Source organism: Haemaphysalis longicornis, unplaced genomic scaffold, assembly GCF_048455015.1.
Source record: "Haemaphysalis longicornis isolate Haplotype H1 unplaced genomic scaffold, Haemaphysalis longicornis Haplotype H1 scaffold_4, whole genome shotgun sequence".
Lineage (NCBI taxonomy): Eukaryota > Metazoa > Arthropoda > Arachnida > Ixodida > Ixodidae > Haemaphysalis > Haemaphysalis longicornis.
The window spans coordinates 159,689,191-159,761,279 of record NW_027526361.1 but is presented as its reverse complement, the minus strand read 5'-3'; positions in this window follow the sequence as shown (position 1 = coordinate 159,761,279).

Below are 72,089 nucleotides of genomic sequence, written 5' to 3'. Positions count from 1 at the left end.
CAAGGTTCATTCCTTGATTTCGCTCTGCATTTGTACGCGACGATCGTTAAAGTCCCACTCCATCCACTCCCCTGCCTTGGGAAATATCAGCGCAATTCGCAACTAGTTTGGTGTACGGCTGTAACTTCAAGTTCGTGTTCCATGATCAGGCGACTAAGTTGATGCCGTCTCCGTTTTGCAGACAGCCCTCGAAGATTTAGGGTACCAATGCGTAATACTGTTCCTGTTGTAGTTGTTTACAAGCAAGAACAAGTGGACTTCGCAGTACATACATTTCCGGCCACTGATTGCGTACAAGGGAAGGACAATGCAATGCTGGGAAAAAAAAGGAGGGGATAGGGAGGAGGAAGGGGCGTGATTCACGCGCACAGCATATTCCCCTCCTCAGCGTGGGTCGAACCGTCCTTCGGGTCGCACCCGTCCCTGAGACAGCGTTCGCGTGGGTTCTGTTGCCGCCGGGTTCTCGCTCGTCGCCGCATTGGGCTTTTCGCGGTACGGCGAGCGCCGCATGGGAGCCGCGGTGGGAGGTGGCTCATCCGGGTCGGCGGGTGAAGGGAAAGAAACGGCGCCCCCCGTGGCGGGAATCGAAATATACTTCGCGCTACAAGGATGGGACGAAAGAAGAGGACACACCACACAGCGCAGACTAACACACTGTGCAGATTCCACGCACATACCGTACTTACCCGATTCTAACGCGCCCCCGATTCTAACGCGCACCCGATTTTCCTGGCAAAAAAAACAAAAAAACTTGCACCTCCTATTGTAACGCGCACGGAACTTTATAACCCAGACAAACGAATGCGGGAGAAATGGGCGATTTATTTCCCGAAGTAATCTCACTCCTCGTCGCTTTCCGCTGACCACAACATCTCGTCCTCGGTGCCGCCAAGAGTGTTCGCGATGCCACACTTCTGAAGGAACGTTCAACCATGGTCGATGGGATCGTGGCCCACGCCTCGCACGCCCATCCCGCGAGCTTCTCCAGAGTCGCATGCTTCAGCTGACCGCTCGTTTTGAACGCGTGAGAGCCGCTGCTGCCATTGCTGTTGTCAAGTGCGCACGTGGAACGATTTGACGATTTGTGTGAACACCGATAGAAAACCATGGGCGCTTATGCTTCCTCCGTTCTAAAAATTGTTGCTAAACATGGAGGAAGTCTTCCTCCATGTTGCTAAAGGCTTTGGCGCCATCTTGAGATGGTGATGGCGATGGGTGGGACGAAATTTCCGCTGCTTCAGCAGTTTCGGTTTCGTATCCGATTCTAACGCGCATGCGATTTGTCGGCCTATTTTTCCGGGAAGCGCGTTAGAATCGGGTAATTACGGTATGTACTACTATCGCGTATACATGTGGAAACAAGAAAATATTTAAAAATAAAATAGAAAAATAAAAACGCACACCTTCACCATGACACATGCCGTCTCAAACAGATTATACACCATCAAGAAACGCGATTTCCTTGCCAAACAGCGATATTGAAGCAACACTAATGCACCTATCCCCCGCGCGCACAATTTCCCGCGCCTCCATTATCTCCCGCGTGAGCGCGTCACGGCTCCTTGTTTTTGTTTTTAAAAAAAATGGAACACACCTGCAGTCACGAGAATGAGTGCCAAGATGCCCGCTTATCGCGTTGCCAACATTATTTTTGTGCTCTCGGAGCCTATCATTAATACATCTGCCAGTTTGGCAGATACATACCTTTTTGCAGCACAACCGAATCAAGTACACCACTCCCTCCATGCAGGCAACGAACTTACTTTGGTACTTCGTGCGGCACCCATTATCTTCTTTTCGAGCGGCGTTGACCTGTCGGCAAAGCTTTGCAAGCTTGTTGGGCGCAGAAAAAATCACATTCGTTCCTGAACGTCGAGCGATAACGCTTGAGGTTGTGGCTCAGCTGGTGGATGTACGGAATCACCGCAATCTTTCGTTTGTCCTCGGGATTCTCGTCACCTGCTGGCCACGTGTCTCGCTCTTCCAGCTTAGCCTCTTTGAGTATCTTTTCGGCTACTGACACAACCAGGTGTGTAGGGTAGCCGGAACTCGATAGTCGCTCAGCTTGCTGAGCCAGGCATGTGCGGGCATGAATATGGAAATGCATTCCTGACACACAGGGTAGCAATGACTTTCTTGACAAGCTTCGAGTGAGAAGACCCAAAAGGAAGGAGTGGTTTGTTCGCCCTAGGAGCATAAGACCAGCAGACGTGGCTGCTGGTGAAATGAAGGTCCAGTTCTAAAAACCCGATGTGCGCTTCGTGGGTAACTCGCAGTAATAAGCAACGGCTTCAGGTGCTCGCTAAAAAGCGAAATGACACGCTCTGCGGGGGCTTCCAGGCTCTGGGCTACACAGCCTAAAACAACAAGGTAATCGTCGACGTATCGGAATACTTTTAACACTTTCGAATCATCCAGATGCTCATTAATTTTTCTGTCCAGTTTTGCGATGTACAAGTCACTAAGTACTGGCGCTATACATGGCCCAATGCATATGACGTTCCTCTGAATGAAAGTCTTATCGTCGAAACACACATGAGTGGACCTAAGGTACACGGACAGGAGGTCTAAAAACCCACCGGCAGACACGCCTGCGTTGTTTAAGAACGCAACACCACGTTTGTCACTGCATTCCTGCACACAAATAAGCAGTTCGTCATGGGGTAGAGAGTAGAACAGGTCTTTTACGTCTATTGAGCAAGCGGCAAAGATCTGGTCCGAACTATGTTTAAGGTAGTCAGTAATGGGATTAAAGTTTTGAATTCAAAACGGGTCGTCTACAGTTAAAATAGCCAGTTTATCTTGTAAGTATCTGGCAACCAGTTTTTGCCAAGTGTCGATTTCTGAAACGATCGCTCGAAACGGCTGGTCCACCTTGTGCGTTTTGACGCTAAAAAAGACATCAAGGTTCAGTTTCTTAGGTTTGTCTAAGGAGCGGGCAAGTTTTCCAAGTCCAATTGCATTGCATATCTTCCGCACCTCCGATTTGACCCCTGCCAGTACGACATTGGTCCGTACCTCCGATTTGACCGTGGTCAGTACGGCAAGGGCTCAGTTAGCACAAAAATAATGTTGGCAACGTGATTAGCGGGCATCTTGGCACTCATTGCCGTGACTGCAGGTGTGTTCCATTTTTTGAAAAAAAAAACAAAGGTGCTCGCTGGGAGCCGTGTCGCGCTCACGCGGGAGATAATGGAGGCGCGGGAAATTGTGCCCGTGGGGGATAGGTGCATTGGCAGCAGCGGCAGCGGCGCAACGTTCATGCTCTAACGCCCGCACTCCTGTGTGTTGCAGGTTAGTAACCATATCATTGTTGTGCTGCTCTCACTTTTGCTGTTGCTGCTGCCACGGTGTAACATGCCTCCTGAGGAAACGTGTAAAGTGTAGGATGGGGTGCGGCACTCATCTGCCAAACCCTCCACCATATGACAACGGTAGGTGGCTTTATCACCGGTAGCGCCTGAGTCAACCGACTCGGCCGCTCAAGCAACGCGGTACCCGTCGACGACGCCGAAGACGGGAGCGCGAGGGTGGTTTGGAGAATAAACCACCCCAGAGGATTACCGCCGTTGTCCTTGCCTCTTGCCTGCCTTCCCACGCCGGCGTTGTACACACGGCAGCAGCGTGCGGAGGATCGTCCTAGTTAGACCCACGCCACATTTTGGCGCCCCTAACGTGGGGCCTCGTCTGCAAACTCAGTTGAACCGAACAATCAGGCAATATGGCAGGCAACGCCAGCGAGTGGTGCGATCTGATGATGCTCGCCGGCCAGGCTGCAGAAACCCCTCCGACGTTCCTCACACCACCAGCGAACGAATACGTGAGTCGGGAGCACCCCCCTACGGCCGAGTCACGAGCGCGGAGCGCGCACAGTCAGCCACCGCACATTTTCGCTTCCACTGCTACCAACTGGCGCCGACCGCCACCGGGCGCTCGCCCTTCGCGTACAAGGCAAACGCCTTCCAACGCGCGCCATTCCCCGAACGCAGCGAGCACTTCGCACCAATCGGCACGGGGCCCTACCAAGCTGCACGGGCGGCGGGCTCGACAGATCCCACGGTGCCGCGGACATGTACCGCTGGACGAACGACGCCGCGCCGGACATGCTGATCCAGTCGCCCCCGCAAACGGTAAGTGAGCGCACGGAAGGGCCAGCAAACACGGCCAGTGTCGCAACGGCACTTGCCAGCGCGATACAGCAAGCCCTGCAGGCTGTACGGCCGGCCGGCCCCCGCATCAACATGCTGGTTCCTACGTACAGCGGCTGCAGCGACCAAACGAGCGCCAACGCGTTCTTGGTGGTGCTGAATCGGTACCGACAGGCGACCGGCTGCAGCGACAGCGACGTCTTGAGCAGAATTCTGCCCGCGGCCTTGGTTGGGGACGCTGCGAGGTGGCACAGACTCGTCGGCTGCACAGCGGCCACTCATCCCACGTTGGACGGCCACGTGGGATGAGTGGAATGAGAGCCACCCCACCTTCGCTTTATACCTGCGCGGCTGCAGCTGCCGCAATCTCAACGAGCTGGCCACGGAAGCGCGCAAGGTGCAAGCCGCAATCGCGGCTTCTCGCGTCTATCGGCCACCACCGCCACCCGGAGAGTCGCTCGAACCCAGTTGTGCCTGGCATGGAGGCGCGCTCCTCGGGCAGGCGGATCGAGATATCCGGGAGCAGCAAACGCGGCTCCCACTTTCAGACCGAGCGCTGCATCCGTACCCATCCGGGCTGCGAAGCGCGGAGTCGGGAAGCCCGGACTTCTCGAGAGCGCCGATCAGCGGTTCAAACCGACCGCTCCGGCAACTACCGGCACCGCCGACCACCACACCAAATGACGACGGCGCGGTGCCTAACGGCCGCCGAGCGCCGGAACGGCATCGAGCACCACGGCGTGAAATACGGTGTTACGGCTGTGGCCGACCTGGTCACATAGCTCGCCTTTGCCCTTCGGGTCAGGGAAACGGAGTGGGCCGCCGGTGAAGGCACCGGCGGCCGCACCAGCTAACGCAGACGTCATCACAGCGCCGACAGCCTTCCGAGTCGGAATCTCGCCGGATTCGCTGCGCCATTCATCGACCTCGCAATCGCGGGGCAGGAATTTAAGGCGCTCTTGGACACGGCCGCGAGCCCCTCTCTCATAGGGGACGAAGTCGTTCGCCACCTCAGGCGAAACGCCGTTCGGTTACGCGACCGAGGGACGCCCCTCCAGCTCGCGTGCGGGGAAGCGCGGTCGGGCGGCGACGTGCGCATCACCGTCCGGTGGAATCGGCAGAAGCGACGAATGCGCTTCGTGCACTTGCCTGGGCTCACTGGCTCGGTCATCTTGGGCAGAAACTTCATGTCCAAAACCGGCATCGTGGTCGACATCGGTATGGGAGGCTATCGGGAACCTCCGCTTATGTGACTCCTGCCGTTCGCCGAGCCACCGGCGGTGGCGGTGCCGACAAGCACCGCGGCGGCGGCACACCCGCAAATGCGCATGGAGGAGAAACAGCCGCAGGGCGGCCGCCCCCAGGCCGCTCGTAGCGGCGGAGAGGCCAGCTCGGGAGGAACGGATCGCGGAATAACGCGCGCTACTGGCAAACGCTTGTGAGCTGTCCACTCCCGAGCAAGATCGCGTCCTGTCACTGCTGGGTGAGTTCAAGGAGATGTTCACCGAGCAGCCGGGCTGTACCAACGTGGTACAGCACGGCATCGACACGGGTGAGGCCCAGCTTTAAAATGTAATCCCCGCCCGGTAAGTCCCGTCAAGCGGCAGGCGACTGACGCCGCGTTGGATGAGTTGCTCAAAGAGGGGATCATTCGCCGCTCAACGAGCCCATGGGGATTCCCGGTGGTGCTGGTGCGCAAAAAAGACGGTAGCTGGCGTTTGTGCGTGGATTACAGGAGGCTGAATGCAGTCACCCAGAAAGATGCGTACCCCTTCCCGAACGTGGACGAAATCGTCTCAAACCTTGGGGGTGCTAGCTACTTCTCCATCTTGGACGCCAGCAAGGGATACCTGCAGGTCGAGATGCGACCGGGCGAAGAATGCAAGACGGCATTCACGTGCCACTGGGGGCTGTATGAGTTCGTCCGCATGCCTTTCGGTTTGTGCGGAAGTCCGAGCACATTCCAGAGGCTGATCGATCGGGTGCTTGGAGATGCCAAGTGGCAACACGCACTCGCCTACCTGGACGACATCGTCGTGTACTCCCGCACCTTCGAGGAGCACCTCAGCCACTTGAGGGACGTTTTGGGGAAACTGAGGGCGGCAGGAATCACACTGAACCCATCCAAGGCCCAAATCTGCAGTTCTCAAGTGAGTTTGCTCGGGTACAACGTCGAGCGAGGGCAAGTGTCCCCGGACCCAGGGAAGTTACAGCCAATCCTGGAATTCCCTGCGCCGAAGGACGTGAGCGGGGTACGCCGCTTCCTCGGAATGGTAGGGTACTATCGTAAAAATTTAAAGCGCAACAAATTTAGACAAAAGACGAATGACACAAGGACAAGCGCTACTTCCAACTGGGAATTTTATTTACGAAACAACATATATATATATACGAAAAGGTGCAAAAATACAAAAAACAGTGCATGTGCGCATCGTCTTAAACTAGAGTATGTGCGCACTATACATGCGCGCACACGCTCCTCAGTTCTTTTGCTGATAACGATACCGAGGTCGTGCTCACACAATCTTTGCCACCACGATGTATCTCAGCCGCCTCCATAATCTCCCGTGTGCGCTGATCGGGATCGCGAAAGACGACTGTACATTCATCAAATCGAGGCGAACACTTGCAGTTCTGGCAATGACTGGCGAGGTTCCCGTCCGTGCCTTTTTCCGCTCGATTGGCATGCTCACGGAGGCGTTCGTTAACCTAACCCACCAACCTAACAAGATGGTGGTTGTTCCCTACCTACACGGCATTTCACACAAAAGATTGGTGGAAGGGTTGACGTCAAAGTTCTGATGTCTGCTCCGGAAAAACTGTCGCGGCTTTGCACTGTTACGTGCCCGGTTCCGAAAGAAAAGAAAAAGTGCGGGGTGAAGCACCAAAATCAGTGCGTCGATTGCACTGCGGGAGTGGTGTATAAGCTCCCATTGTCTTGCCATAGGGCCTACATTGGACAAAGAGGACGGTGCCTTAATGAACGCCTCCGTGAGCATGCCAGTCGAGCGGAAAAAGGCACGGGCGGGAACCTCGCCAGTCATTGCCAGAACTGCAAGTGTTCGCCTCGATTTGATGAATGTACAGTCGTCTTTCGCGATCCCGATCAGCGCACACGGGAGATTATGGAGGCGGCTGAGATACATCGTGGTGGCAAAGATTGTGTGAGCACGACATCGGTATCGTTATCAGCAAAAGAGCTGGCCTTCCTGGGTACGCCCATGGCACGAGGAGCGTGTGCGCGCCTGTACAGTGCGCACATACTCTAGTTGAGGACGATGCGCACATGCACTGTTTTTTGTATTTTTGCACCTTTTCGTATATATATGTTGTTTCGTAAATAAAATTCCCAGTTGGAAGTAGCGCTTGTCCTTGTGTCATTCGTCTTTTGTCTAAATTTGTTGCGCTTTAAATTTTCACTATGGAGTACCAACTAGCTCGAACCCTCACGTTGTTAGGGTACTATCGTCAGTTTATTCCGGCGTGCGTACGCCTGCAAGAGCACCTCACAAAACTACTCAGGAAGAACGCTCCCTGGGAGTGGGGAGAAGCGCAGCAGCGCAGTTTCCGGCGGCTATCACAAAGCATTGCCGACACGGCATTGCTAAAGCTTCTGGACGTCAACAAGCCCTTTGTGATACAGAAGGACGCGAGCGACCTCGGCATAGGAGCCGTGCTGCTGCAAACGGAGGGAGAGCAGCTGCGACCGGTGGCGTTCGCCAGCCGAGCACTAACGCCCGCCGAGAGAAACTACTCGGTGACCGAGAAAGAATGTCTGGCGATTATCTACGCGCTGCGAAAGTTCGAGGTGTACGTAGAAGGGACCAAATTTACGGTCGAAACCGACCACATGGCTGCCCGCCTCCGGGAGCCTAGCGGGAGGCTTGCGCGGTGGGCCGTGACCCTACAGCGCTTTGAATACGAGGTGCGATATCGCAAAGGGGCCACAAACGTGGTAGCCGACGCGTTGTCAAGGGCACCCGTACACGACAAGCATCCGGCGGGAGAAGCTGAGGAGGAGGCCGAGGGTCAACGACCCTCTCGCCGCGAGAGGAGCGTTGCGGAGCGCGGGAGCACTTCCTGAAAGCGCAGAGCACGAGCACCTCGTGGGGACAAGGGTTCCCCTGACGATAGCGTTCAGGCGGACAGAGCTGCTGCAGGCCCAGCAGGAGGACAAGTTTTGCCGGAAGGTGATCAGCAGTCTCAGCCAAGAGGCTGAAAACCGGGCAGTTCAGAGGCGGGAGAACCTAGGAAGCCCTGAAGCCACGGGTACGGCGGAGGGCGTGAGCTCTAGCGCAGCTAGTGAGCTGGACAGGTTCCTGCTGGATGCCGACGGTGCTCTGCTGAAATACGTTCCCGGCAACGACGACTCGGTAGAGTGTTTCAAGGCCGTAATTCCTCGCAAACTCAGACGGGCCGCACTCCAGCACTACCACGACGCAGACGGTCACGGTAGCGCGCCCAAGACATGGCAAAAGCTTTGTCGGCACGCTACCTGGTCGGGCATGAAAGCCCAGGTGTGCAGGTACGTACGTACGTGCCACGTCTGCCAAGAGCTCAAGCCGAGAGGGGGGAAAACGCCGGGCCTCCAGCAGCCCATAGTAAGCACGAAGCCGTGGGAAATCCTGGCGTGCGATCTGATGTGCCCGCTGCCCCGCAGCAAACGGGGGTACAAGTACGTACTAGTGGTGACATGCCACTTCAGCGGGCTCGCAGAAATCTACCCGTTAGCTGCGCAAGGCGACGGCGCATGAAACCCTGCAAAGGCTGTCCGAGGTGTTTTGTCGCTACGGCTTTCCCAAGCAGCTGATCACCGACAACGCCACGTATTACACCTCGAAGGTGTTTCGGGATTCGTGAGCCGTCATGGGGGTCAGGCAGCAAACCACATAATGCTACCACCCCCAGTCCAACGTGACAGAGCGCCGAAACCGGGATGTGAAACCACTCCTCGGGGCCTACGCGCGCACCCACCAGGATTGGGATGAACACCTGAATGCCATCTCCTTCGCTTTGCACACGAGTGAGAATCGCTCGACAGGCTTCACGCCGGCGTTTCTCACCTTTCGAAGAGAACTTCCGACACCCACCAACACAGTCCTGGCCAAACGCCCCGACGACGAGGCAGCGCGGATGGCAACGGCCGACTACGCGCGCCGCCTGCGCGACCGACTGGCGAACGCCATCGACGCCGCAAATCGGAACCGGGAGAAGGCCAGGGCGGCGCAAAGAGCCACGTATGACCGGGCTCACCGACATGTGGAGGACAAAAGGGACGACACCGTGCTGAGACGTAATCACGCGCTCAGCGATGCAAGCGCGGGATTTGCCGCAAGTCTCGCGCCTAAATGGGTCGGGCCGCTTGTAGTGGCGGAGAAAATCTCGCGGCTGAACTACATGCTGAGAGACCCCATCACAGGACGGGCTTCACGGCCCATTCACGTGAGCGAACTCAAGCCGTACTTTCAAAGGCATGAGACGCCAGGAAACACGCAGGAAACCTGTAACCAAGAATCAATGGAGGCCCCATCCACGCACCCCCCACCGCGTCACCGCTACGACACTCGCTCGAGCGGGCGAAATCGCCCGGGGCGTAGACCGGCTCCCTGAACGGCCGGAAGGGAGGAGGAGCGGTCGCAGCTCAAGCGAGCTGCTCACCGCGGTCGCCTGTACGAGTACGGGGAGCAGCGTTGCAAGATTGAAAAGAGGGTTCGACACCAGCTTCCTGCCAAAATTTCACCAAATTTCACCAGCAATAAAAAAATGTCAGATATGGCGTATTTCAGGCTACTTCACTTATCTTTAATCGTGGGCAGCAAATCACGTCTTCTTACTGTTTTTTTTTTCATTTTCACTGCCCTCTTGCAGCCTAAATTAAACCATTTTCTCGATAAAATAATAAACTCATAAGAAAGGAGTCCAAACACACGTACTACAATACAGTTCGTAACATTGAAAGCTTCGACACTTTTAACACACATTTCTTTGTTCAGAAGTAGGCAAAACAAACGCATAAGAACGAAGTCCAAACACAGAATGACAAAGTTCGGTTCATGAAAGGTTTCGAATTCAAGATTTCAGGAAAAAATAACTACGCCTGAAATCCAGTTACATAACAGGTAATTCATAGTCACACTGACATAAAATATCCGTTGACACCAAGCGTATTCACCCCTGATAATTCATAAGAACACGGAAAAACGTCAAAGGATAAAACAATCGCCCGAGTTCACTATTACAATGATTCTTGTGTTGCGCTCCTTAGGCGTGTCGTGGCAGCGTTCCACCATGGGGCTTGAGGGATTTACGGCAGAGCTTGCAGAGCGGTGGCCTTCCGTTTGCCGACCCCACGCTAGTCAGCCACAAAAGTATTTGCTTTCTAGAATGTACACAATCACCACACGTGAAAGCGTCCATCCGCGTGCGCACGCGTAACGCACCGACCCGAACGCATAGCTAATGCAGCAGATGGCAGCAATATAACCAACACCGTATGCGAGCAAAAACTGCGCGGAGAGCTAGGAGCTAGAAGCGGCAATAGAAAGCTTGACTACTACCACATGTGATAGAGCGCTAGCTTACCATTGACCGCCGCGCACAAATACAATGCCCGAAACGGGGAAACAGCGGAGAGGAACAAAATAACAAACCTCACGTCGCACAAAACGTATCCTCCCAGGTCACGTGGTTCTGTTTCTCTCTCGCGCACTCCTTATGCAAAAAAAAAGACATGGCATCATGCAGCACGCTTTCTTACAGGTCACGTGATGTAGTTTTTTTTCTCACACTCCTTCAATTCACGTATGCACGCACAGCATGAGAGAGAGGGAGAGAAAGAGAGAGAGAGAGAGAGAGAGAGAGAGAGAGAGAGAGAGAGAGAGAGAGAGAGAGAGAGAGAGAGAGAGTCTCCCTCTCTGAAATGCGAGCTGGAAATTGTCCCCCGATGGTCGACCGAGTGTGGATGTGGGTAAGAATGAAGCGGCAGCTACGGGATGCAAATCAAACCGCTAACAAAATGGCGTAAATTTGAATAGTTTAGGTGGCAAGCCATGTCACAAAATGTTTCAACAGTTTTCACCAGATATCATCTGGTGTAGCCATTCCGGGACATCAACACCAGGCGCCCCCAAATTTCCCCAGATTTGCAAAATCCAATTTCACCATCTCGCAACGCTGACGGGGAGGCGAAATAAGGACTTAGCCAAATCGCTCCCCTGGCGCCATTTTTCGACCAAGGTGGCGTCAATGGACCTTTTTCCAGTACCGATCCTCCTAGCGGCCGCCACGCTGAACTAAAATTGGCAGCAATGCACGCTCACAAAAAGTCGAGCTTTCGTAGAACTTGTCCACAAAATATATCCTGGTACTGTAGCCCCTTCCGCACCAACCGGTCACCCGTGCCTTTCACGTGAATGTCACGGCAACAGGCGTCGTTCCCGTGACTAATTTGCAGTTGTCGAAGCGCCCCTTCTTCTTTACTTTTTTTTTTCATTTTTGTTACTCCCTCACTGGCTTGCATGTGCTTCCAGCGTGGTCAGCCTCAAATGTATTTGCCCCTTTCCCTAGAAAGCCCTTTTTGTGTGCACTTACGAACCCACTTCGAGCTGTTCAAAGAGAAAAAATAAAAACGCGCAGCTCTGGACAGCATTAGCCTCTCCCCAAACAGAAAGCTGGGGTGGCGCCCTTTTGTTTATTTTGCCGGAGGCTACTGCCAAGAATGGCGGACCGGCAGCCCGCGCATGCGCAGATCGCTACTGGAAAAAGGTCCATTTTAAGGGAGGGGGAGTGTGGATAGGGGGGAATCGCAGAAGCCTGCGAGTGGCCGGAGAGGAGGCGCCGTTCCCCTCGCTCCGCAGCCAGGGCACGTCATGGGTGACGCGGAAACCCGGCCGTCCAAACCCGGCAGGGGGGTGAACATGACGTCATTCGGGAAGTGACAAGAGAGGCGCAGAGAGCGCGCGGCGACTCGGGAGGCGACAACGTCCGGAACAGGAGCCGGAAAAAGCCGGCTCATCTCAGCTAGCATCGACGAACAACGTCACCGGTAAGGTGGCTTTATCACCGGTAGCGCCTGAGTCAACCGACTCGGCCGCTCAAGCAACGCGGGACCCGTGGACGACGCCGAAAACGGGAGCGCCAGGGTGGTTTGGAGAATAAACCACCCCAGAGGATTACCGCCGTTGTCCTTGCCTCTTGCCTGGCTTCCCACGCCGGCGCTGTCCACACGGCAGCCGCGTGCGGAGGATCGTCCGAGTATCGGAGGATCGCCCACGCGACAAGGTCTTAGCACTGAGTCCGCACTTCTTACGCAGAAAGAGTACATTTTAGACAACATCGAAACAGTAAATAACATATTAGGCATATCTGTTGATTTTTCAAGGGCCTTTGACCTCATTAATCATTACCTCCTCATCACAAAGCTGGAGAAATATGGTTTTCGGGGTGTGGCTGCCTCATTAATTCAATCATAGAGGGCTTTTACTCTGATCCTTTAGCAGTTTCATGTGGCGTGCCGCAGGGTAGTATTCTAGGGCCTTTTCTTTTTAATTTATACATAAATGATATAACCAGTAAAGCTCAAGAAATAAAATTCGTGATCTACGCAGACGACACGAGCATGTTCTTGTCAGAATAAGAAACTGATCAAGTTATTCTTCACGCGAACGAAACCCTCGTCAAACTTGAAAAGTGGACACAAGAAAACCTGCTAAAAATAAATGTACAGAAAACCAAGGCAGTACTATTTCACGCTCGAAATAAAAATATAGCAATAAAACAAAGTCTCTTTCTGAAATCAGACCCAGTTGAAATAGTTCCCTGCATAAAAACATTAGGTGTTTTGTTTCACGAGACCATGTCCTGGGACGAGCACATAAACGGCTTGGCAAAGTCACTCTCACAAATAGTCGGACTCGTATACAGAAACGCAAGTGTACTGCCACCTAATGTAATGATGTTACTATACAACACCTTATTCTGTTCTAGGCTCAACTATTGCCATTTAATCTGGGCCTCAACGACACAGACAAATCTACAATAATTGCACATTCTCCAAAAACGATTTTTGCGCGCTGTCGCCAATGTCCCGGCGCAATTTCCTTCTGCACCTTTATTTTACACCTATAATGTATTGCCTGTTACTACGACTTATGATTACCGCCTGTACAAACAGTATAAACAAGACCTGAAAAATAATACCGGGTTTTTGGGCCAGCTAGCAAACCTAAAAGAACACTCTACCCGATACAGCACGCGACATTTCGAGAGATGGAAAGTTGACACATGTAGGACAACATACGGACTACAAATGTTAAAAAATCGGCTGGCAAGAGTGCTTAATACACTGCTTCAGGGAAACATCGAACCCGAAAAGATTACTTTCACGAAACTTCGCGAGTACTTCGGAAACTGAAAAACTAAAACAGAAAAACCGTCTCACCAACCCTATCCTTTTGCTACTATATGTATGCACGTCTTGCTGCGCAACTGTTAACTATATGACTGTCGTCAGAATGAAAGTGTCTTTTTGAAAGAAACATTTGTGCACCCAGCTTAGTCATCTGCGTAATTTGTTGTGAACTGTTTGATATGATGTTATGTGTATGTGCGTTATATTTCGGCACATGTGGCTTGTATTCCCGAGTTTTGTTATGCCATACCGGTAAATTTCAATGTGTTGTTTCGCTTTATGTGCGCCCAATTTTCATTGGAGTGCGTTTTATATCGTTTATAGCTTTTATGTTCAATTTTATGATTTTATTGACCACTGCCTAAAACTGCCAATGCGGGGGCCTGCGGCCTTGTCAAGCTGTCTTTATGACAGCTTTTTCCACGGGGCTCCAGCGTATGCGTTATGTACGTGATGCGAATAAAGGCTTATTATTATTATTATTATTATTATTATTATTATTAGTGTTGCTTCAATATCGCTGTTGGGGAAGGAAATCGCGTTTCTTGATGATGTATAATCTGTTTGAGACGACATGTGTCATGGTGAAGGTGTGAGTTTTTATTTTTTATTTTATTTTTTAAACTTTTCTTGTTTCCACACGTCTACGCGATAGTAGTACATATGTGCGTGGAATCTGCACAGTTTGTTAGCCTGCGCTGTGTCCTCTTCTTTCGTCCCGTCCTTGTATTTCCATTATGTCAGAGCAACTAGCCCGTCAGGATGCTTTAATGAGCGGGAAGCGAACCTTGGTCCCTCGCCTGTAGAAGCCTGCGCCAATCCGATTGCTTGATTTCGACATGGTCGAAACTCAGTCTAAGCTGAGACGACAACCACAGAAACCGTCACGAGAAAGCTTAGCGCTGAACCATCTTAATTTTATATGACTAGGCGATGGGAAAATCCGGCGGTCCCATGTACGCAGAAAACTCCTCCGGCGCTGCTCTATGCGTGAAGAAATCAGGTTGCAGAGGAGTTGCTAGGAGGAGAGAGAGATTGGCTGGGTTTACGCCGAACAACAACCGCGGCAAGCGGGAGACGTCCTTTGGGGGGAGCGAAGAAGACTCGCACCACAGAGCGCACGCGCACCGAGCTCCCAGCGAGCGCAGCGAGGCGGGCAGCTAGGGCGGCAAAGGAAACGTGGCACCACCCGCGCGTCACTTTGAAACGGGTAGGCCACGCGACATACGCCGCACGTTACAGCTTCACTGCATGGTTGACCACGTGTGCGTAGTGCGCGAGCGCAGTTACGGCGACGCTCACTGTCAGCGTCGGCAACCCACGCGAGCCCCAGCACACCGTCGGAGAAGTCTCGGGCGGTCCACGTGTAGGACAGGCAGAATTCGTCGCGGTTCGCCAGCGAGGCGAGGTGCAGCACGTAGCCGACGTCGGCGGCCGGTGCGCAGAACGGGTTGTCCTGCGCCGCGTCGCTGGTGCAGCTACGCGAATCGTTGACCTGCGCGCGCAGAAGACGGCGAGGGTGCCGTGTCAGCTGCTGCCAGGATATTCGGCGGTATCGACGTACTGCGCACTGCTGGGTGACAGACCGTGTTCCGTAATCCGTTACTATGGTACAGCTCGGAGGAGGGCAACGTGGAGACGCACTTATGCTCTGCCTGTACCGCGAACGCCTTTTTTTTTCCTGCCACAGCCCGCGACCGTCAGAGGGGCTGACCTCTGTACACCCGGTCCTCTTGGGAGGTTGCTCTGTCCAGCACCACACCGCAAGACCAGCAACGGCTGATCGAGCCCGATAGCGCCTGCCACTCGAGTCTTGGACTGACGAGCCAACCATCGAGGCTGCTCTTCCACTACCCGTCGAGATCAATAAATATCTGCGCCACCTCCACCATCGCCGAGGAGAGAGTGTGTGCTAGAAATTAAGCTCACTGAAGCTTCAGCTGTACGTGTGGGAAGGCGTGCGGTAGGGCTTCAGATGAATGTAGACCACTTGGGGTCTTTAAAGTGCACTCAAATGTCGAAACACAGGCGTTTCAGGGCGCAGCCCTCTGGCAGCCGTTACCTGGGTTTCACGACGGCGCGTCCGCGTAACCGCGTCACCGAACGCAGCAGCGAAGGCAGAAAAAAATTGAGGGGAATGTCTCGCAAAGGGGATGGAGGAGGGCGGCACGCACGGCTATGGCTCTCTCACTGCCTCCCCCTCACTCTTGTTTCATGCGTCGCCGCCAATAAGACCCTCCCCCACCCCAGACGCTGTTCCGTTCGCCGCTAATCCAAACGAGACATTTGTGCGGGATGTGCAAACACGCTTTGCAACAATGACATGCTCGCTGTTTCCCCGTGCGTGGCAAATCCGAACCACGTGACAGTTGCACGGGAGGTTCACACACGATTTGCAACAACACGCTGGCCGGCGGCGCACTGGGAGAAAAAAGCAGATCGAATAGCACGCGCTGCCGTGAGGCGCGGACACGTGATCACTTCCTGAGACGCAGCAAATATGCCCCGTGACCGAGAAGACTGCAGCTCGCGCTGCGCCAGAATTTTGCATTAGGGAGTATAGCATCAGCCAGTGCATTTTTGTTTTCGTCTTCTCGCGCCCTTGAGCTCAGCTGCAGAACGCCTCAGTTACTGATGATGACGATGTTTGTTTGTTTTCTGGTGCAAGGGCAACAAAGGCCAAAGAGCGCCAACACAATGGTTGCGTCGTTTCTGGTGTAAAATTTTAAGCAGAAAATAAATGTGATAGACTACTGCGGGTTTATAGAGCCCCTTACTTAAAAAACAAATTCTGGAGTGAGCCAGATGGTTATGACGTTAGAGTAAAGAATGGATGTTCAATCAAAGCTACCCCACTGAGGGGCTTTGCTAACATATGTGGTATGAGATGCCTTTGAAGAATCCAATGTCTTCAAGGTAAGCAAAGAGACGTTTACTTGGAATGAAGGGTTTATCGCCTAAAAACAATGATGGGTGAAGTGGAATCATGTGAGTGTACAGTTCCCCGAAATGCTTCTTTCTCGCACTGTGGAAGTGCGGACATTCAATGAGAGCATGCATGCATTACTGACAAACGATGTCCAGAACTGTTGTATCGTGGCGGTGGGGCTCCATTTAAAAGATGGGAATGAGTGGCATATGTATGACCTATACGTAGTCTGCTCATGTACACTTTTGTTGTTCTGTGATGTTTTTCTGTGTAGTAGCTGACAATTTGGGGTTTTATAGTGTGGAGTTTGTTTTCTATCTGTGTGTCACAGTGTTGCTGCCAGCGTTTTCGTAGTGTCATACGAATGAGCGGTTTTATGTCAAGATAGGACAGCTGAGGAAGATCGATTTCACAGCGCAGTGCTGCTGCGGCGGCACTCTGGTCAGCGAGCTCATTGCCAGGAATTCCGCAGTGTCCAGGCACCCAGCACACTATTATGGTCTGTTTTAAAGCATACGCTGACATGATTTCTTCAATGACCTTGTTCAATATCGCATTCCTACTTTTTTTGCCAGAGCGTAATATTGTTACAACGCTTAACGAGTCTGTGAATATAGTGAATTCTTGTGTTTTTGTTTGTGTTTTGTGTTCTACAGTTATTAAAATAGCATGTGCCTCTGCCATAAATATACTTGTGTTCCTGTTTAGCGTTCTTGCGCTGGAAAAGTGGGGACCATGTGCCGCCCATGCTACTGCAGTGGAAGACTTTGAGGCATTCGTATAAAAAGAAATGTATGGGTACTTGTATTGTAAGTGTAGAAAGTGTTGCAGAATGAGTTCCTTTTGTCAATTTCTTTGAAAGACACGTCAGACATGACAGGGAGCAGATTCCAAGGTGCAATAAACTCAGTTATGTTTGTTTTGTAGGTGTCGGTCAGGGTAACACCAAGGTGCTCTGCCTCTGCTCGCACTCGGAGAGAAAAAGGCAGAGGGAGTGAAGGACGGCTCAAAAACAACTTTTCAGATGTGTTTTGAACAATAGTATCGAACTGGTGATTCCTCATCGACGTTGCTCTCCCGTAGTACAAAAAAGCCATGCATGTGCGTTGGTGCTCTAAGCACCACTGGTCGGTTTCAACATACAGGCTTTCTATAGAACTTGTCCGGAAAGCCCCAGACGCAAGGCGGAGCCCCAAATGCAACACTGGGTCGAGCATTTTTAAAGCTGTTTTCGAAGCAGAAACATACGCCAAGGTGCCGTAGTCTATGCGCGATCGCACTAAACTATTGAAAAGACATAGCAAGCATGTCTTATCTGCACCATGTGATTGGTTAGATAGTGTTTTAATAATGTTCATGGTTTTAGTGCACTTAATTTTGAGTTGTTTAATGTGGGGGATAAATGTGAGCCTTTTGTCCAGCAGAATACCCAGAAACTTGTGTTCATTTTTGACGGGAATCACTACATTATTAATACGGACTTCAGGGTCAGGCTGGACTCCACGCTGCCGAGAAAACAGTACACATGTGCTCTTTTCAGGATTAATCTTAAAACCATTTTCATCGGCACACTTCTCAAGTTTATTAGCACTAAGTTGTAACTGCCGCTCCCCGATTGACGGATTACAAGACTTATAGCTGATGTGAATATCATCAACGTAGACTGAGTAGAAAATTGTGGGTGGCAGTGCTTTTTGGAGTAAGTTCATTTTGACAATGAAAAGTGTACAACTCAGTACTCCACCCGGCGGGACCCCGTTTTCTCGAGTGTGTATTCTAGAAAGTGATGCTCCAAAACTTACGCGAAAATTTCGCTCAGACAGGTAGCTTTCTATAGTGTTGAGCATATTTCCAGATACCCCGTAAGCTTTGAGGTCACGCAGGATGCCTTAGCGCCATGCAGTATCGTACGCCTTCTCCAAGTCAAAGAAAATAGACATACAGTGCTGCCTGTGGACAAAAGCATCTTTAACATATGGTTTCAAGGCCACAAGCTGGTCGGTTGTAGATGTTCCCGAACGGAAACCTGCGTGGCAGCTATCTAGAATACCGTGGTATTCTAAAAAGTACATGAGCCTTCTATTGACCATCTTCTCGAATAGTTTACTTAAACAACTGGTAAGTGCTATTGGCCGATAGCTAGAAGGAGAAGAGGCATCTTTCCCTTGTCTAAGCAATGGTACCACAATTGCCTCTTTCCAAGCCCGTGGAAGATGTCCTGCACTCCATATCTTGTTAAACAAATAAAGGAGTGTTTCGAGGGTGTCTGCGTGGAGGTGTTGAGTCATTGTGTATGTGATTTGGGCTGCACCTGGTACTGATGTCTTACAAGTCGCCAAGGCAACCTTAAGCTCGTGGATGGAAAATGGACAGTTGTAAGAGTCTTGTGACGATTTCTTGATGTCCCTAATGGATTTACGTTCAGCAGATGTTTTGTACCTGATAAATCTGCCTGTGTAATGTGAAGAGCTTGATATAAGTTCAAAGTGTTTGATTAGTGTGTTTGCCTGGCCTTCTAATGTGTTGCCAGTGGTGCTAACAAAGGGTAAGGTTGTTTTGTGCCCTTTGAACTTTCTTATTCGGTTCCACACCTTGCTTGTGTCAGTGAAAGAGTTAATAGAACCCACAAAAGTTCTCCAGCTGTTGGTTTTCGCTTCGCGGCGAATACGCCTTCCAACTGCCTTGGCACGCTGGAAAGCAATTAGACTCTGCGCGGTTGGGTACCTTCGGAGGTTCCCCCAGGCCTTGTTTTGCGCTTTGCGTGCGTTTCGACACTCCTCATTCCACGAGGGCCTTCTGGGATTTTGAGGAGTACCGGAGGTTTGAGGGATTGAACTCTTAGCAGCCTCTATAATGTGGGCGGTGACAATTCTACAAGCTTCATCGATATGTAAGTGTTTTATAAATGTGTAGGACAGCTGTGATCTTTGCTTAAAAGCCACCTAGTCTGCACGGCTTTCTTTAAACCTTTTATGGTAAATACAACTGCCAGGGAGTGTATCTACACACTTAAGAATGACAGGGAAGTGGTCACTTCCATAAGGGTTGGAGTGCACATTCCACTCGAACAAAGGGAAGAGGATAGACGAACCTATTGCTAAGTCGATGTGTGAGTAGGTGTTGTGTGTTGTGCTGTAGTATTTTGGTTTCTTTTTATTAAATATACACGCACCAGATGAGAGTAAGAATCTTCAAATAAATGGCCCCGGCCATTTTCGAGTTCAGATTCCCACAGTTTGCTGTGGGCATTAAAGTCGCCGACCAGTAGGAATGGATCCGGTAGCTGGTTAACTAAGGATTCAAATCCTGCACTGCAAAGGCAAAAATCAGGGGGAATATATATTGAAGCTATCGTTATTAACCTGTCGGCGATTATTACACGTACAGCAACCACTTCGAGGGTTGGGGTCAAAGGAACAAATTGACAGGGAATAGAATGTTGTATACCTATAGCTACACCACCAGAGGAGTGAGAACAGTCGTTTTTATCTTTCCTAAACACAGAATAGCGCTTCAGAAAATTTGTTTGTTTTGATTGTAAGTGCGTTTCCTGAAGACATAACATGGTTGGTTGGTTTTTATGAAGAATTTCGTATACGTCATCCAAGTTTTTCATTAAGCCCCTGCAGTTCCATTGTGTAATGCATTGTACTACCATAAGTGTTTAAAGAGAGAGTGCAGCGTGTATCTGCGTGTTGCAGACGGGTGGTGTTATCTATTTTACTGAGCCTGCATTAGGGCCAGTTATGCGCGGAGCTGGTTTTTTCCCGCGGCTGATGTTGCCACGCTACTCGTTTGGCTGAACAGCTGACCGAGCTGGCGTGGGTGTTACGTCCATCTCTTCATCCGACGGCAAAGGAGTGAATGCAGGATCTCCCTCCTTTTGCCGTGGACCTTTGGGAGTTGCACTCGTGTTTGCCGCGCAGGCCAATGGCGGCTGAAGCGAAGTTGTGCATGTAGATGGGGATGCAAGGCACCCCACCTCGCTGCCTACTGTGCCCAAGGGCGACAGCGCAGCAGGAGGGGAAGGCAAGCCGTCTCCACCTACAGTTTGCGTTGCCACCGCAGCCGCAGTGGAATCTACAGGCTGTGGTAAAACATTTTGGGCAGCAGAAGCCAGCCCAGTGGGGGGCGGGGGTGGGACCAGGTCAGCGTTGCTGCACTGGATCGCCACCGAAACCTGACGCCGCCCCAGCCCCCGGTGAGCAGCGCCAGCGTAACTTCCTGAGGGAAGCATAGAATGTCTTTTTCGAGCTTCTGGGTAAGACAGGTTGTGGGTCACTTTCAGGTTTATGATTTCTTCCTCATTTTTGAATTTTTCGCATGAACGGGAGTACGCGGGGTGGGATCCTTCACAGTTAACACAGTGAAATTGCGTTGCATTACACTCATCTGTCTGATGGTAGTGCTTCGAGCGCTTTGCACATGTGGTTTGCCCTCGACATTTGTTGCTACTGTGCCCGTACCTTTGACATTTGAAGCAACGTTGCGGGTTTGGGATGTACGCCCTTACCTGACAGCGGAGAAACCCGGCTTTGACAGATTCGGGGAGCGTACTACGATCGAAAGTCAAGATGATATGTTTGGTTTTGATCTCATTTCCATCGCGCCTGATTGTGATGCATCTAACACCAGTCACTCCTTGCTCACGCAAGCCCTCAAGAATATCTGCCTCAGTTTCATGTATGAGTTCACTTTCCAAGAGCTCACCTTGGCAGCTGTTGAGGGTTCGGTGCGGTGTTACAGTGATCTGTAAGTCACCTATGCTTGTTTGTTTTAGAAGGTTAGCAGATTGTTCGTACCTCAATAAACATGTCACCAGATGCAAGTTTCTTTGCGTCATAGTTTTTTGCAACTATACCTTCAATGAACTTGGCGATCAGGAACACAGATTTCGAAATTATTGGGGCGGCTTTGTCAACTGTCTGCATGACTAGGAAGCGAGGAAAGTTGTCAGGGTTATTGAAGACGAAGTTCGGTAGGGGTTTAAAGATTGCTTCGGTGCCGGACCCTTTTCGGGGCCCGATCATTTGGAAGAAGGGGTTATGTAAATACCGTGCGCCATAGTATAAAGCAGGGGACGGGGGTAATTTCTTCTTTGACTTTACCCTGATGGTCAAAGAGGTCCCGGAGCTCCCAGCCTGGTAAACAGACAGGGAGCCCATCCGCCGGAGCTTGACCATGACTCCGACGGCCACCGTTTGAGGTTTCTACCCTTCACCTTAAAACTCATTGCCACGGTCGGTTACAGCGTGAGTATGGGGGCTCGGGGTCCGCGGTGTCGCCAACACCGTCATTAAGATTTCTCAAGGTGCCCCACTGAGCCACCGCAGCGGGTAGGATGTTCCATATGGGTGGCAGTGGATGTCCTTGTTTCTTTGCGGGTTTTTTTTTTCCTTTTGGTATTTGAACACGAGAGTGTTTTTTGCAAGGATACATGAAGATTTCACTGACGTCATATCCGCACCAAAAATGACATCGCAAAAAAACGTTCCATTGACGTGGTTGTGTGCGGACCCGAGCCCATAAACCCCCTCGCCGAAACTAGAGGTACGAAGCGCTCTGCCAACTGCGCTATGACCTCACGCCTAAATATGTACAAACGCGCGTTATATCCTTCCATATGGCCATCTTCATTCAGACGGTGCTGCCGTCTAGCGGAGGCGATGCGAAGTAGTGCATCACGACGCTAATCAGCGGCGAAGCCAGCGCCTACGTGTGTGTGGGGGGGGGGACGCACGGGAATTGAGGCACCGTAGCGGCGTAAGTTGCCGGGAATCTCCGCCGCCTACTGATTCCTGCGTGATGGCCCCGTGTAAGAAAACTGTTACATTAAGCGCCGCTGTAAGGCAGCGACGCCCACTGGGGAATGTCGCGCTCGCGACTGCTTTGGTACGACGAGAGGCAGGCCAGTGTTCACGCCTTCACGGCCCAAGGTACGAACTCTGGCTCTCGCATTCCACAAGCTGAGCTCGCCGCAACGCAACCGTCTTTAGTTCATTTCGCTTCAAAGCGAAATGAAAAAACGGCGACTAACTAGAAAATGCTACGTAATATGTGACAGCTCCCCGATCCGCATTGCGTAATATGCATGATGTAACGTATAAATAAGCTCCAACGTTACAATACACACACATCTAACGGTTTCTTCACTGCATAAAATGAGTATCTTGGAGGCTATAGGTCACACGCGAGGTCGTTCGCCTTCAACCCGCGCCTCTGTGGGAAAAGTGGGTGTAGCCGCCGGGATGCCTGTACCGCATGCACGGCTGAAGACTACGCTAGGACTTTTCTGATTTGTCACGGTGTCTCGGGGTGACAGCGTGCGTGGACGGCTGCGAATTGTGCGGGCCAGCGCGCCCCGTCGCGGTCCTTGGAGTTTGCTGATTTCGCGGGAACAGAGCGAGGGGATCAGCCTACCGACCTCGACGAGCGTAGCACATCGCCCGGCTGCAGCGCACAAGCTAAATGGACCGCTTGTCGGCCTGTGTGCTAATTAGGCTACAGCAGGAGTGGCGCCTTGCGCCTCCGCCCCTTTTCCGAGTGGGTGCGCGTTCACGCCGCCGCGTGTAACGTAAACTGTGGTGGTTCGGCAGATGACTGAGTGTCGGTGTAACCTGGCCCTCCCCCACGCGTGTACTGAAACTGGAGGGACGTCCCCGAGAGAGATAAGCGCCCAGCTTTTATAAGGCCCAAAATGAGCATTCAATTTGCGGAGAGAGACGGAGAGATGTTTCTTGTCCATTAAAGCAAGGATTGGGTTTTGAGCCTCCTAAGCTAGAGGTAGATTTCGAGTTTGAGGATGCCGTCAGGAGTTAAGACTGTGGCTGCGTGTCCGCTAGATCCTGTGGCGAAGTCGCTTAAGTGGTTTAGTTCACTCATTTCGAGCGTAAGGGAGTTAGACTCGGTGAGTCACTCAAGTGATCTTTCCGCACTGGTAGGTAGAGTCTAGCTGTAGTTTGCAGATTTTGTTTTATCCCTCAACCATGTTGGCCTGTCTTCATTGTATCAAACACGTCTCCAATTATTCTGTTGGGTCTCGGAGGACTTCCGTCACCATGCCCTGCTGAGGCCAAAGCCACCGGGACCGGGCGTCGCGCAAACCGAGGCAGAGAGGAGCACCTTGATCCTCTGCACAGTGAAGCTGACGTCCTCGACTCCGCCGAAGTTGGCACTCCGGAAGGCCTCCGAGGCCCGAGCCACGTGCTGCGCCACAAGCGCCGTGATGCGCTCCCGCGTGTGCGACGGGTAGCCGGCGTCTTCCCTGAAGCGCGCGTGCAGCAGGTGGTCCACGGTAACCTCCAGGTGGCACACGCGGCGGGGCCGGTCGGCGGACGCAGGCGCAACGCCCCAGCCGCCCACCGTCGCGTTGCCCCTGTCCAGCCAGATGCGCTCCTCGGCGGAGAGCAGCCGGCGACGGGCCGCTGCTGTTGGGCCCACAGGAGGCGCCGCAACCTGCACGGTGGTCAACAAGCGCGATAGCAGTGGCCAGACCGGGCAAAACTAGAGTTCCTGTCGAAGCTTCGTCAGAGTTGCGCTTCTGATTTCAAGAAGCCGCCGCGCCACCGGTTACACCATGACACGACAGCCCGCTTTAAGTGGTGCGCACCCAACTACTTTTCGAGTTGTGCGCAGGCCGGCGCGGCATAGAGAGTGCATTGTAATTTCTACTTTAGACGGCTTCGTTATCGTCTTCGCGGAGTGTCCGCCATGTTAAGCGGCCTTCCAATTCGAACGATGCAGTCAACGAAGGCAGCTTGGAGGAGACGGCATCAAAGTCAGCAACGATGCAAGCTACCCAAGGAGGTTAAAAAAATTCCTGTCTAAATTAATAAGTGACGGCAGCGCCATCTTTTTGCGCCATAATGTTGTAACAAAAGCACTTGCTCTTCAAATGAAATATGCAGTACAATTTGCAAGTGGTGCAGATAACTTTTTGTTTTTTTAATTACGTAACGTTTGTAATAACAGTAACATCATTTAAGAAACATGCGGCTTGCGTTTCTCAACATGTATACTGCGAGGTTGTTGTCAGGGTTGGTGTTGCGTTCGGGACCGCTTCGTCGCTCCAATTCTTACCCGTTTGAGCTTCTAGTTAAACTGCTTCGTAAGCTGTCTACCAAGCTGTCCGCGAATTGTAACGCAGCCAGAGTAAGTATATTATAGGGATAACTGCGCCTGGGAATCCATGTCGGCGGTTTATAGCCTTATGAGAAGAACACAGCTGCTGGCTTGGCATGTCTATCAGATTCTTAAGCGTCTTATTGGGTGTGCTTTATTCACTATGCAGTGCTATGTCTATCAGGTAGCGGCTCCAGCCGGAATGGCCGAAAGTCGCTTCGCTTGGAAGATCAAGTTTCTCACTATATACACTGGAGAGAAACCTGGTGTTAGCGTGTATGCGGCTCACATCAAGACCGTCTGTGTCGTCAGAGGCCGCCATTATAACATGCGCTCACCTTAGCTACGTCATTGGCTCGGATTGAAGAGTTTTAGTGGCCGTGAATCGAACAAAATGCCACAAACAGGCAAATTTGATTGATTGTAGAGTTTAACGCGCCGACGCAACGCAGGCGATGAGGCGCGCCGTAGTGGAGGGCTCCGGATTGATGTGGACCACCTTGGGATTTTTAACGTGCGCCGAAATTTCGTACACACGGGAAAAGCGCAAATAATGGTGTGGTATTATAAACGTGGAAATTGAAAAAGCCTATTTTAAAGCTAAAAAAGGAAGTAAAGCGAACTCTTGCCGGAACGGTTGTGCCTACTATTCTGCAGGTCAAGCTGGTATTTAACAGCTTCGTCATTGTCATTGTCGTTCAATTCCTTGAAAGTCCCGTGTCCAGAAATTGAATGATGCCATTCAATGCCTTGACATTAACCTGAAGACGGGACTGTCACACACGTGTTGGTGCTATCGCAATTCCGCCATACGATTCGGCACACTCAAAGTTGATTAAGAGAGCCATATAGCCACTTCTTGCATGTCGCAAGCCATCAAGAAATCCTGCGAACACAGAGTCACTGAAAGTCTTTCTTTCCAAATTGATCGCCTAGCAAAAAGCGGGTTCACTAACCAAGTACTTGTCTCTGTTGCAGAAACAAGTGTTAAGAACAGTGGTAAAGGAGATTAACATAGAGAAAGACAGCAAGAACCAAATAAGCGGCCGATCGTTCTGCAGCACATCCACAAAGTTTCCCACAAGTTAAAGAAGGTTGGCACGAGGCATGATGTCCCGGTTGTTTTTTCTACTCCGGAAAAACTAAAAATGCTGTGCAAGATGACTAACAAAACCAGTGCTGCTGAACAAACAGGATGTGGCGTTAAGCACACGAACAAGTTTGCCGCTTGCTGCTCCGGGATTGTCTATAGGATACCTATGTCGTGCGGGAAGGCTTACATAGGCCAAACTGGATGCTGCGTTAACGAACGACTCAGAGAACATAAAAATATGTGCAAGCAAGTCTCAGCACCAGGGCACTTGGCTGCTCACTGCGCCAGACATGGGTGCTCTGCACAATTAGAACGCACCACGGTTCTCTTTAAATCACCCACACGATCACCCACGAGATTTGGGAAGCCTATGCCATTCGAAAAGAAAAAGACTATCAGTTCGCCATCGATTGCATTGTCGACAACAGAGATGAAACTACTAGACAGTTTGTAGGCAAACGCATGCGCATGACAAATATTGTATACATTTTCATCGACATTGATTAACCCTTCCTGTCACGTCATCTGAATTTTTTCCTTATAAGTTCTGTTTGTTGTGATTAATAAATCAGTTGGCAGTGTGCGCTTCACTTGTGTGCGTAAATCCTCCTGTTTGTCCCGCTTAGCGCCAGCAATGTTCCGAGTGCACAACGACGAAGGGAACGCGAACGTGGAAGCGAGGGGAAGTGACACACCGCACATAAATATTCACACACCTTATTTCCCATAGGAGTTTAATGACACACAGACGCACTCAGGCCCCAGTCGAAAAATGGGTGCCAGAAATTGTACAGTCGGGGACTTAATTTTGCAGACCACGCGAGCGCGTGGCAAAAGCAACCGATGCGCGCTCTGGAGGCCCGGCGCCTGTTGTCGAGACCGGCGCGGCGCGCATGCGCGTCCTGTTTTACTCGCAGTCACGCCGATTTTCTCGCTTCCTGCAGCGGTGCTGCAATGGTCCATCAAGCACCGCGTAGCGACGCTTGTGTAGCATTCCGTTCTTCCCGTTGGCACATTTGGGGCCTAACGTGACGATTGCGAGGGCTTTGGCGCAAGTGCTCCTCGTGTCCTGATAAACACTTGCGTGCAATGTTTTATTTGTTTGTTTTGTGCTTTATCGTTTATGGACGATGAGACTAGCGGCTTGCGAACGGCGTCCCCGAATGAAGCGCGTACGAAGCGCAGTCTCACGGTACCGCGCTACCGACGACGAAATGCCAGCTATATGAATAGCGAGCCTTTATTCACCTTGTTTGTTTTGTAATTTGGCCACTGAACAAATATTCCAGCTCGCTCTCCGCTGCCCATAAAGTAGGCGATTTGCAAGTTCTATAAAAAAATTATTTTGGCGTTTTTGCTACATACTTTATTACTTAAAAATGTAAGAAATACGTACTCACGTAAATTGTCTGTTCGCTCTGCCCGCCGAATTCATAAAAATGGCACCTCGGGCGCCCATTGAATGCCGTAAAATTATTCGCTGCTTTTGAAAAGCTGTTTTTCAAAGGGACATTTGCCGGCTTACTAATAGGCCAAGAGCTGCTGTTAGCCGAGGAATTCATGCCTACGAAAATGAATTGCTCCAAGGCCGGAGCAATTCTTCAAGGTCGGCTTGCATTGATTGATTATGAGGTTTTAACGCGCCGATGCTACACAGCCGATAAGGCGCGCCGTAGTTGAAAGCTCCGGATTAATTTTGATTGCCTGTGAATGTGTAACATGCGCCGAAATCCCGAACACAATTGGCAATTTTCGTTTTCCGCCTCCATCAAAAAAGGGCCACCTTGCAGATGCCCAGCGGAGCGGAAGGACAAGGTCAACAACGACACAGGAGGACAAGATGATTGTTTTTCAGTTAAACACCCGTTCATTAGTGACAAAAACATTCGGAAGGCCCTAAGTAGCGATTAATATTACTGCGAAAACTAGCGAATAATGTTATGGCGTTCTTCGATGGGAACCCGAGGTGTCGTTTTGAATAATGCCGGCGCGCAGAACGAACAGACAACTCATGTGGGTATGTCTTTCAATCATTTTTAACTAAGGAAGTACACATTAAAAATTAAACAGAGGATCTCTTTCATAAAAATTGCAAATCGCCTACTTTATGGGCAGTGGAGAGCAATCTGGAATATATGTTCAGTGGCCAAATTACAAAACAAACAAGGTGATTAAAGGCTCGCTATTCATATAGCTGGCATTTCGTCATCGGTAGCGCGGTACCGTGAGAGTGCGCTTCGTACGCGCTCCATTCGGGGACGCCGTTCGCAAGCCGCTAGTCTCATCGTCCATAAACGATAAAGCACAAAACAAACAAATAAAACATTGCGCGCAAGTGTTTATCAGGACACGAGGAGCACTTGCGCCAAAGCCCTTGCAATCGTCACGTTAGGCCCCAAATGTGCCAACGGGAAGAAAGGAATGCTACACAAGCGTCGCTATGCGGTGCCTGAGTGACCATTGCAGCACCGCTGCAGGAAGCGAGAAAATCGGCGTGACTGCGAGTAAAACAGGCCGCGCATGCGCGCCGCGCTGGTCTCGACAACAGGCGCCGGGCATCCAGAGCGCGCATCGGTGGCTTTTTCCACGCGTTGTCGAGGTCTGCAAAATTAAGTCCCCGACTGTACGTTGTCGTTGTCTCTCTCTTAAGTACATTTGCGCCCACGAATCAGTCTGAGTCCAGAAACAGCAGTCGTAAAAGCGGCGAAGGATTAGAATTGAGGCACAAACTTACGGGGCGAGGCGCCATGCCATCCATAGTCGCGTTCATCCAGAGCCCAGCAGCACCTCCTACGCCGCACCAACGGCCGCCGCCTTCGGGAGGTGCCGGAAGGCGGACGTCCTTTTCGGCATACATGAGGGAATGGAAGGGAGGACGGTGGGCCTCTGCTCCCTGGCGACCCAGCAGTTTACGCGCCAGTTCCACGTAGAAGCGGCCTTGGCGAGAGCGGATCGAGCCCTCGAAAACCCCGCCGTGCAGGGCGCCGAACACGTGACTCCAAGGATCACCTTTGACGAACGCATAATACTTGCACTCACGGGTTTACAGATACGGGTCACCACCATTTCCCAACAGCTCTAGAACACGAAATGTTAGAGTACTTTTCAAGCTGTTTTGTTGTAACTTTGCCTAATGCTAATCAAATTACACCCTTCGTAACTTGACACAACGCTTCGAGGGCTCCTGATCCCTCTGCAAGCATGCACGCAACCGCTTTTGTTTGACACCTACCACACCCCGTGTACGCGGCTGTTCTTAGAACGTTTGTTCTCATAGAGCGATAGAACAACGTCGAGCAAGAACAGAATCCGCGACGCGCTGGCCAGCGGAACAGCTGAACGAACAAGCGTTACCTTTGCGAGGGAGGGTCGCGATCGTCTGCTTGTAAAAACGATAGTGCCTAAACATAAAGGGTCCCTCAATTGGGTTCGGAAGGTCGCGATTTTACGTGCGCAATGGGTGCAGTACTATTAAAGGAACGTCCTGCCGCAAAAAATGGTTTAAAGCGCTAATTATTAGCTGATTTATCGTTCATTAAAAAGGGCCAGACATAAGGGCTGGGGCATAAAGCCTCTCATCGCGCCTCCAAAGCACCGTGGAAGCTGTGACGTCACCGACCAGGCGCGACCACCTAGAGAAACTTTGTGAACTTTGGTTGCAAAATTGTCTAAAGAAGTAGTTACGAATTTTACAAAAATATAGCCGTTCGGAAATTATGTCCTTTCTTACACTTTAAGACCTTTACTACATGTTTGTAAAATATTATGTGATTTTATATACGGCACAATGAAAACATACTTGATGAAAGGGATCGCGAAAGTGGCAGACAGATCAAGTGATATATCGCACATAAATATCCACATACCCTACTTCCCACAGAAGTCGAATGGCATACCGGCCTGGCGCGTGAGCAAGCTTCAACCATTCGAAAAGCGGACATCGGGAATTCCTAGACACAAGGACACTATTTATTTATTTATTTACTCTCAAGGTCGAAAGACATTACAGAGGGGAGTGGGTAGGGAGAAACAGTAAAAATAACAACACAACGCAAGAACAAAAAGAACAATAGTTATACAGTCAGCACGTTACTGGTCATACAATGTTAGCTATTGCGTTCTTAAAAAGGTTAAGTCTCGAATGGTTGCTGTCGGGTTTGGAAGGCCATTCCATTCCTTCGATGTACGTGGCATAAAAGACTGCGAAAAGAAGTTCGTTCTGCAGGAAGGAATGCCAACTTTGAAGGTGTGATTCAAACGTTGTGAAATGTGATGTGGACGGATTATGAATCCATTTTGTAAGAAGGCATGGTGGTAGAGCTTGTGAAAAAGACATAAGCGGGGAACACTAGACAATGTACCCTGCGTTCTGCGTGTCTGTGCCACAAGGCGTCGTTACACGTACCGACTAGATGGCCGCTGTATATATGGCTGATGTCCGGCTTCAGCTTGCCGAGCGTCTCGGTCTCCAGTGAAAAGTTCTTGCCAAAGACGGAAGCGTCCGGCATCAGCTTCAGGACGAAGTTCCTGAAAAAGGACTGATCTTTCAGCTGTTACTGAAGGTAAACTAAAGCGGCACGTACGAGGATGCCAATATGTCAACATTATTCCACACTGTGTACAACTCCCCCCGTAACTTTCGGGAACGCTGTGAACCATGCGTTATCACGGGTATTTCAACGACCCCTTCATCCACTTCGTCTGTGCGGTCTCTACAACCAAGTACTTCATCCAAGTACGTCATGTATTTAGGATACACCTGAAAAATATTAAGGAGGCTCGTGCGTACAACGGAGCCAAAGTGGAGACGAAGACGCGCATGAGTTGGGAGGAAACGATGCAGTACTCTTCGACATGGTTGAGGGACAAAAAGGAGGAGGAGGAGTCTTCAGTCCAGGACTCCGTTGGTGCGGCCTGCCGTCTTCGCCCTTTCAGCGAGCCAAAGCTGCTTACTCAGGTCTGGGCTGGCAAGCCCACTCTCCCACTGCTCGTGAGTTGCATTAGGGATTGGATCAAGGTCTGGGTTTGACTTGCAGGCCCAAACCATGTGGTAGAGCGTAGCTGGGATGCCGCAGTGATTGCACAGGGGTTAGTATAACGTTGGGTGTGAAAATGCGTTAGTTTGAAGCCGTCGAAGGGTGACTTGTTCTTTTGTTAGTTGGTCGGCCGGCAGTGGGAAGGTGCGTCGTGTGAGCATGTAGTGTTGGGTGATAACGTTGTATGTGATGAGTGAGTAACGGGTCCTCTCATCATCCTCTTGCGGTGCCCGGCGAGCAAGTTCTCGGGCGTAAGCGTGCGCCGATTGATTACCGCGAAGAGACGAGTGAGCAGGTGTCCAGATAATCTTGACTGTTCTCTTGGGGGGGGGGGGGGGTGGTTGGGTTATAATTCGTGCGGCTACCTTAGAAATTCTTCCAGCCGTGCACGTTCGACACGGCGCTTGCGAGTCCGTAATCATGGTCGTGGCTTGGGTCTACGTTATAGATAGTGCAAGTGCCACTTTTTCTTCGAGGATGGTGGACTTGCGAAGGGTGACACTTGTAATGAGAGCAGTGGGGGTGGCGACGACCGCTGTTTTGGTGTTTGCACGCGCGTAGTCCGCCGAGTCCGTGAAGGCTGTCGTACTCGATTGGCCGTATTGTCTTTTGAGGGCCAGAGCCCTGGCCGTTCTTCTGCCTTCGTGATGCTGGGGGCTCATGTTTCTTGGCAATGGGGGAACGTTTAGCTGCGATCTTATATCCCAGGGTATATCTACCGCAGTATCTGTTTCCGTTGGCGACATGACCCCGCGTTCGAGAGTACTTGGCATCCTGTGGGCGTAGTACTAGTCGCGCTTTTTGGGCATTCAGGTGCGTCTACATAAGTTCGTCTAGAGTGTTATGTACTCCCAGAGCCATCAGGCGAGCAGTACAAGTGCTGGTCGGAAGTGCGAGGGCTTGTTTGTAGGCCTTGCGTATGATGGTGTCGATCTTCCGGCGTTCTGTTGCCAGGAGGGTGGCGTAGGGAGTGACGTACGTAATTCTGGAAGTTATGAAGGCTTGGACCAGACGCAGCATGTTTGGCTGGCAATGCCGCGAAGCATCCTGACGATTTGAGCGGTGGAGGAGTACAGTTTTTTTATTAGTTGAGTGTTTTTGCCATCTGCCTGATATATCATGCCGAGTATTTTGATGGTTGGGGTAGGATGGAGTTTGGTCCAATCTAACGTGATATAGATGTCCGTATCTCGGCGGAGTTTTTGCACCATGACAAGCTCCGATTTCTCAGGCGCGCAGGTGAGACCACACCATTTGGCGTAGGCATTCACCACGTCTGCAGCTTGTTGAAGGCGGTCCTGCATGATTCCTGCCGATCCTTTGCTTACGCAGATAGTGATATCGTCGGCGTAAATGCCGTGCCTAATGTCCGGGTATTTGTTCAACTCTTTTGGCAGGTTTATCAGGGCTATATTGAAAAGTATTGGAGACAGGACAGCGCCTTGCGGCGTACCTCTACTTCCGCATGTCAAGGGGTCGGATCGCAGGTCGCCCACCTTGATGACAGCTTGCCGGTCCGTAAGAAAGTCTCGGACGTATCCGTACATTTTTTCGCCGCAGCCGAGGTAGCTGAAGTTCGTTAGGATGGCGACATGAGCCACGTTGTCGAAGGCCCCCTTGAGGTCTAACGTGAGGATGGCCTTGGCCGTTGGCTTACTGGCCGGTTCGAAGATGTCGGTTTTCAGTTGCAGTAGGATGTCTTGTGTTAAATGGTGCGAACGAAACCCGAACATCGTATGTGGCATTTGTTCAGTTCTTTTGAAATATTTTTGCAACCTGTCTAGAACAACGTGCTGCTCCATAACCTTCCCTATTCAGGAGGTGAGGGAAATCGGGCGGAGGTTGTCGGCGCATGGCGTCTTGCCCAGTTTTGGTAGAAATCTCACGTCTGCCTCCTTCCATGCAGTCGGAAGGATGCTGGCCGTCCAGCACTCATTCATGTAGAAGGTCAGATCACCGATGGAAGCGTGGTCAAGGTTTGTCAGGACCTTTTTGGTTATTTTGTCCATACCCGGTGAGGTGTTCCGCCAGATAGTAGCCAGGTCCGCCCGCACCTCTGCCGTTGTTATTGGCTGATCAAGAGTGAAGTTCGGTGATACAGTGTATGGCGGTGCAGGATCCTTGGTGGTGGCCGGGAAATATTTATCCTTCCGGGTACACACGAGGTCTTTTTCAGAGCATGGGTATTGATGTATGATAGTCCGCATCGTCTTGTTATTTTCTCCCCTGCTCTTGGTGGGGTCTATAAGACATCTAAGAAAGTTCAATGACTTGGAAGTGGTGAGTGTTCCGTTGAAGCTGTCACACGTGTTTAGCCAATTCTGGCGGCTGAGGTCCACCGCGTACTCAGCTGCTTCCTTGTTTAGTTTGGCGATTCTTAAGCGAAGCTTCCTGTTATGTCTTTGCTTCCTCCATATCCGTAGTAAGCTGCGCTGGGCTTCCCAGAGATGAAGCAAGTGATTGTCTACCGCCGGTGTTTGATCAGACATTTGAATTTTCTTTGTATTGTGCATAATGTCGTTGCATAATTCTTCAGTCCATGCGCGTATGTCTTCTATCGTGTTGGTCTGTGCCTGATTTGTCTTTTTTCTTATCGCAACCCAGTCTGTTAATTTTGCTTCTTCTAATTTTCTTCTGTAGTACAGCCCATATACTTTGGTCTCAATGATCACATGATCACTGCCCAAGTTTTCTTCACGGCTCTGACATTGGAGAGGTTTCCTGTTAACGTGACATCCGGGCAGGTATCTCTCGTTGTGCTTGTGCCGATCCTAGTAGGCGTGAATTAGTCATTAATAAGGGTGAGATTCTCTTCGTGTAGGATATCTGAAAGTTCTCTGCCTCGTTTCGTTTGATAAGTGTAGCCCCAGGCTTGGTGCGTGGCATTAAGGTCTCCTACAGTGACAAAGGGGCTAGAGCCCACAAGACTCTTCACACGCCGAATGATATCCGCTAGCGCCGGGCCCTGATTTTCGGCCGGCAATAGATGTTCAGAATGAAAATGCGTCTAGATTTTTTCATGTTTTGTGGGACCAGTTCTGTTAGAATATTATGATGAGTGCTTGTTTCCAAATGGTGTTGAATCGCAGTGATGTCTTTTCGAATTAGGGTGCAGACGTCGTTCCCGTTTGGGGTGATGTGGGTTGTGTAGCCGGGAATTTTTGCATGTTGGTTCGTTTCCTGTAGCGCTATTACGTCGGGGGGATCAGATTGGCTATCTACATATTGTTGTAAGTCCCACTTCTTAAGCTTAAAACTTCGGCAATTCCATTTCCACATTAGCAGAGGGGATCGTGCATTCTGCTTGAAGTTAGTCATCATGAGTGGTGGTGTAGTTTTCGGCCGTCGTATCATTATGTCCTGGGTGGAGGTTGGTTTCTCCCTGCTTGGGTGTCGGCCGGTGCCTGCCGGGTGCTGAAATTCTAGGCGCTCGATTCTGGCTTGTGTGCCCTGCATTTGTCCTGACAGCTGTGCAACTTGACTCCCAACGTGTCCCAGCTGAGGAGAAATTGACTTCAGCTCGTCCTGAACAAGGGTTGGGAGTGGCTCGAGACTGGTCTTTAATTCTTCTTTTGTTATGTAGCTTGGGTTGTTTTCCTCCTGCATGGGTGACGCTTGTTGTTGCCTTCGGTTCTTTTCCATAAGCGGTTGTGTCAGAGGTGTCGTGATGGGTTCTACTGAGACAGCTCCAAGGAGTGTACCTGTTTGTGCTTGTGGGGTTGGTGGGGACGTTTTCTTGAGTTGTTGCGTCATTGGGGATTTAAGTGATTGAAATTCGGCCCTGAGTGTCCTGATTTCTTGTTGCAGTTTATCACATTCATTACACTGTGGAGTGGACTGACGAGCAGTGGGAGAGAGAACGGATGCCCAGCTCACCTTGTTGCGGTCGGTGTCGTTGTCCTGCCACTCCCCTTGCTGTCTGGACTTTGACCGGGACCGCGAGCGGCTCCCCTGTAGTCGGACGGTTGATCTTGACTTTGAGCGCACGGTTTGCCCACTGTTTCCCCGGGTGGCACTGCGATACCGGTGGCCGGACTCCGTCTGAGTGGAGGGGTGGTCGCGTTCCCATTTCTTCTTTCGGAGAAGATACCGCTCCCGGAACCGCAACCTGCATTCCTTGCTGGCGGTGAGGTGGCCCCCTTGGCACAGCTCATATTTGGGATTGCACAGGTGGTCAGGTAGTGGGTCACGGGCACCGCAGCGTTCGCATGCTATGATGTCTGGCGTGGGGCACACGTTGGAGGGGTGGCCTTGCTTGAAGCACTTGAAGCAGTACGGAAGGGTTTTCTTGTAGAGACAGCAACGAGTTTCTACTCCTTTGTAGTAGAAGTAGAAGGGTACTCTGACCCAGGATGGTAATCACCACCGAGCCCGATGGTCCGAGTCGTCAGCATGCCCCGAATTCGTATCCGGGCACCCATAAATCATCGAGAATTCTTTGGGGGGTGTACTCAACCGGTATATCATGCAAGACACCTTTACTTGAATCCTGAGGGAAGAGTCCGTAATGATTAAATTTGAAACAGTTGCCTTGGATGTTGAGCTGTGTCATTTTGTCAAGTTTCCTTGCTGCGAGTTCGTGAGGTGCGCTGATGGTCGCGATGTTTTGGTCGTAGTCTATTCTGATCTTGATGCTTGCTTGCTTCCACGAGAGTTGAGCGGCGTTGGGTATGCTGTCGGAGATGGTGGCCGCTCGGTATCTGCGGAAGTCAAGACCCTCCATGGGCCTGATAACCATTTTAAAACCATCTTTGGGTAGAGGTGGCGGCTTCGGGGAGACGCAAGGCTTGGCTTTTATTGCTCCCTGGGAAGAAGTTGTGCTGGGACGAAGCTTTGCTTGGTCTCCCTAAAGTTCGTTCTTGTTCTTCTTTCTCTTTGACTTACTGACTACCTCGATCCAGTTGCCTTGGGAAGTCCCTTCGTCGTCACTTTCTTGGTCATGCTGATTCAACTCCATGCGCGTGTCTTGTAGTCGATCGGTCTACGACGCCATGGAAGCTGGTGCGCCCATGACGAGAGTTGGCGGCGCCATCGAGAGCCACGGCTGAGCCGGCCTGTTCCAAAGTAGGCTTAGCTCGTAAGCTCCCGCTTCGAAAGTTCAGATGGCCGTAAGTTCATGAAATATTGACTTACAGCAACAATGTTGGGTTACCCGAGGTCCTCGCGATGTTGGGCGGGTGGTCACATGGTTGTTCGGGGGAGATGAGGACTTTTCCGCGATTCTGATGCGTTCTTCGCAGTCTTAACGAAGCGAGGCTCATCGACGACGACGATGATGATCATCTGAGGGACTAAGGCATTCTGGTATCCGAAGGCATGTGCCATTCAAACGACTGCGGCCAGGTGCCTCTATATTTTTTGAGGACGATCTTAGAGTCACGAGTTTCTAAACATGAAGCATAGTTTGTCGTACGTGGAAAAAATTAGCGCGTCTCTTCGGCCAAGGGAGAAAAAGGCAGTAGTCTGTCTCATCAACCATTTTGGCGTAATATGTGTTAGTATTGTTGTACAGCTAGTTTCTTCGCGTAGCCATTATTGTGTGCAGTTTTATTCGACACGCGATATTTAAATCAACTTTAGCGATCGGGTAGTCACCAAAATGCTGAAGCTAACACCACGCTATGGTGGTGATTCCGTTTAAAATCGGAGAGAACCATCTAACTTACAATTGGCCATCGTGAAGGTGACTGTTTTTTAGTGCTTCCCTGTGACGCTTTACAATCATATCATTTGTTATAAATAACTGAGGAAGCAGGAGGGAAAAAATAATTCACCTATTAAAAAACAGAAAATAACGGTATTTATGATTTTAGATATTTTAATGCCTTGTTCGCTATTTTTTCCGACTGGAACTAGGCATATTCAATATTTTTTGTAATTTCAGAGATAATGATATTACTGTTGCTTGCCCCGATATCACGCATGCCTATGTTATGTTGGGCGTTAAGTTTACTTGTGCTGCAACGGTAATGAATTTCTATAATATAGTAAAATGTCATTTGATCAGGGTCATAAGTGGAATGTAAACATCTTTGACACACCTTTGTCTGGTTGGGTCAAACTTGAGGAAGAGGCAACTATACACCAACCAAAGGCTTTTTATTTAAAGCTGGTAATAACAGCCTTGGGTTGGTGTATTCGCCTCTTCCTGAGGTTATAATTCCTTTGTGTGAGAATGGAAGTTCCAGGATCACAGTTGCAAGGTCTCCGCACACACTCTGGTACCTCTGCTCCTTCCACAATTTCCTCGTCCGCTCTGCTCGGCTCCAATCCTGAGTTACCGAGCACCTGCCAACCGGTTCTGGTGCCCGAGAGTGCTCCAGCTGGGCGGTTCTCCGCGCCTCTGCAATCTCCTCGTGAGTGTTGTGCACCCCCAGCGACAGGAGCTTCTCCGTGTGTGCTCAGTCAAAAATACCGAGGGCTACCATGCAGGCCCTACGTATGAGCACGTTGATCCTGCTGCGGTCGTGTACCTTCCAATTGTGGAAGGCCGCCACACAGGCAATATGGCTCACAGCAAATGATTGGACAAGCCGCGTGATGCTGGCCTCCTTCATGCCTCCTTCATGCCTCCGGCCCGTAATATCCTCTTCAGAAGGCGTGAGGCCATGTTGACTTTGGCTGTTAGGCGGTTAATGGTTTTGCCATTGGCTAGGCTTCGCTCTAGGAGCATGCTCAGCACCCGGATCCTTTCGACGTGTGGGATCACCTGGCCGCCGCTCGTTCGTATCATGATTTTCTCGCCGTCCCTTCTCAGGTCTCGCTTCTTCTTTCTTACTCCCTTCGGTGGCACCACTAGCAACTCCGACTTGCTCGGTGAACACACCAGTCCCGAGCCGTCCAGTAGCCCTCAATGGCGTCCACCACCGTATCTAGCGTGTCTTCAATGTGGGTGTCGCTGCCTCCCTTGACCCAGAGAGTGATATCGTCGGCGTAGACGGTGTCCCTGACCCCGCCGACGCGCGAGGAACTCCGATCATCGCTAGGTGAAACAGCAGCGGCGACATGACCGACCCTTGCGGGGTCCCCACGCTGTCAAGCTTCTTCTCCGGTAGGTGAAGGTCGCCAGCGTGAATTTCAACCTTGCGACCCGAGAGAAAATACCTGATGTATCTGTTAGATCGCTCGCACATGTTCAGCCTTGACACCTGCGCCAGGATCGCAGAGTGCGTCACCTTGTCAAAGGCGTAATGCAGGTCCAGGCCGAGCACGGCACGCTTGTCCCTCATTTTGGTGTTGTCTTCCAAACTTTCGTTCTTCAGCTGGATCATAGCGTCCTGGGTACCTAGCTTGCTCCTGAACCGATGACCGTGTCCGGGTGGAGTCCCCAGTCGTCCACGTACCGCTGCCACCTGTTCATCAGGACATGCTCCAGCACCTTGCCAACGCCGGACGTGAGCGAGATAGGCCGGAGGTTCCCAATGTTCGGCGGCTTGCTTTGCTTCGGGATCAGGATGGTTTTGACCGCTTTCCACTAGGGGGGCGGGGGCGGGAGAGAGTCCCAGCCCGCCAGCACCGGTAGTAGTAGTGCGACAGGCTCGCGATCGCTGACTCGCCGAGTGTTCTTCACTCGATCTGGGCCTGCCGCCGATCTGGCATTGAGGCCGTGAAGGGCCGCACGGACCTCCCATACCTCAACGTCCCGGTCCAGGCTCGAGTTGGATGCACCCTGGAAGTCCGGGTGATGCACCACAGGGGTGGCCGGCAGGCTCTTGGCGTCCAGGCGCCCAGGCGCCTTCGCACCTCGTGCTCCCCGCATTCCGCAACAGGTGCGTGCATGATCCTGGCTAGCCGGTCTCGGTGGTGCGACTTGGTCTTGGTTTCGTCCAGGAGATGCCGCAGCAGGGTCCCGTGCCATTGCTGGGCGCACAGTGTTCTGCAGTGGGCCTCGATCACTCTGTTTAGCTCTGCGATCTTCTTGCTTAGCGTCCTGTTGGTACGTTGCGCTTTCCGCATCGCCAGGAGGGCATTCTTGACCTCGATGAGGTGGGCCAGTCAGTTGTACAATCGCTCGGTACGGGCATCCGTCTCGATCTCTCTGGTTGCTTCCGCAGCCCGCTCCGTGAACCCCGCCTTCCACTCCTCGATGTCCTCGATCACCACCTCCTCGGATAGCAGTGACCCTCGGAAGGCGTCCCAGTGGGTGACTGTGCGTCCTGACACAGTTGCTGGCGTTGATCCCCGTGCCGCCGCTGCTGTGCGGGATGGCGTTCTCCACGATGTAGTGGTCGCTGTCCAGGACGTGCCCCGTGTTCCGCCAGCCAAAGTACCCTGTGTCCGCATTGTGAATGCCGCCGCTCCGAACGTCTGTGAGTTCCGGGGTCGTGTCTATGCCCGTGTTGCCGATCCGCGTGGGGTCCGCTGGGTCGGTGATCAGGGTCAGCCCTAGGTCGGTCGCGTCCTGCAGGAGGTCCCGGCTCTTGACCAGCGTCCTGCTATAACCCTAGGCCTGGTTCGCCGCGTTAAGGTCAACGCACACGACCAATCTGTTGCTCGGTCCGTTGATGCAGTTTGCCTTGTGGAGCAGAGCCTTGAACTTCTGTTTCCTGTGTGCCGGGCTGCTATAGACGTTTAGGATGAATGTGCTCTCCTTCCTACTCTTCCTGGTTACCACCTCTATGAAAGTGTGCTCAATCAGGCTGGTCCCACTGAGTACCTCGTGCTCTAGGAAAGTGATGTCCATCCTCACCAGGGTGCAGGCAACTCTACTGGTGCTGTGTCCGACAGGCTCGGCGGGCTGACGCTCGTCTTGTAGCCCGGGACCTCATTGATAGCTTGACCTCCTCGGTAAGGGTCTCCTGCAGTATGATGACGTCGGGCATCACGGTTGTCTGTTCCAGATATTGCTGCAGGACTGCCTTCTATCTGGCGAAGCCATTACGATTCCACTGCCAGACCAGGAGACCTCGCGTTGTCCCTACTGCTGTAACTGATGTTGTTGTTGCTCTATCCATGCTTGCGGTGGGTGGTGTTGCTGGCTTGATACCTGTCCTCCCGATGCCTGCAGCGGCGCCATGATTTGTTGTTGTGTGGTGTCAATGTTCGCAAAGTGCTCGTTGAATGCATTGATTGTCGCGTTGTGTTGCTCTTCCATTCTGTTGGGTCTATCTTTGATTCTCCGCTCTTTGAGGCTTTCGGTGGCCCTCCTCTTGGGCACCAGTCCCGCTGCCACCGTCGTCATCTCGTCTTCCACAGTCTCCTCTTCCATAGCGTGAAGTGCTGCGGGGACCAAGGTCGGCGCCCGCGCCGCCTGTTGATGCGGCGGCTGCTGTTGTCGCCGCTCGCATTGCCGCTCCGCCGCAAACTGTTGCGTCAGCGTGGGTCATCCAGGCAGACCCAGCTTGAGCGCCATCAGTTCCTTTTTGGACTTGTCCAGCGCTATCAGGGGCACCGCGACTTTTTCGTTGATTATAAAGGGATAGCGCACAAAGACGATGACACACAAGGAAGAGATGACAGGACAAGCGCTGAACTGCATCTGAGTTTTTATTTCGCCATGAAAGACATATAAACCAAGAAACATCCAATAACAAGGCCCAAAAAATATCACATAAATACTTATCTCGTGCCCCACCTACTACACTCGTTGCTCCAGATACTGTTTTTCTTTTTCTGAGAGTGCAACAGATGGCCTGCTGACGCAGTTTTCATCAAGACGTTCAATCTCGAGTGCTTCGATAACCTCTCGCGTATGCCTGTCCTTTCCGCTAGCAATCACTGAGCACTCCCTGAACAGCGGCACGAAGGCGCAACCTTTGCAGAGCGAAGGTAGGTGGCCCGAAACACCCGTCTTTCCTACGAGGTTTTTATGTTCCCTCGGCCTCTCGTTAAGGCATCTACCCATCTGGCCACACAATCCAATTTCCACAATCCACACACACACACTGGTTTTTCCACAATCCACCGCTTGACAATAAATAACGCCTTCGTCACATTCAACAAATTGTTCCCGGTGTTTCTTCGAGCACCCCAAGATACCTTTATGATAAAAAACTCAGACGAAGTATTAGACTTTTTAAAAGTCAACAACGAAGGGATTTTAGCTTTTTCAGTCGATATTAAGGACCGTTTTTATTCACTCTCCCTGAAAGAGCATTTAAACTGCGTTCAAAGCGCAGTTGACAACCACGGTGTTGTGGGCTTCCAGAACTCAGCTGGTAAGACGTACACTGCCTTTTTTGAGCTTTTGAACTTTTACTTTAGTTCAACGTTCATCTTATGGGAAGGGGGCACGTTCTTTAAAAAACGGGGTGTGCATCGGTTCATGCATCACGCCTATTTTAAGTGACTTGTTTTTAGCCTATCACGATTCGACCCAGATGAGCATCTATTTGGCTCGAATGTAAAACGAGTTTTTAGGTATGTAAACGACTACCTCGTAGTTTTAAATTGTAAAACTGTCAAGTTTGACAATTCGGTATCCCGTATTTTGGCGATTTTCAGCGACTGTCTTACGCCCTTGGAATTGACGCATGAGGTTCCACTGGAAGGTTCTCTCAAGTTTCTTGATATGATGTTTAATTTTACTCAAGAACATGTGTGTTGGGTGTACGAGCCCCGTGCGTCAAAACGGCTACCTTATTCCTCCAAACCGACAAAACTGGCAAAACGGGGCATTGTCAAGTCTTCTCTAAAAAATCAGTTTTTGAAGTCATGTGTACATTCGCAGAAAAAAGCTTCACGGCTCAAATCAACCGCCTGTTGTCTGCTGGGTACCCGCAACGTTTACTGACTGCAGTGGCTCTTGACTTATCGAAAGAGTTAAAACTTGGTGACGAATACTGCCCGCAGATAAGGCGAAGGACGGAAAAATTTCTGGTGGTTTCAGATACGCACAGGGTTGCGCATAACCTCAAGAAGATTGGCATGCGGGCAGGTGTTAATGTAGTTTTCTCTACTCCTAACAAGCTTTCGAAGCTGGGTACGATGGTGAATGGTGGTGGCAGAGAAAAAGCGGGGTGCTCAAAGAAAATTACACCATCTTCCCGAGGGGAAGCCTGAGGTGATGCGAAACATCGCAGAGTTCCAATCCAATCCAATCCAAGCCAAGCCAAGCCAATCGAATCAAATTCAATGCCCCTCGCGAGAGAGTGTTCGCTATCGGAGAGGAGAGGGGGTGAGCGGCGAAGAGCGCAGCCGGCGCGTCGAGGAGAATGGGGGGAGGTGGACGCCGACAACGCCGACAACACCGCCGGATGGATGCAGGGACAAGGCGAGTGAATGAGATGCGTCGCATCTAAAACAACCTACGTCGGCCAGACGGGTAGGTGCCCTAACGATAGGCTGAGGGAGCATAAAAACCTGGTAGGAAAGACCGCTGTTTCGGGCCACCTAGCTCCGTACTGCAAAGATTGGGCCTGCGTGCCGCTGTTCGGGGAGTGCCCAGTGATTGCTAGAGGAAAGGACAGGCATACGCGAGAGGTTATCGAGGCACTCGAGATTGAACGTCTTGATGAAAACTGCGTCAGCAGTTCATCTGTTGCACTCTCAAAAAAAGAAAAACAGTATCTGGAGCAACGAGCGTAGGAGGCGGGGTGCGAGAAAAGTATTTATATATTTTTTGGGTCTTGTTATTGGATGTCTCTTGGTTTATATGTCTTTTATGGCGAAATAAAAAAATCACTTGTACTTCAGTCCTTGTCCTGTCATCTTTTCCTTGTGTGTCGTCGTCTTTCTGCGCTGTTAACCCTTTATGAGGCTACACGAACTAGCCCACCAAGCCATCCTCGTGAACTTCATTTTCTGTTGAGTACCTAGTTTGTTCTGGTAAGCATGACTACGTTCTCCTTGAGTAGCCCCATCTCCCCGTCCCTCTTGTCGCCTTTCTTGTCCCCGCAGTTACCTCCGCCGCTCGGCCCTGGGCTCTGCTCCCGCGATGGATCCGTTTTCTTAATACTTGCTTTGGTGGCGTCCACCCAGCTTACGCGCTCTCATGACTTGTATGTGCTGCGCTGGCGACGTGCGCTTCGGCCCCCGCTGTTCTTCGTGGAACGTGGCGTGCCCCTCTCGGTAGCCGCTGCTGTTGCTCTCTCCGCTGACGCCCTCAGTTCCGGGAACTCGTCCGGGTTCGGCAGCTGGCGTCTTGCACGATGCTCCTCCATCTTCTGTCCCACTGCCGCCGGGTCACCACGTAAGGTACCTTGTACCGATGCTTGCAGTTGCGATCGCCTCTTAGGTGTGGCCCCCCGCAGATCCTGCACTTCACTTCACAGTCGTGCCCCCCGGTCGGTTTGTTAGCGCCGCAGTAGAAGCGCTCTTTGGCACTGCGATTGGCTCTCCTGTGCCCGACCTTACCACACTGTCTGCACACGTCAATGTGCTTGCGGTACAGGCTGCACAGGAGGAGTACCGTTTCATAGTACACATAATTGGGCACCTTCAGCCCCTCATATGCCATCATCACCGTTGTCGTATTGCCAATGCGTTGCGCTCCGCGCACCAGCCGGTTGCGGGTGGACGATGTTCCGGTGGATTTCTGCCGGCGTGTCCTCCACTTGAACTCCTCGTATTATTCCCTTCACCATGCCGTCTGGCGTAGTTTGGTATGCTCCTACCTCGTGCACTCGATCTCCAATGCGGATGGAGTGAATTCTGGCGTGGGCCCGGGCTCGTACCTCGTTCGGGGTGCTCACCACCACGATGTTCCGGTGTACATTCGGGCAGAAGGTGTCTGCCGCGCCATCTTCCCTTGATATCCCCGCTGCCACGCGAACGGCCATCGCCACGGTCGCCTGCAGCTTGGCAATGCTTAGGCCTCCCCGAGGTCTATTGGCGATTTTGATGTCTACGCGTGGTAGCACATTCGGCATTTTAGACGCCCTTGCCATAGAGGCGATGACTTCCTTCGGGTACTGGTTCCTTTCCCTAGGCCGAGATTGCCGCTCGGGTGTCCCCGGCCACGTAGCCTCCTTGCCTTGGGTCTTAGCTTTTCGGACCACGTTCGTCCGTCCAGCCAGGAGCCCTCTTGAAAATCCTCGGTTGTAATTTCTTCTCCCTCCACCTCGACTTGCATCTGGCTAATTCCGGGGCCAGAAACCACAAAACCCCCCACCGGAGACCACGTCTTCCTCGGATAAGAGGAAGCCATTGCGTAACGGCTGCTGGCCAGCTAACCCTTGATTTAGGCTTACCGTGGCGGCCACCGCTTAGAAATTTACAGGGCTCGTAAAATGAGAAATAAGGGCTTGCCTTGGGAAAATGGTCTCCCGGTGATCTCGTAGAGAATCTCTGTCGATTGGTACTAATGTCGTGGCGCGTCAGAGAACGGGTTCATCCGGTCCACTTGTATGCGGGCCCGTGCATCTTCACCGATGTCGCTCGACTGCCGCTCCGATGCTCGGGGGCTGGTTGTTTGTTGCTGAGGGGTGCTCTAGCTCTGCAGTCATCTGCGCTTCCTTGATCTCTCCGAGGGTGTTGTGCACGCCGAGTTGAAGTAAGCGTGCCGTGCCCGTGGTCTCCGTGAGGCCCAGCGCCGTTTTCTTTTTTTCGCAATACTTTAACGTTAATGGCAATGTTGCACAGGTTACGACAGGCAACATCTTGCTGTCATAATTTTTGTATGTGTGCACATTATGCAAGCATCTCGCAAGAGTTGTAAAAAACGTTTTCTTGTTAATCTTCGATAACAAAAAAAAGTATGTACCCTGTGAGTTTGACTTTGAAGTTTCTTTTTGTGTGATGCTTTGTAGTGTCTTTCGTGTGCTACATAACGTGGCAGATGAAGACGAGTAGGACAGGCTTTTTAATTGAACGGTAGGTACAGTTATAGGAAACATCCTTCCGCATAAATCAATAGCAGCGTTATGTGAAAGAGCGTTGCGGAGACTAGAATATCTGGCTCGTTGTTTCACATGCAGCGTTGTGTATTCGTGTGCGGCATCGTTGCTCATTTTTAAAACTTTTAAGCGGATCACATGTCACTGCTAAATAAGAGGAACGTTTTTTCTTGTAACGAAGTTCCTCAGTAAGAATGTATGAATGAGTGCGCGACTTACGTAAAGAAAGCAGAGCGATACTTTCCTGCAAGGCTCCACCGGCCCTGGGCAGGGACATTTTCGAGAACTCATCAATTAGCAGCGAATGAGCCAATGGCTCTTCTCGTCTAAAATTACGAAGGTCAAGGCACTTGAAATCGCAAAAAATTTCGATGCTCCCCGCTACAGTTTTAATGCCAATAGGAGCTGGAACTGGATAAGCAAGTTTATAAAGCGCAGTAAATGTTTGCTGCCACAGTTGTGTCCGTCAAATAACATGTCTTCTTCCAGGTGTGCGTTGTTATGGCCTAATATCTGCGCCGCAGAATCGTCGTTGAGTTGTTTTCTTAAATTGTTTTTAACGTAAACTCACCCCTAGGCGTCACAATCGGGGGCGGCAATAAACGTCCGTTACAGCGCACCCACTCAGGCCCACCTGTTGAATGCCAAGAAGCGTATGTAGATTGCGTCGGGGAGTCCCTGCTTCCCGGCCTGCCACTGGCGGTCCTGCTGCAGGGACCGCTTGAAGCGGACGTGTTCCCGTCGCACTCGCAGCGGCTCGTACCGAACGGGTTCGAAGTGGGACACCCACTGGTTTAGCCGGCGAGCTGCGGCGGAAGTTAGGCACCATCAACACCTGACGCCACGACTTCGCATCGTCCTTGAAGGTGCACGTATGACAGCGAATCGCTGCTCACATGTGTAATTGGCAAGCCTCAGCAAGGGGAATGGGGACCACAGTGTGACTTATGTCGAGCGGTGTGTTTTGACGGGTGCGTAAACACCAGTGCGGGCGCTTTGTTGGGCGTGTCCATGAGAAATAGTGTTATCGCGGCCGCTAATCGAACACATACCCCGTCCTCTGCACTGTATGGCCCGAAAACTTAATTTTATTAAGCAGTGAAAGTCCGTGTCGTACTCTACAGATAGGAACTGATTAACAAAACATATACCGTAAGTACGTTAACAAAACATTTAACAAAACACTTACCGTTTGGTAAGGACGGGAATTTGGGCGTCATTGGTTGCTGGGAACATTGTACTACCGCTGTAGGACGGGACATACAAAAAATTAAAGCCGTTCCGCTCAACGTGAAAGCTGTCGAAAGTGCAGAGCAGTGATTCTCCCTAAGGGGCTGTGGCGCCGTTATCCGCACATGTTCTACTACCCATCACGCTTCACGCTCTTCGCCGTCTTGTTTCACTCATCTCCGGATGAATTCAACGGAGGTTTGTCCAACGCGTTCCAAATTTCCCGCCTTCGCAGTGCTTGGGCGCCCCCTGCCTGCAACAGCGCGAGCGGGAGGTTTATTTTACGTTCTGGCAACTTACTGCGCAGTTTGAAACGTGCCTTTTTTTTTTCTTTCACTGTGCCACTCTTTACTGCGAAGAAAACGTTTACTGGGCACAGCCTAAACGTCTTTCTTCAAACGCACAGGTGGCGGGCGGCGATCACCGGGTGGCGGTCACCAGGAGACGATACCGCAAGAGCGCTGCAAGACCTGGTTTGCGCCTGCGCATCAGCAGGTCTACAAGCGGAGCCTACACCAGCCCTGCACCAAGCTGGGAGCCCATCACACCTGCGCCAACTACGTCGCACGCCAGCATAAAAGGAGCGAAGGAACAGCAAAAGCCTCACTTGACAGCAGCGGCTGCGGCAGTGTGGACACAGACTAAACGTCTTTCTTCAAACGCACAGTTTGGTTGGTGACCGTTTTTATTGTGGGTACGAAAATGTCTTGCCATCTGTCGTAGCTGCTGCTGTCATAACTGCCAACGTCTGCTGTACGATGTCATTTCCGCTTGCTGGTTCGAGTGTCTGAGTGTACATTAATACGTAGTGACTGCTGTTGCTTGATACGTTGTCCATTTTCCAGGTCGCTCATACCCACGAGTAAAGAACTTGTAAAAATGTTTGAGGATCTCAAGCAAGAACTCAAGCAAGAGCTTCGGGAACTGAGAGACAATTTTGAACGAGACCTGAGGAAAGAGATCAAGCAAATTAAGAACAGCTAACATTCATAAATAAACATTACGGCGAAATAAGCGCGTCAGTAGAAAGCATGGAAAAGGAAAACGCAGTGTTGAAAAAAAAATGCTAAATTGCAGGGGAGTGTCGGGAACTAAGCGTCAAGTCGAAAGATCATGAAACCAAGCTCATGCAATATGAGCAGTACTCGCGAAGCTTAAACCTAGAACTGAAAGATGTGCCGCAGTTTGAAGGGGGGATGTCAAAGAAATAACAAGAAAGCTTGCCCAAGCAGTAAAAGTGCCGCTTGAGGATGTGGACATTGAGGCTTAGCACCGTGTGCGAATCGCCGGGAACGGAAGCTCGCCTAATATTATTGTGCGGTTTGTGCGCAGGTCAAAGCGTGATGCCTTTCTTGAGAAAGCTAGGAAACAGAAGCTAACATCAGCTGTATTCGACCAGGAACCACCTGTTCCTATCTATGTGGACGAACATCTGAGCCCTTCTGTCAAACGATTGCTTGGCGCGGCGAAAGCCAAACGACGTGCATGCAGTTTGAAGGATGCCTGGACAAAGAACGGAAAAACTTTCTCCGCAAAACTGATAACTCGGATTATGTTGCTATCAACTGCCTTGACGATCTTTCTGCTACTATGTAACTGTATTGTGGTCTGGTAACTGCGAAACATTTCTAGAATAATGGGCATTCAACCTACTGAGATCAATCAGTTGATCAATCTAAAAACATCAATTGCAATTGTTTTTCATCTCAATGTTCGGTAGTTAACAAATAAGGAAGATGAAATGGCAATATTACTGCATATCTGCTTAGCTGAATTTACCGTGATAATGTTAACAGAAACTTGGTATACAGCGGAATCAAAAATGTTTCACCCACTAGGCTACAATTCCTTTTCTCGCCATCGCAAAGATAAAAGAGGGGGCGGAGTCTTACTCCTAGTCAACGAACACATCGTAAGTGCGACTGATGATAAATTTACGTTAGTAACTCCGGACTACAGAGTGTTAACTGTACGCAGTCACAAAAGACTGCGTAATGTACAGGCCACCGTCCGGTAACTTTCAGGAATTGGTCTCATTTCTTGATGGGCTGCTCGGTTATGCGACAGAGCAAAACTTCGATCTAGTTGTAGTTGATGACCTTAACGTAAACATGCTCACAACTTCTCAGTCGAAAAAGGAGCTAGATTCGGTCATTATAGCTTCTAATTTTCATAATGCCATCACGAAGCCAACACGGATTACTGAGGAAAGTTTGTGTTTCATAGACGTCTTCATCACAAACTACAACACGCAGCTATAGGGAGACACTATTTACACGGACATTAGTGATCACTTTGCGATATTTATGCTGGTTTCGAAGTGCAGTCACCATTCCCGGAATGTTTTTCAAGTTACACATGTTCAACCAATCACAAATTCACAGCTTCAATCCTTTCGTACCGCTGTGAGCAGCGAAACCTGGGATGACGTTTACAAATCGGGAACTAGTGATGCCGCCTACAGAAGCTTTATTGACACGTTTAAAAGAAGTTATGACGCCAATTTTCAATTCAAAGAAATGCAGAAACCAAAAAAAGCTCGAAAGCCATGGCGTACCTCTGAACTATTAAAAATGGTTAGACATAAAAATAAGTTGTATGCAAATTTTATAAAAACAAGGGATCCCGAGATACTCAGAGAATTTAAAGTGTACCGAAACAAGCTTGCATATAAATTGAAAGCAGCTAAAAACTACTACTTCATCAACATGTTTTCAGATAATATTATGCAACGCTCAGATGTTGTTTGGAAGAAGTTAAATTCTCTGTTGCACCCTAATGCATCCGCAACCATTCCTGATAACTTTGTACACGAGGGACGGGAATTGCGTGGTAGCTCACTGGCTACTGCCTTCAACCGATACCTTATCCAGCAGGGTCAGGTTGACAATGATGAAAGAAGCTCTTTTTCTGGCTACGATTTTTCATTGCATGCAAGTAACACGGAACAATCACTGTTTCTTACACCTACTGATTGCGCAGAGGTTTTCTCGTGCATTACTTGTATTAAAAACAACAAATCTAGAGATGTAAATGGCTTCCAGATCGGACCTGTTAAGTATGTGCTGGACATTTTATGCCCCGTGATTGCCCACATCTATAATTTAATCCTCTGTTCTAGTGTGTTCCCCAAAGACATGCGAATTGGCCGTGTAACGCCCATTTTCAAACATGGGGACAAAAACCCTGTAAACAATTACAGGCCAATTTCTATATTACCGATATGTTCGAAAGGAATTGAAAAATACTTCATATTAGGCTGTTATCGTACTTAAATAAGCATAACTTACTCCCCGACTTCCAACACGGCTTTCGAAAACGCTGATCAACGGAGACGGCTTTAATAAAGCTCAAAGAAATAATAATCGAAACATTCAAAAACAAAACAATTATTGCAGGAATCTATATTGATTTCTCTAAGGATTTCGATCTCATTAATAATTAATATTCTACTATTCAAAGTGTACAAATACGGGATCAGAGGAATCCCACATGCTCTGTTTGAATCGTACTTGTCTCATAGGAAGCATTTTGTCAATGTTAATAATGCTACGTCAGCTCCTGAACCGATTAATGCAGATGTCCCCCGAGGCAGCATATTGGGACCTCTTCTGTTCGTGATGTATATTAATGATATAGTACAAGGTGTTAAAAATGCAGAAATGGTTTCTTATGCTGATGACACACCTGTTTTCGCTACTGGCGTATCTGAGACAGAGGTATAGGGAAAAGTAAACGATGCACTAGTTGAACTGAAGAACTGGGCAGATGCAAACGGCTTAAGAATAAATAGCAATAAAACAAAAGTGGTGTTATAGCTGCCCAGAGGGAAACACTGAGAGACATCAACATTTGTTTAGGCAGCGAAATAATAGAAATTGTGGACAACGTAAAGACACTTGGCATTATTTTTTCTAAGAATCTAACTTGGAACGACCATGTTGACTATATTTAATCTAAAATGTCATCAGCGGTTGGTGTAATGAATAGAATGCGGCACATAACGACCATGTTGACTCTATTCAATCCAAAATGTCATCAGCGGTTGGTGTAATGAATAGAATGCGGCATATTCTTCCCGAGAAAATCAAACTACTGCTCTACAATGCACTGGTTATGCACTGCTCTACAATGCACAATTCTGCAATACTGCAGCTTAGTTTGGGGTACGACAGGAATCACTAACTTAAAAAAACTACTCCTGCTTCAAAACAGAGCTATTCGGTGCATTTTAAATATATCCTTTCTTTCGTCTACCAGCCAGCTTTTCCTAAAATATGACATTCTTCCTGTGTTTGCATTATATAATTACAAGTTTCTAATAAGGTATAAATCGTTCACTAATAAAAATGATAACTTCATTAGATGTTTGTCCAAACTGACAGTAAAAAGTTAAACTCTTCCGACAAGGCATGCAGAGGCAGGTTTGTACCTACTCCCCGAAAAACTTATGACACACAATCGCTAACCTGTATTCTGCCGGTCCGGCTTAACAGGCTGCACTTAGAAAATTTTGACGGAACTTCCCATCTCAACTCGCATATTAGATTGCACTGCCAGAAATTGTGTAGCACCGTCTGAACTCTATTGTATTGACATCAGTGTGTTCCTTGGATTTTCCAGAATCATGTTTATTCTGATGCTCAATACCTTTTTGTTGCATAAAAAGCCCTTGAGCTTTTGTTTAACAGCAAGAGTGTTTAATATGCCTGTAATACGCCTTTCAGAGTTTGTCAGCAACATTATATATTCTTAGGCAGTTCTGCTTACGATATGTATAATGAATTTTTCTGGATATTTAGAGTGTTTTTGTTGTATAATGGTTATTTCAATTGCTTTACCTATGACGAGTGTCGCACCGCCGACACTGATGCCACTGTATATGGTGATGGAGCCTTTGTCAAGCTGGACTCACAGCTTATAGCTCCAGCCCCCTCCTCTCAAAGGAAAATAAACAATTGAATTGAATTGAATTGAAACCACCCAAGGAAATTTTCGTGTCCACTTCAGCAGATAAATCCAAGGCTACTACTGGCTACACAAAATAACAGCCCAGGTTACTACCAACTACTGGCTACACAAAAAAACTACAGGCACCGCCAGAGATCGAACCTGGAACCAAATGGAGAAGCGGAGAGGCCTCCAGTCGTCTTAACTTATGCCCCTGCCACGTTTTTTTTCTTTATTGCCGGGCTTCGACGTTACATAACAATGGGCACAAAAAAGATGTACGAAATCACGCGTTCAGCTACCAGCCTGACTTATGCTGGCATTGTCGTTCAGTGCCATCAGTGCCATCAGAGGTTCTACCCTTGAGAGCCACTCAGAGAGCACTCCTTGAGAGCACTCTGTTAAGAAATAAAGATGCGCAGGCAGGGGGCGACAGAGGAAGAGGAAGAGGAGGATCGAGGGCGCTCTGCCTCGCTAATCGACTCCATCACCGTATCGGAAGCCAGACGTTGGTCTTCTTTCGTTACACAATTTCTGGTGTGGGCACTGCTCGCTAATCGACTCGATCACCGTATCAGAATGGACTTGTACTGCCTCGCTCGAATGACAAGGCCGTTTACCGAGATCGACGGCACCGAGACACCCAGCCGAAGGCTCCACTAGATCGCCCAGCCAGCCTACAAGCATCGCTGCTAAGAAATCATGCGCCGCTATGGAAGCGAAAAACTGGTCGTAGTGGGGCCCACACTTCTCCACTGACAGTGCCGCTGCCAACTAGCTCCTGCCCAACTTGGCGGCGGCGGGAGTATGTTAAGAAATAAAGATGCGCAGGCAGGGGGCGACAGAGGAAGAGGAAGAGGAGGATCGAGGGCGCTCTGCCTCGCTAATCGACTCCATCACCGTATCGGAAGCCAGACGCTGGTCCTCTTTCGTTACACACTCCTTTAACTTTTGCCCTTCCACGAATTGCGTGACTCTCTGTAAAAGACTTTCTTGTGGGCCTCGCGTCCACGTCCCCGTGGAGCCAGGCCATGCGCGAGCGCCAAATGCTGTGCAGGCCCAAAAACATGACCAAATCGTAGGGAACCCCCTCTTCGTTGTCCACACTCAAAAACTGGATGCCGTGGGGATGCAGTGGAGGACATACCACAAGAAGACGGCCGTCTAACAATGTCAAAAAACCTGCTTGATATTCTCCGGTTGCTTGCAAATAGAGCAGTTGACTACCCAGGGCACAAACATTCCTCTTTCTTGCATCCAGGTTTTCACTGAGAGTGTACTCGTATGCAGTTTAAAGAAAAAGGACTTGACTCCCAGATTAACTTCCATTCGTTTTAAACGTTCCAAAACGTTTTGTCCTGGGCCTCCAAAGTAGAGAGATCTGTACAACGGTATTGGAAAGACAGCATCGCAGACATCCTTATAGAGTTTTCTACGTGCACTCTAACTCCAATACTCAAGGGAAAAACGGGCAGTTAGAAACTGAAAAGTCATAACAACCTCTTTCAAATAAACGTGCATGGATGCCACCCGTCATGCTTACTGAGGATACGACAAATGGAGGTAAAGCGCGCGCTAGCCTAACTTGAATAACCGTGCCCAGAAAAGGATCATTAGTGTCTCGTAAAAACAGAAAGCGATGAACTATCTGGCTTACGTACAAGTGTACAAACCCCAAGCCAAGCCTCGCGGACCCGCCTGAACAAATTGGTGCGACTGCATCTTTCCCACGTTGACGACCACACAAAAACGGCAAAGACCCTGTGCAATTTCTGTATACATTAACCCTTGAGCAATGCAATGTTTGCATCAGAAAATAAATCTTTGCTACGAGAAATAAATTACATTCAGTGCCCTTCCCGACTACATACAACCACGCCCCCTTCCATTTCTCTGCCCTTTCCTTCAAATCGTTTACCTGTCTTCGCCAGTAGGGCTCGCTATCCCGATAATGCTCAAGGGGCGTACCCAGGTACTTCACTGGTGTTGTCGCCCAAATCACGTTTACGAAAGGGCTTGGTTTCGATAACCAAGCTCTATGCCAAAAGCCGACAAACTTTTCCCAATTATCCCGATTTCCTGTGATATCCCCGAAGCGCTTGACCGTCTGCACCGCCAACGAAATGCTCTGTTTGTCGGTGCAAAAAACCGCCAGATCATCCGCGTAAGCCAAAGGCGTAATTTCGGTTGCCTGCAGCGTGTACCCGTTAATTGCCTAATTCCGGATGATGCTCTGGCACAAGGCCTCGATATAAATACCAAACAGCAGTGGGCTCCGGAGACATCCCTGGAGCACCGAGCGTTGTACACAAACAGACGCTCCAAGGTTCTTGTTCACTATTACGCGTGTGGTGCAATTTTGATATAGCAAAGAAACGCCCTGACTTATTACATTTCCGACGTTAGCATGTTTTAATACGAAAAACAAAATCTCATGTCACCCGCCGTCAAAGGCTTTCTCTGAAGCACTGCGACGCTAGTTTTAGGGGCATCACAGCACTCCATAACGCACCTCGCCCAATGAATGTTGGAAAAGATCGTACGATCCTTAATTGCACACGTCTGATGCGGTCCTATTAATTCTTCAATTTCTGTTCGCAAACTACTGGCGAGAATCTCCATAAAGACCTTGTAATCCACGTTTGTTAAGGATATCGGCCTGTAAGATGTAACCCTCTTTATATTTTAGGTATCTTCTATTTTCGGGATCAACATGGTATGGGCAGTACAACAGGATGGAGAAAAAGTTTTCTTTTCTAAGGCCATGTAAAACATATTTGCTAGAATGGGAACCAGAAGATGCCTATTTTTCTTAGCCCATCTGGGCCAGGCGATTTGCTCGGATTTAGGTCCGCAATCGCCGTTTTTACTTCATCGTGCGAGATTTGCTCTTCTAGCGCTGATTTGGCGTCATCATCTATTCTGGGCATACCCCCGACAAAATATTTCCGGAAACCTTCAATATCAACCGTCTGAAATGCGAAGAGTGCCTGAAAGTGTTCAAAGAATGCCCTTTCGAATTCATACGTCGGAGTTGTAGTGTGCCCTTTCCATATCTCGTCTATTTGGTTGCGCTTCGCGAGCGCTTTTTCTATTCCCAAGGCTCTTTTGGTGGGCGTTTCCCCAGAAGACCAAAGCTCTGCTTTTGCCCGCACCAGTGCGGCGCAATATCGGTCTTCTTCTATCAGCTCAAGCTTCTGCTGAGTTTGTCGAATGTCGTCACTGAACACGCCAGGCATTTTGCCTTCCAGGCTCGTTAGTTTTTTAAGGTTCGTTCGTGACGTATTTTCTTTTATTTTACTGCAAAGCAGTATATGTCTAACCCCTCTAGTTTTCATTCCGGTGTCATCGATTTACTCGCCACCGCTCCGGGGCTCCTCCTCACCACCGCTGAGACCTCTGTCACAACTATTTGCCCCCTCGCCTCCACCAATGCCGCTTTGGCAAGTTGCGCAGTCAGCCGCTAACAGCGGTAGGCGGTTATCAGATGATTGCGAAAAATAAACAGAAGCACGGATGGGCGTAAAAAATGCACTGACGATTACTGCACTCCCTAATATAAAATTTGTGCGCAGAGCGAGCTGCAGTCTTCTCGGTTACTGCAAATTTCTGCTGCGTATCAGGAAGTGTTCGCGTTATCAGCGAACGTACGGCGGCGTGCGCTACTCTGCTACTACCTCGCAGTGCGCCGCCGCCGCCACCGGCCAGCATGTTGCAAATCGTGTTTGAACCTCCCGCGAAATGTCACGTGGCTCTGATTAGCCCTGCAGAAGGGAGCAGCGAGCATGTTGTTGGATATCGTGTTTGAACCTCTCGCGCAAACGTCACGTGGTTTGGATTAGCGGAGAATGGAACAGTGCATGGGGAAAGTGTGAGGGGGAGGGCGCTCTTTGGTGGCGACTCATGAAGCATGTGTGAGGGGAAGGCAGTGTGAGAGATGACGCCGTAGCCGCACGTGTCGTACTCCACTTCACCCTTCTCTAGACGCCCCTCTCCGCTTTCTTTCTTTCGTCGCTGCTGAGTTCGCTCACTTGGTTACGCGGCCATAAACAGACGTCGCTCCCGCGAAGCCCAGGTAACGGCTTCCAAAGGGCTGCCACGTAAAACGACCGAAACCCGCCGTCACCGTTTCCATTCAAATTCACTTCGCCAAGTAGCTGCGAATCGCTCGCGGTAGAAGAGAAACTTCCCCAGTTGGAACGGCGGCTTGAGCGCATATTTCGTTTTCACCTTGGAAGGCCTACCGAGGGACATTTTCGCCGGTGTCTTTCACGCCTAAGTATGCTCCAACACCGGTTGCTGGTTTATGCATGCACGGTTAGCGAGTAGAAAAAGGTGGGCGTGCACGCACAGCTAGGCTTCATGCCGCTCAATAGAGTGGTTTGGGTGTGGGTTGAAGCGTTACACAGACATCTTACACACACACAGCAAGATGCATACGAGGGGGAGGAAAACGGACAGCCACATGCTTGTACGCGAGAATAGAGCTCAAGGACTTCTGGGTTTTAAATCGTTATGGGACGGATGCATGCCGTACGTTTGGAGGAACAGGAGCCAGAATCGAAGCGTTGGCCCGAACACAAGCGCAAATGGGTGAAATAACAACGGAAAGCTGCTGGCATCACCGTTACCGCCTCAAGTTCAGCTCGTCGAGTAGCGGCGAATCTCTCCCGGATGAACAACAGATTGCCCGCTTGGAACACCGGCGTGAGCCAATAGCATTCCTTCAGAGGGCTCTCAGGGGATATTTTCGACTGCGTCTGTCACTTCTAAGCACGCGCTTAGAGGGGTGGGGAGGTGTGCACGCGGGGAGGTGTGCACGCGCAGTTATAGGTTTCATGCCCGTACTGTCCGTTGTGTTGGAGCGAGACTCAAACGCGGACGTTAAACGGCCCAATGGGACCTGTCGGGTTTGTAGAGTTGTAGAGCGGATTGGGTTTGTGTGTTACGCTATGTTCAGATTACGGTTGCAAAACCCGTATTATGATTTATGGACTTAAAAAAATGCCCTGTCACGCACTTCTTCGCCATCACAAAACAGATTTCACGCTTCTGACGCTCCCTGCGTTTTGTCACTGAGCCACGCAATAAAACTGTAAGCTGGCGCTGCGCCACCTGTTCGCAACGGCGAAGCAAACCAGCGGTGCTTAATGAAAGTGCACGCCTAAGTGCGCGGGTGCGCAGAAGCGCTCGCACCGCAGCAGACGAGCCTGTGGACCGCCGACTCGCTGGCTTTTGCGCGCGGTCATCGCTGTTATTGCGTTGCTCTGCTTTCTTGACAGGCTGTTCTTAAAAAGTCCTTGTCATCGAGTGCATTAGTTCAAACAAGAAGCTTTCACTTCAAATTTCCCTCCATACGACGATCGATCGGTAAACCTGCGAGTGGCAGAGCGCCGTACACTTTCGTCGACGCTGTAAACGTATTCAGCGCTGCAAAGCTTTTTTCGCTAATGCCAAGTTGGCCGCCCGAAGAAATAGCACGCGTCGGGAGACCATGCTATTTCCTGGAGACCATGTCGCAAAATTATCGGGAGTATCGAGCGCATTTTGCTTTTGTCAAACCCGGGATCCTATGAGACCAGCGCAGCTTTGTACTACACCCTAAATTTTTTCGCGCTTAGCAAGCGTGAGTGTAAAAGATTTTTCGCACGCTTGTTGCCAGCGTGACGTGCTTTCGCGCTGAAAAACCACGCTTCCTAAGCATGACTCGCGGTATGCGTAACGCTTGCGAAGCGTGAGTGCATGCAAGATAATTTTTGCACGCTTATTTTAGGCGTGGTGAATTATGACGCTAAGCGCTCACGCTTGTCGTCCGTGACTGGCGACCTCCTGGTGAAGGTGAAAAAGTGGATTTGTCCTATACATTACGTGGCGTTCTCCAACTGCGTATAAGACGCATCTCTGACCGTAGAAATCGATTAGAAAGAAAGTTTACGGAAGAGAATACTTGCTGTGCCGTAATTATGGTCTGTATAGTTTGGAGCACCCACCAAGCACATAAATACGGCAAAACCGACATTGTCTTATTTCAGCTTTCTTCTTTAATGATTTCTGACGCTCAGAGAGGCGTTTTATACACAACAGGAAATGGAGAATGAGGTAAAGACAAATCCTCTTTTTCACCTTCACTAAGCGTCAAGAAGGTTTCCAGTCCCGGATCGACGAGCCTCACGTTAAGATTACGGCATTAATTCTTCGTTGTTCAGCGCCCTAAACCAGCGGAATAAGGCGATTGCTGCTACATTTCGGTTGCGATAAACGCAAGCGCTGTTGAAAGCAGGGCAAAACATACGTTCGCAAAAGTATCTTGAACAAGTGCACGTAGCGAATTCCATACAATTAAGCGTGTGATGTGCGTTTTTTCGGCACCGATACCCATACGTTTGTGAAGAAAATTAAGTGAGGGAGTCTGGTGAAAAAATTCTGATAAGGTTGACATTTTCAAAGTTGAGGAAGAACACAGAGCAAGAAATTTAAAAAAAATTTCAAATTTAAGTGAACCTTTTATTCACAATTATTTACAAGAATGCTTCCAAACAGAGAAATCCGAGAAAAAAAGGTCAGGAACTATAAAACAGGCCCCAGGTGAGCTCTTGATTCTGCTATAATAAAGCAGCACGTGAACATTGCTATGAACTTAACTCAGACGAAGTGTAGCTTTATCAACTGATCGCGTAGCATTTTTAGCGGCCATGGAATTTCGTCAGCGCCATCACGTGTAACTACTACCCGAACGAATCCTAGCTACTGCTGAAGCCTGATGTATTTCATATCAGTGTCGATACTTTGAGAAAATGTATTTAAAACAGTTTAGCAGACGTTTACACACACTCTTTTTACTTTTTAGGCCGTAATTTTTGTTGCAATGAGTAATGCGAAGCCAAGAGGTAAGAAGAAAATCCGCAGTGATCTATAATTCGTCAACAAGCATGGCGGCGCGTATAGAACGACGCTAAAAGAGCTGTCGCCGTATGCTTTGTGCATGCGAGCTAAGCGTATCAGCGGCCAGATGGATTTGCGACGAGATCTCGAACGACCACAAAGTGCGACTCGTCAGGAAAGCGTCACCAAAAGTCACGAAGAGCAACGAGCGGCGACTTCCTTTGCACTTGCTGCCAACGTTATAGATGCTTCCTGCAGCCGTCGTAGCCGGAAACCCAGACAGTCACACTGAGAGCGGAAGCAATTCATTTGAAGCGCTCACTAAAGCACCGGAATGCTTTAAACAAGTTCAGATCAAGTAAAAACATGCAAACAAGTTTCTTATTTTTTCAAATATATATTTTGCTTGACTTCCGCTGTTTAAAGTACACAGTTGGCCCGCAGTCAAAGTTTTATGAGTTCTCTGGACTCATTCGGTGCCGAATGTCATTCGCAACGAATATCACAAGACTGCGCCTGCGTGACAGTTCAGACGAATTGCATATGAAACGATTCTCATTCGTTTAAAATGACGTTCGGCTGGCGCATGTGAAAGGGGTATAAGCTACGCCCACACGAGGGGAGGCAGTGTCAGGCGGCGCACTTGGAACGAGCACAACGGCGCGTCTACCACCTGCCCTCATTCAAAGCCTTAGTGCGAAGTGAAAACCGCATTGTGTATGATAACGGCGTTCCCGTGGTTTGGATTAGCGCTTTATAGAACAGCGTCTCGGGAGAGGGATGGTGAGAAGGGGCGGTTTTTGGCGGCGACACATCAAAACATCAGAGTGTGAGATAGGGCCCAGCCTGCACCACTAATGTATCGCGGGAGAAGGAAAAAGAACGGAAGTAGAGGGAAGAGAGAAAAAGAAGTTAGATAAGATAGAAAGAGTTGGGAAGAATCAAAAAGAAAGAGAGAAAGAAGAAATGAATGTGTGATCGCCATCAGCTCCACCACAGCGTCAAGAACGCGCAGGCTCAGCGAGCTTTTATTGTTTTTTTGTTTTTTATACACAAGCAAAAGAAAAGGGGCTGCAAAAGTGTTCTTGCTCTTGCTCTGATCTTGAGAGTTGATTGTTGATTGCAGAACTGGTCCTCTGCGTCTTGAAGAATGTTACTTGGTTGGAAGGAATGCTTAATTTGATGCATCTCTGCATCCTGCAGCGCAAATTTTTTATCGGGTGATTTTTTTATGTGTCTGTGTCTGTTGATATTGTCACGAAGCTAAGGACGACGCAGTTGACTTGCAGGAGAAACAAGTTTATTGGAGCGAACTTGTGCTCCCCTAACAACTCAAAAGAATACAGAGGCGGCGAAGCAGCGGTCAACAAAGTGACTTGCGCAGGCGAGTGTCGTTGAACCGATTGCCGCGGCGCCTGCTCTGCAGGCTTTTATCTTTCGGTGCGAGTGTTTATAGAACCGTCGATTCATATACAGAACATTGTAGATCACAGAAGATTAATCTGGGCTAGTGACGTCAGGGCGAAACAGTCTGCTTATGTGAATGTGATAGCCCGTGTGGCATAAAAATAAAGAATGCAAGACGCGCTTTGCTTGGAACGCAGATAACACAGCCGGGCGTGGCCCGGCAGTAAAACCAAACAATAAATAAACAACCCCATACAGTGTTCGCGGCAATATGTTATGTTGTTGTGATGTACCAAGGGCATGACGGGAATTGTAGGCGGAAGAATCCCCACCAAAATGGCCTTTCGACCCCATTTCGGCATCGTGTCACCTCTTGTAATATGTTCATCATCATCACCATCATCACCAGCCTATCTACGCCCACTGCAGGGCAAAGGCCTCTCCCATTATTCTCCAATTATCTCGGTCCTGTGCCAACTGTGACCAATTTATTCCCGCAAACTTCTTGATCTCATCTGCCCACCTAACTTTCTGCCGCCCCCTGCAACGCTTGCCTTCTCTAGGGATCCACTCTGTTACCCTTAATGACCAGCGGTTATCTTGCCTTCGCATTACATGCCCTGCCCACGTCCATTTCTTCTTCTTAATTTCTACTAATATGTCTTTAACACCAGTTTGCTCCCTGACCCACTCCGCTCTCTTCTTGTCCCTTAATGTTATACCTATCATTTTCCGCTCCATTGCCCGCTGAGTCGTTCTCAATTTAAGTTGAATTCTCTTAGTGAGCCTCCAAGTTTCTGCCCCGTAGGTGAGTACCGGTAAGATGCAGCTGTCATACACTTTCTTCTTAAGTGACAATGGTAGGCTGCTATTCATTATCTGAGAATGTCTGCCATATGCACCCCACCCCATTCTGATTCTTCTAATTATCTCTGCCTCATGGTTGGGATCTGGGGTCACAACTTGGCCTAAGTAGATATATTCGCTTACCACTTGCACTGCCTCGCCACCTATCTCAAACTGCTGTGCTGTCCCGAGGTTATTGATCATTACTTTAGTTTTCTGCATATTAATTTTCAGGCCCACGGTTCTACTCTGTTCGCCCAGTGCGGAAAGCATGCTTTGCAATTCGTCCCCCGAGTGACTTAGCAAGGCAACGTCATCAGCAAATCTGAGGTTACTGAGGTATTCTCCATTAACCCTTACTCCCACCTGTTCCCAATCCAACGATCTGAATACTTCTTGTAAGCATGCTGTGAATAACATTGGAGAGATTGTGTCTCCTTGTCTGACACCCTTCCTTATAGGTATTTTACTGCTTTCCCTATGGAGGATGATGGTAGCTGTAGACCCATTGTAGATATCCTCTAGTATTCTTACATAATGCTCATCTACCCCCTGGTTCCGTAATGCCTGAATGACTGCTAGGGTTTCGACCGAGTCAAATGCTTTCTCATAATCTATGAAGGCTATATATAAGGGTTCAGTATACTCAGCGCACTTTTCTATCACCTGATTGATCGTGTGAATATAGTCCATTGTTGAATAACCTTTACGGAACCCTGCTTGTTCTTTAGGTTGACTGTATATGTTATATTGATGCTACTAGAATTTTACCTTTCCATCTCTGCAAAATAAACTCATTAATTTTATGAACCATTCTTTCAAGTATCCCTCTTGTATCGTCGTTCTTTATGATTTCTGGTTTTCTATTAACTCTATTCTAGCCCAATTTTTAGCTTCCTCTTTCCTTTCTTTAGTCACTGGACGGCAATCTATTGAATGATGATCAAAATTTTCTACTTCTCTTGTACAAGTGCATTGTGAATGTTCTGTAATCCTAAATCGTGAAAAATAAAACTTAAATCTTCCGTGTCCTGTGAAGGCCTGTGATGAATAAAAGTTTGTTGGAAAATGATCTGGGATGAATTTAAGATGTTTTATCCGGGTATATATATAGGTTAATTTTCCTTCCTTACTCCAATTATTGTTCCATTCGTTCATTAAAATTATGTGAACTTGTTTAGCAATAAATCGTTTTTTAAGTGGTACAAAAATATTTTCTCAATCTTTTCCCGCTTCTTTTGCGAGTTCATCTGCTATAGTATTCCTCAATGATCCAGAGTGTCCGTTAACATAACTAAGTTTAAGATTTTACAAATTATTCTGTGCTATTGCTTTCTTAATTTCGTTGATCCTTCGGTTTGTATTTGGAGGATTTCTAAGTGCCTGCAATGCAGACCAACTGTCAGTAAAAAGTTGATATTTACTGTTGTCTCTGTTATGTATTATATACTCTATAACATTTCCTGTTGCCACAACTTCAGCTCCGTAATTTGAGCTATATTTAGGTAGCTGAAATTTTTTCCTACTTATTATTTCACTGTTCTTGTTTACAATTACAATAGCTGCAGCGACTTCATGTTCTTTTTTCTATTCATCTGTATATATACGGTAATTAACATCCTCCTCATGCTCAATAATTATTATACTCATTTTCTTTATTGGATGGTCTCCCCAATGGTCGTATTTTTCATTATCTGCTGACCTGAGAATAGTTTGTCTTTCCCTCTAAATCCTTTGTTTTCGTTAAATATTTTATGTTGTTGATTTTATTTTTCGGTAGTTAAATAAAATGGGGGTATGCCGGCTATCACATTGAGTGATATGCTTGATGCTGTTTTAAATGCTTTAGTAATCACAATTAATGGTAGTAGTTGTATTGAAGCTAATTTTCTTACTATAGCAACCTTCCTGTGATACCACACAGGTGATGCATATGCTACTATTCCTTCTATTGCTGTTTTATATATTAATTGTAGAATTTTATGACTAGAGCTTTTATCTACTTTTATTGTTCGGTTTAGGTGGTATGTTACTTCGGCAATTTTATCTTTAAGATATTTAAGGTGTTGCAAAAAAGATAATTTGTTGTCTATTATAACTCCCAAAAGTTTCATTTCATTAACTATTCTAATTTTTTCTTTTCCCAATTTAATACACGGTGGGTGTTTACCATATTGCTTTCCTACAATCGTCAATTCTGATTTGTCCTTGTTTAAGGTTATTCCATGGGTTTGGACCCATTGGTCAATAGATTTTAAAACACTGTTGACTTTTACTTCGGCTTCATTTTTTCCCATAAATTCTACGAGAACTATTATATCATCTGCAAATGCTTGAATATACGTGCCATATAAAACCTTTATTCCTAACAATCCTGATATAATTAAGTTCCGAAACAGTGGGCTTAATGGAGATCCTTGAGGTTATTCTACAGCTAATAGTTTAGTTAGTTCTATGTTTTCATCTGGATATATGATCATTCTATTTTTAAGTAAACTATCGGATATTTTAATAAGATTAGAATGACACTTATATTTCTGTAGTTGATTTGTTACTATATCTGGTCGGATTAAACAACAGTGAGGGGGGGGGGCTGTGGGGGAGACGATACCATTGCCGCGCGTGCCTCCCTCCTCCTCACCGACGCTACTGCGTTCGGGATACCGCCACCGCTCAAGCCAGTAACTGCTGCAGAGGGCTGCGCCCTGAAAGGGATATCGGCATAGCAACTAATTCAGTTCATGTATCATACTAATCATAAAGCAGTGCTGAATGTCGTTCTGAAATAATATAAGGTGCACTTAAGTACTTTTCACTTGTCTCTGGTTTCACAGTTTGTAGAGGCACGTTTGTGAATTCAAGTGACGTCGCATGGGGGATCGTTGTGGGGTCGTTTAAGGCGCGTTCCCACTGGGCCGATGCGACGGCGACGACGACGCGACGGCGACGCCGACGAGTCGCCAAACTACAGATTCTAGCCACTGTAGCCAAACCATCGGCCAACTGCCGAGTTGACCGACCGCGCTGTCATACTACGCCGACGGCGACACAAACACGTCGGCCGATGGAAAGTCGCCGTAGTGTGACTGACTCGCCGACCGAAGACGCCAACAAAACCGGTCGCCCGACCGGTCGCCGGACGTGTCTTCGGGAATCGACCGAGAAGCGAAAACTGCTCCCCGACAACATTCGTGCCGCAATGAATGTGGCTCTATTTTGATAGTTTCTGGAGTGTAATAAACTCAGTAACGTCCATGAAGCCCATACAACTCAACACTAGCGCTGATGCAATCCGTATTTTGGCGTTCGACGCTTCGGCCGTGCTCTTCGGCAACCCCGCTACCCCGGAGCTGCAAACTGCAAATGCGTGTGCGATCGGCGCCCCTGTACAAAATGTAAGGTCAGTTTCGTGCAGAAGAAGAGTTACGTAGGGTAATTTGGATAATAAGGCATCAATATCGGCCAAGGGTTTTCATGTGAAACGTAAAACCAAAGTATGGCAAGCACTATCCCCGCAGTGGAAAATCGCAGTCGCAGCCGCGCACACACATTATTGCGAGTGCTTTCGCAAAGGAGCAGAGTTGATGGCGATCAGCTATTGTGGGGGCTTCGGGGAACCTTGCTGTGCAAGCGCTATTTAGGAAATTTCAGTTTACCAGCCAGGAATTCTGTAAACCAGCTAGTAAACACCGACGTATGACACGGAACGATGGGCCTCCATCTATTACCCAGGCTATTTCGCAGCGCAGCACCATTTGGGCAGTGGCGCAGTTCCGCGTCGAGGACTTCAGAGACATGCTCGCACGTGTTGGTATGCTCTCCGACGTGATAGCGTTGGGGGCGTACCAGATCGACCACGTGTGGGCGGTGACCTTCAAAAGTGCCGAGGCTACAAAGAAGATGCTGGCGGCCGGCGAGAAGGAAGTGAAGGGACGCCGGTGCCTCGTCATGGATCCGCAGGACCAGCAGGTGAGGCTTAAGCTTCACTGGCTGCTGCACGGCGTTGAAGACGAGGACGAGCGTACAGCCCTTGCTTCTTATGGCAAGGTCATAAGGAAAGATGGCGCGTGCATGGAGTGCAGGACAAGGGGTCCACGACGCGGGCGGTAACGCTGAAACTCAAGGCCGGGTGGACGGTGGAACATTTGCCGCATCAAATCAGGGTCGCAGGCGAGTTGGCCCCCTTGGTGGCACCAGGCAGGTCCATGCAATGTTTGCGCTGCTAAGAGAGAGAATCAACTTTTATTGAGCCCAATGAGGTATTGGCTAGTGCACGCAGGCACCGGATGGGGTGGAACCCTCTTCTCGGGTCCCATATGCGTCTAGCAGCTCCTGGCCCCTGGCTGCCAGCGCGAGCTGGATCGTCAGGTCGGGGCTAGACAACAAGGTGTCCCATCGCTCTCGGGGGTCGGGTGTGGGAATAGGGGTGGGGGGCGGGTGGATCTTAAGAGACTCGCACTCGGCTAGGACGTGTGCCAGAGTGCCTTGTCTCTCCTTGCAGAACGGCAAGTACTCTCGTACCTGACAGGGTACATCTTGTTTAGAAGTGTCGGATGCGCTAGCGACCCCGCCTGTATTCTTCGGATTACGGTCTGCTGTTTTCGGCTCAATTGTGGGTGAGGCCTGGGAAATCTGCACCTACGCTCTCTGTACATTTCAATTATTTCTCTATAGCTCGTGACGGGGCGCAGCTGCGCCGGCTCGTCCTCGGCCCGGACGGATAACTCTCGGGCGTGGTGGTCGGCCGGTTCGTTTCCTTCCACCTTCGAGTGAGCCGGCACCCACACGAGCTCTAAGGCTCGCCTCGGGGGCCTTCGCTTGGACAATATCGCATGTGCCGCGGGGGACACCCTCCCTTTTCGGAAGCTGGCGTACGCCTTCTTAGAGTCCGTTACTATAGTGCCGGCCCTCGGATGTGTTAGCGCGAGGGCCACGGCAACTTCCTCTGCTTCGATCGATTGGGTCGTGCGGACCGATGCGCAGGTCACCAGGATGTCTTTGGTGGTGACCGGGCACTGGTCACGTTCGCCGTGACTGCAAGGTGGCTCGCTGCTCGAAATTCTGTCGGTTCGGCCATGGAGTGAGAGAGAGAGAATAAACTTTATTTGGGCCTGCAGACGGTGGGGCGCCCTTAACAGGGGCCCAGGTGCCGTGACGCAGCCGCGACGTCGTTGCGATAGGACCTCTTGAGCCGCACCTGGGCGCGCTCTACGAGGTCGGGAGGATCGTACCCCCTTCCCCGCGTCGCACTCCGGCCACTGCCGTTCGAGGGCCGCCGCAACCTGCTGGACGGCCTGTAGCTGGGTGTTATAGTCCTTGCTCTTCTTCGCCGCATTGTTCTGCGCTGGGAGCGTAGTGGTCTCGTTGGCCTCACGCGGTCGTTGTTGACAGTTCCAGAGGAGATGAGCCGTAGTGGCTCGCTCCCGCTCGCACAGTCTACAAATGTCACTTTCATATACCTCCGGGCACACATGTCTGGCTAGCACTGGAGTCAGTATTGAATCAGTTTGCAGCTGTCTATATAGCACCGCCTCCGCTCGGGTAAGTCCCGGATGCGGGGGCGGCATAGTCCTCCTGTTGAATCGGTACCACTGTAGCACTTCGTTGTAGGTGGTCAGGGGGTCCTTGTTACCTTGTGGGGGTTGCCACTCCGAGATTTCGACACCAATAGCCACCGCGCGGTCGGCCAGTCCTCGCGCGGCGGCATGGGCCGTCTCGTTGTGGTTGTCATTGCCCTGACGGGATACACTGGGGCCCATATGTGCCGGGAACCACTTCACACACACCGCACTGTCACGCACTCCTGCTATACGGAGGATACGCGCCGCGACACTGCACACCCCGTTCTGAGCGTAGTTTAGCACTGCTGTTCTTGAATCACTGAGCACCGTAGTCCACTTGGGATTCACTATGGCCAGGGCAATGGCCACCTCTTCGGCATGTGAGGCCTTGCTAGCCCGGAAGCATGCGGAAGACCTGATTGCGCCCGTTGTAGCCGTCACCTCTGCGGCCGCAAAGGTGGCTTGCTGACTCTGATGCTCGGCCGCGTCGACGAAGACTGCGCCGGTGTCTCGTGCATGTAAGTCCACCAGAGCTCGCGCTCTAGCCATTCTGCGGTCGTGGTTGTGCTCGGGGCTCATGTTCCTGGTGATAGGACATACGATGAGACGGTTGCGTACGTCTGCCGGTATCTGCTCCTTGGACTCCTGCAGGCCGCCTCGGGGGAGGAGGCCCACTTGGTGAAGGATGTAACGGCCCGTCCGTGTTCTAGATAGGCGTTCTATTTGAGCGGTGCGCTGGGCTTCGGCAATCTTATCCAGGGTATTATGGACGCCTAGAGCGAGCAACTTTGCAGTGCTGGTGCTCTGGAGAAGTCCCGAAGCTGTCTTGTAGGTCTTTCGGATAGTGGCGTCCACCTTTTCCCGCTCGCACTGCCGCGAGTTGTGGAAGGCGGCCACATATGCGATGTGGCTGACGGCGAAGGATTGTACCAGTCGAGTGAGGCTGGATTCTTTCATGCCCGCATGTCGCGTGGAGATGCGCCGTATAAGATGGACCGCCGCTGCCGACTTCGTTGCTATCTTGCTGACCGTGGATCCGTTGGTTCGGTTCTGCTCGATCAGGAGGCCCAAAACCCGTATCTGTGCGACTTCGGGAATCGCCTGGCCCCCTGTCGTACACACCGTAATGGGGGCTGGTGATTGCGGCTTGCGCCTGCCCCTCGGGTGGAGGATGAGCAGCTGTGATTTAGAGGGGGAGCATATGAGGCCCGTGCCATCAAGCTGGTCTTCGATAGCGTCGACTGCTGCTTGGAGAGTATCTTCAATGTTGCCGTCGCTCCCTCCCGTGACCCACAGGGTAATGTCGTCGGCATAGATGGTGTGCCGAACGTCCGGCACCTGCCCGAGGTGGTTGGCGACGCCAATCATGACCAGGTTGAAAAGCAGCGGCGATACCACGGATCCCTGGGGGGTACCTCTGCTGCCAAGTTGCTTCTCGGGTAATTGGAGCTCACCGGCGCACATTTGCGTGTAGCGGCCTGTGAGGAAGTCTCGTATGTATGCGTACGTCCGCCGCCCCATGTTCAAGTGAGAGACTTGCGCCAGAATCGCAGAGTGCCGCACCCTATCGAAGGCACTTTGGAGGTCGAGGCCCAACACCGCCTTATTGTCCCGGGCGTTGACCGTGTCGTCGATGACCTCGTGCTTAAGGAGGAGCATGGCATCTTGAGTGCTCAGGTGACTCCGAAACCCTACGAGTGAGTCGGGGTAGAGTTCGTTGTCTTCGAGATAGCGCTGCCATCGGTTGAGGAGTCCATGTTCTAAGACTTTGCCCACGCACGAAGTGAGCGAAATCGGCCGGAGATGGTCGATACTGGGCGGTTTGCCCGGCTTCGGAATTAGGGCTGTTCTGGCCGTCTTCCACTGACTCGGGAGGCGACCCGCATGCCAGCACTTCTTATAATAGCGCGTTAGCGCAACGATAGCCTGATCATTGAGGTTCTTAAGGGCCTTGTTCGTCACTCGGTCGGGGCCCGCCACCGATTTGCAGTTGAGAGTTTGCAGGGCTGCCCGCACTTCCCAGACTTCGATGTCCCGGTCTAGGACGTCGTTGGCAGCGCCGCCATATTCGGGGTGCTGATCAATAGGGTAATCGGGGAGATATTTGTCCTCTAGGTGTTTGCTCACCTCGGACTCGCCCCGCTCTGCGATGGCTTTGTGAAGGATGCGAGCGAGGGTGTTCTGTTGGCAGCCTTTTGTCTTAGTCTCATCGACCAAGTGCCGGAGCAGTCGCCATGTCCTAACCTTATGTATCTGGCCATCGGCTTCGCTGCATACCTCGTGCCACTGTTGAGCGCTGAGCGATTTGCAATGCGCCTGGATCTCTTGGTTGAGAATGGAGACTTTCTTTCGGAGGCGCCTGTTGGTGCGTTGATTCCTCCAGCGCGCTTGTATGGAATGCTTGGCCTCGAGCAATTGGGCGGGTCGGCTGTCCATTTGGCTAACGCTTTCGTCAGTCTCGATCGTTTGGGTCGCCTCGGCCGTGGCCTGCATGACTGCTGCCGTCCACGCCACGATGTCTTCGATTTCCGAACTTTCCTGAGGTAGACATCGCCTGAACCTGTTCCAGTCCGTGAGCTCATGTGTGCGGGTGCTCTGCGCACTCTTGGGGTTCAGGAGTGGAACGCGCACTTCGAGAACGTAGTGGTCGCTCCCGAGTTCCTCGCCCGTGTTCTGCCACCGCGCCCCCGGGGTGGGAGCTGCCGTTTTAATGAAGGTGAGATCCGTGGTAGTATCACGGGTGACTGATGTACCGATGCGCGTGGGGTACGCCGGGTCCGTGAGCAGCTGCAGCCCGGCCTCAGTTGCGTCCTCCAGCAAGTTACGGCCTTTGACGGTCGTTTTCGGGTAACCCCAGTTTTGGTGTGGCGTGTTAAAGTGGCCCCCGATCAGAAGTGTACTACCCGCGGCTACTCGGTTCGCTCGATGGAGGAGCGCCCGAAACCGCTGCTTGCGATGAGTCGGATTGTTGTACACCGTGACGAGCAGGATGCGTTCTTTGTGTTTTATTGCCAACAATCACTTCCAGCGCGCAGTGTTCGATCGCACTGCTTTCGATGAGACTGTGCTCTATGAACATGAGGTCTTTGCGCACGAGAATGCACACCCCTCGGCCGGCCCCCGTGGACGTCGCACGCGCGCTGGGTGGACGCGCGTGCGCCCGATACCCAGAGAGCTGCGGCGGGGACTCGCTGAGCGTTTCCTGTAGCATAATAACATCGGGCTTACGGTTGAGATGTCGGAGGTATTGCTGTAGTATGGCTTTCTTGCCAACGTATCCATTGCAGTTCCAGTGCCATACCAAGAAGTCTCGTGCGGGTGAGCTCATGCAGACGCGGATTGCGTCCGCACTTACGCCAACGTGACGGGGCCTGCGGGTAGAGAAGAGTTTTCAGAGCACTTGATGGGCGTGGCCGAGGCGGAAGCAGCAGCACAAGGCACGGGAAACCTGGAAAAGGTGGAGGCGACCCCCGCAAGTCCGTCCCAAGACACGGAGTCAAAGAACCAGGAGGAAGCGGCAGCGTGTGTTACTGCGATTGCAGTGGACGGTTTAAAAAACCAACAGCCCACTGAAGTCGAGCCCGAATCAAGTGAGGATGAGACGATGGAGGCGGGCGGGCAAGCAAGCGCTGGGAACAACGGCAAGCGCGGCCCTGACAAGACGGACGAGGGAGAGGAAGATGGAGCCATGGCCACCAGCGAAGAGTCGCCGCTGAAAACTAACCCGGGGCGACGCTCTTCCTCTATGAATTCGCGTCCCAGCGTCGTGAAGAGACGCGGACGCCCAGGAACGCCGGCAACGCAGCAACCGGCACCAGCAACGCCGTCGACGCAGCAGCCACCCCCTGTCTCCACGGCGGAGGAGGCCAGCGTCTAGCGAAACGCGGACGCGAAAGGGCGAGCACCATGCCGGCGGTCTCTAATATTTAAAGGGAGGCGAAATGGAAGGGTCCCTGTATGTAGCAACATTAAACGTCTGGGGTCTGGATTCAAAGAGAAAACAAAGCCAGGTATATCGCCTTTTAATAGATCAGGACATCGATGTGCTAGCAGTTCAAGAGACGAAGGTGGACGGACAGGAAGAGACCGAAGGCATGGTGCGCCGTTTCACGTCGAGTTACTACGCTTCTGTAAGTCACGCTGTGGGGACGTCGGCAGGTTGTGTGTTGCTCGTAAAGAAGTGGCCGGGTCTGGAAATGCAAGCGGTCACAGCATTCTTTCTGGCCGCCTTGTTGTGTGCGATTACCAGTGCAACTCTGTCGAGTACAGAATTACTTGTGTGTACGCGCCAAATGCATTGGAGGCCAGGTTAGATTTTTTTGATAGCCTCAAGCAACACTTAAACATCGAAAGGCGGCTCATGTTATTGGGGGATTTTAACTGTGTACTGTCGAGCCGTGATAAAGCAAGCGAGACCACCTACAGAGACGGTAGCACTAGTCTGCTAGCTGAGATAGTAGACGAATTCGGCTTGATTGATGTCGGGGAATGCCTTGAGGGTACGAGAGACGTGATTCACACATTTTCAGGGGTGCAGCCACGCACGGCTAGATAGGTTTTATTTTTCGCTAAATTTAATCCAACAATGTCATGGCTATGATGTACAGCCGATTTCTTTCTCGGACCACTGTTTGGTTAAATGCAGACTGGGTAGGAAAAAACAGAACACCCCTTTCTCGTGGGATCTGTCGAAACTGAATGAAAAGCTGTTACATGACGAAATTTTCATGGGTTTGGTAGTAGAAAAAATTGCGGAAATAGCTGAAGGCCACAACGGTAAAATCGGGGAGAAGTGGGAGATGTATAAGCAAGACGTTAAAATAAAAGCCATAGAAAGGTCTAGCTGTATAAAATATGAGGAAAAAGAAAAGAAAACTTTTTGCGAGCGAACCTACAAAAGTTGATTGCGGTGGAGAACAAAAATCCAGGAATGTTCAAAGTCGACATAGGGAAGATCAAGCACACACTCGAAGTCATTGACCAAGACCGCTATCGCGGAGTGCTAGTACGCGCGAGGGCGGAACACAGGACGTTCGGGGAGGCACCCACAAAACGGGCGTTAGGAATAGAAAAGACGCAAGCCCGGCGGACTATGATTAAAGAAATAGAAACCAACGGTTATGTAACTTCGGAAAAAGAGGAAGTGGAGCGCGCATTTTTCGATTACTATAAGGCACTGTTCGCTTTCAGAGAAACCGACTTAGAAAAATACAAGCGAGATTTTATCGGTGCGTTGCCACGCTTGGATGACGAAACAAAGGAATGGCTCGAACAACCCTTCTCGGCCGAGGAAGTTAAGTGTGCCATCGAAAACCTGAATCCGGGCAAGTCACCGGGTCCTGACGGGCTTAGTGCGGCGTTCTATAAACATCTGAAATCTTTGCTATCTCCTGTTCTTGCCTACATGTACAATCAAGGCTACGAAATTGAAGCGCTTCCTGCATCTTTTTCTACTTCCCATACCATACTAATTCCAAAAACAGACGACAGGCAAAAATTACGCGATGTTAAAGCATACCGACCAATCTCGATGACAAACGTTGATTACAAAATTTTTATGAAGGTTCTGGGGAAAAGGTTACAAATGGTAATCCAGAAAATTGTAGGTCCACATCAGACGTGTGGCATCAGGGGTCGTAACATATTTACGAATATCCACAAGGCGAGGTGCGTACTGGAATGTTGCGATGCAATGGGCTCGGGCGTGGCTATTCTCCAGCTCGACCTGGAGAAAACCTTTGACTGCGTCTCCCACAAGATCCTGTTTTATGGTTTACAGCACATCAACCTTGGTTGTGTCATTGTACGGGGAGTGGCGATGGCGTACCGGAACTGCACTACACGGTTGATAGTGAATAAGGAATTGGGAGCGGTCATCGAGGTGCAGCGTTCGGTGCGCCAGGGCTGCCCCCTAAGCCCTTTATTGTTTTGTGTATACATAGAAGCGCTGTGCCTGAGCATCATTCATAATGGTAAAATAAGCGGATTTAAATTACAGGAGACAGAGGTCAAACTTCTCGCCTATGCTGACGACATTGCCGTTGTTTGCTCGAACAAAGAAAGCGTGATGTTCGCCGTGAAAACAGTGAAGCATTTTGGGGAGGTCGCGGGGAGTCTGGTAAATTGGGGAAAATGCCTGGGGTTTTGGCACGGGGAATGGATGTCAACGCCCGCGATCTTTGCTAATGTAGCTTGGGTAACCACCCCAGTAAAGTACTTGGGAACCCCTCTGGAATACTATCGCGACAGTGAGACCTACTGGCGGGGGCAGGTGCAATCACTGAAAGAGAAAGCGGAAAAAATGAAATCAACTGGGCTGTCAGTGTTCGCGAGAGCCACGACTTGTAATCTTTTCTTCGTGGCAAAACTTTGGTTCGTTATGCAAGTGCTGCATTGTTCGCGTTTGAATGTGCAGAAGCTGCATCGCGTATTTGCTGTTTTTGTGTGGGGCACCACGTGGGAAAGGAGCAGTAGGACGAATTTGTTTCGGCGAATCCGTGACGGCGGATTAGGACTGACTCATCTGTTTGTACAGCAACTCCTAAATCGATTTTTGTTTCTACGCTGTGTGCAGGACCCTTTTCTACGCACTGTAATGCAAGTTCGGTTAATGCATGCTTTGCCAGAATTTGTGGTTTCTTGAAGTTGCATGCCAGGTGGTGTCCATGGATATTTTAAAGAAATTGTTTTGTCATTCCGATT